The sequence below is a fragment of the Anas platyrhynchos genome, chromosome 29 (assembly GCF_047663525.1).
Source record: "Anas platyrhynchos isolate ZD024472 breed Pekin duck chromosome 29, IASCAAS_PekinDuck_T2T, whole genome shotgun sequence".
Lineage (NCBI taxonomy): Eukaryota > Metazoa > Chordata > Aves > Anseriformes > Anatidae > Anas > Anas platyrhynchos.
The window spans coordinates 6,586,021-6,655,500 of record NC_092615.1 but is presented as its reverse complement, the minus strand read 5'-3'; positions in this window follow the sequence as shown (position 1 = coordinate 6,655,500).

Below are 69,480 nucleotides of genomic sequence, written 5' to 3'. Positions count from 1 at the left end.
GGTCCAGTTGCATGTGGGGCTGCGTAAAGGCTCCCCTGGGGAGTTCACTTGTACCAAAAGCCTTCCTTTGGTGACCCTTTTGGATGGTCCAAAAGGGCTTGCAACGCGTTTCCTGGGGCCTGATTTTTCAGTCGTCTTCGATGCCGGCTAGGGCTATGTTTAGGGATGCTCGGAAACAGCGAACCCGGAGGGTCCAGTTGCATGTGGGGCTGCGTAAAGGCTCCCCTGGGGAGTTCACTTGTACCCAAAGCCTTCCTTTGGTGACACTTTTGGATGGTCCAAAGGGGCTTGAAACTCGTTTTCTGGGGCCCGGATTTTCAGTCTTCTCCCATGCCGGCTGGTGATATATTTAGCGTTGCTCGGAAACAGCGAACCCGGAGGGTCCAGTTGCATGTGGGGCTGTGTAAAGGCTCCCCTGGGGAGTTCACTTGTACCCAAAGCCTTCCTTTGCGGGCACTTTTGGATTTGCGAAAAGGGCTCGTAACGCATTTCATGGGGCCTGATTTTTCAGTCGTCTTCGATGCCGGCTAGAGATATGTTTAGGTATACTCGGAAACAGCGAACCCGGAGGGTCCAGTTGCATGTGGGGCTGCGTAAAGGCTCCCCTGGGGAGTTCACTTGTACCCAAAGCCTTCCTTTGGGGGCACTTTTGGATGGGCGAATGGGGCTTGCAACGCATTTCCTGGGGATTGTTTTTTCAGTCGTCTTCGATGCCGGCTAGGGCTATGTTTAGGGATGCTCGGAAACAGCGAACCCGGAGGGTCCAGTTGCATGTGGGGCTGCGTAAAGGCTCCCCTGGGGAGTTCACTTGTACCAAAAGCCTTCCTTTGGGGGCACTTTTGGATGGGTGAAAAGGGCTCGTAACGCATTTCCTGGGGCCTGATTTTTCAGTTGTCTTCGATGTCGGCTAGGGCTATGTTTAGGGATGCTCGGAAACAGCGAACCCGGAGGGTCCAGTTGCATGTGGGGCTGCGTAAAGGCTCCCCTGGGGAGTTCACTTGTACCCAAAGCCTTCCTTTGGGGGCACTTTTGGATGGGCGAAAAGGGCTTGGAACGCATTTCTTGAAGCCTGATTTTTCAGTCGTCTTCGATGCCGGCTAGGGCTATGTTTAGGGATGCTCGGAAACAGCGAACCCGGAGGGTCCAGTTGCATGTGGGGCTGCGTAAAGGCTCCCCTGGGGAGTTCACTTGTACCCAAAGCCTTCCTTTGGTGACACTTTTGGATGGTCCAAAGGGGCTTGAAACTCGTTTTCTGGGGCCCGGATTTTCAGTCTTCTCCCATGCCGGCTAGTGATATATTTAGCGTTGCTCGGAAACAGCGAACCCGGAGGGTCCAGTTGCATGTGGGGCTGCGTAAAGGCTCCCCTGGGGAGTTCACTTGTACCCAAAGCCTTCCTTTGGGGGCATTTTTGGATGGGTGAAAAGGGCTCGTAACGCATTTCCTGGGGCCTGATTTTTCAGTTGTCTTCGATGTCGGCTAGGGCTATGTTTAGGGATGCTAGGAAACAGCGAACCCGGATGGTCCAGTTGCATGTGGGGCTGCGTAAAGGCTCCCCTGGGGAGTTCTCTTGCACCCAAAGTCTTCCTTTCGTGGCACTTTTGGATGGGCGTATGGGGCCTGTAACGCATTTCCTGGGGCCTGATTTTTCAGTCGTCTTCGATGCCGGCTAGGGCTATGTTTAGGGATGCTCGGAAACAGCGAACCCGGAGGGTCCAGTTGCATGTGGGGCTGCGTAAAGGCTCCCCTGGGGAGTTCACTTGTACCCAAAGCCTTCCTTTGGTGACACTTTTGGATGGTCCAAAGGGGCTTGAAACTCGTTTTCTGGGGCCCGGATTTTCAGTCTTCTCCCATGCCGGCTAGTGATATATTTAGCGTTGCTCGGAAACAGCGAACCCGGAGGGTCCAGTTGCATGTGGGGCTGTGTAAAGGCTCCCCTGGGGAGTTCACTTGTACCAAAAGCCTTCCTTTGCAGGCACATTTGGATGGGCGAAAACGGCTCGTAACGCATTTCATGGGGCCTGATTTTTCAGTCGTCTTCGATGCCGGCTAGAGATATGTTTAGGGATACTCGGAAACAGCGAACCCGGAGGGTCCAGTTGCATGTGGGGCTGCGTAAAGGCTCCCCTGGGGAGTTCACTTGTACCCAAAGTCTTCCTTTGGGGGCACTTTTGGATGGGCGTATGGGGCTTGTAACGCATTTCCTGGGGCCTGATTTTTCAGTCGTCTCCGATGACTGCTAGGGCTATGTTTAGGGATGCTCGGAAACAGCGAACCCGGAGGGTCCAGTTGCATGTGGGGCTGCGTAAAGGCTCCCCTGGGGAGTTCACTTGTACCCAAAGCCTTCCTTTGGGGGCACTTTTGGATGGGCGAAAAGGGCTTGGAACGCATTTCTTGAAGCCTGATTTTTCAGTCGTCTTCGATGCCGGCAAGGGGTATGTTTAGGGATGCTCGGAAACAGCGAACCCGGAGGGTCCAGTTGCATGTGGGGCTGCGTAAAGGCTCCCCTGGGGAGTTCACTTGTACCCAAAGCCTTCCTTTGGGGGCACTTTTTAATGGGCGAAAAGGGCTCGCAACACATTTCCTGGGGCCTGATTTTTAAGTCGTCTTCGATGCCGGCTAATGATATGTTTAGGGATGCTCGGAAACAGCGAACCCGGAGGGTCCAGTTGCATGTGGGGCTGCGTAAAGGCTCCCCTGGGGAGTTCACTTGTACCCAAAGCCTTCCTTTGGTGACACTTTTGGATGGTCCAAAGGGGCTTGAAACTCGTTTTCTGGGGCCCGGATTTTCAGTCTTCTCCCATGCCGGCTAGTGATATATATAGCGTTGCTCGGAAACAGCGAACCCGGAGGGTCCAGTTGCATGTGGGGCTGTGTAAAGGCTCCCCTGGGGAGTTCACTTGTACCCAAAGCCTTCCTTTGGGGGCACTTTTGGATGGGCGAAAAGGGCTCGCAACGCATTTCATGGGGCCTGATTTTTCAGTCGTCTTCGATGCCGGCTAGAGATATGTTTAGGGATACTCGGAAACAGCGAACCCGGAGGGTCCAGTTGCATGTGGGGCTGTGTAAAGGCTCCCCTGGGGAGTTCACTTGTACCCAAAGTCTTCCTTTGGGGGCACTTTTGGATGGGCGTATGGGGCTTGAAACGCATTTCCTGGGGCCTAAATTTTCAGTCGTCTTCGATGCCGGTAAGGGCTATGTTTAGGGATGCTCGGAAACAGCGAACCCGGATGGTCCAGTTGCATGTGGGGCTGCGTAAAGGCTCCCCTGGGGAGTTCTCTTGCACCCAAAGTCTTCCTTTCGGGGCACTTTTGGATGGGCGTATGGGGCTTGTAACGCATTTCCTGGGGCCTGATTTTTCAGTCGTCTCCGATGACTGCTAGGGCTATGTTTAGGGATGCTCGGAAACAGCGAACCCGGAGGGTCCAGTTGCATGTGGGGCTGCGTAAAGGCTCCCCTGGGGAGTTCACTTGTACCCAAAGCCTTCCTTTGGGGGCACATTTGGATGGGCGAAAAGGGCTCGTAACGCATTTCCTGGGGCCTGATTTTTCAGTCGTCTTCGATGCCGGTAAGTGCTATGTTTAGGGATGCTCGGAAACAGCGAACCCGGAGGGTCCAGTTGCATGTGGGGCTGTGTAAAGGCTCCCCTGGGGAGTTCACTTGTACCCAAAGCCTTCCTTTGCGGGCACTTTTGGATGGGCGAAAAGGGCTCGCAACGCATTTCCTGGGTCCTGATTTTTCAGTCGTCTTCGATGCCGGCTAGGGTTATGTTTAGGGATGCTCAGAAACAGCGAACCCGGAGGGTCCAGTTGCATGTGGGGCTGCGTAAAGGCTCCCCTGGGGAGTTCACTTGTACCCAAAGCCTTCCTTTGGGGGAACTTTTGGATGGGCGAAAAGGGCTCGCAACGCATTTCCTGGGGCCTGATTTTTAAGTCGTCTTCGATGCCGGCTAAGGCTATGTTTAGGGATGCTCGGAAACAGCGAACCCGGAGGGTCCAGTTGCATGTGGGGCTGCGTAAAGGCTCCCCTGGGGAGTTCACTTGTACCCAAAGCCTTCCTTTGGGGGAACTTTTGGATGGGCGAAAAGGGATCGCAACGCATTTCCTGGGGCCGGATTTTTCAGTCGTCTTCGATGCCGGCTAGGGCTATGTTTAGGGATTCTCGGAAACAGCGAACCCGGAGGGTCCAGTTGCATGTGGGGCTGCGTAAAGGCTCCCCTGGGGAGTTCACTTGTACCCAAAGCCTTCCTTTGGGGGCACTTTTGGATGGGCGAAAAAGGCTTGCAACTCATTTCCTGGGGCCTGATTTTTCAGTCGTCTTCGATGCTGGCTAGAGATATGTTTAGGGATGCTCGGAAACAGCGAACCCGGAGGGTCCAGTTGCATGTGGGGCTGTGTAAAGGCTCCCCTGGGGAGTTCTCTTGTACCCAAAGCCTTCCTTTGGTGACACTTTTGGATGGTCCAAAGGGGCTTGCAACGCGTTTCCTGGGGCCGGATTTTTCAGTCGTCTTCGATGCCGGCTAGGGCTATGTTTAGGGATGCTCGGAAACAGCGAACCCGGAGGGTCCAGTTGCATGTGGGGCTGCGTAAAGGCTCCCCTGGGGAGTTCACTTGTACCAAAAGCCTTCCTTTGGTGACACTTTTGGATGGTCCAAAGGGGCTTGAAACTCGTTTTCTGGGGCCCGGGTTTTCAGTCTTCTCCCATGCCGGCTAGTGATATATTTAGCGTTGCTCGGAAACAGCGAACCCGGAGGGTCCAGTTGCATGTGGGGCTGCGTAAAGGCTCCCCTGGGGAGTTCTCTTGTACCCAATGTCTTCCTTTGGGGGCACTTTTGGATGGGCGAAAAATTCTTGCAACGCATTTCCTGGGGCCTGATTTTTCAGTCGTCTTCGATGCCGGCTAGAGATATGTTTAGGGATGCTCGGAAACAGCGAACCCGGAGGGTCCAGTTGCATGTAAGGCTGTGTAAATGCTCCCCTGGGGAGTTCACTTGTACCCAAAGCCTTCCTTTGGGGGCACTTTTGGATGGGCGAAAAAGTCTTGCAACGCATTTCCTGGGGCCTGATTTTTCAGTCGTCATCTATGCCGGCTAGGGCTATGTTTAGGGATACTCGGAAACAGCGAACCCGGAGGGTCCAGTTGCATGTGGGGCTGCGTAAAGGCTCCCCTGGGGAGTTCACTTGTACCAAAAGCCTTCCTTTGGGGGCACTTTTGGATGGGCGTATGGGGCTTGAAACGCATTTCCTGGGGCCTGATTTTTCAGTCGTCTTCGATGCCGGTAAGGGCTATGTTTAGGGATGCTCGGAAACAGCGAACCCGGAGGGTCCAGTTGCATGTGGGGCTGCGTAAAGGCTCCCCTGGGGAGTTCACTTGTACCAAAAGCCTTCCTTTGGTGACCCTTTTGGATGGTCCAAAAGGGCTTGCAACGCGTTTCCTGGGGCCTGATTTTTCAGTCGTCTTCGATGCCGGCTAGGGCTATGTTTAGGGATGCTCGGAAACAGCGAACCCGGAGGGTCCAGTTGCATGTGGGGCTGCGTAAAGGCTCCCCTGGGGAGTTCACTTGTACCCAAAGCCTTCCTTTGGTGACACTTTTGGATGGTCCAAAGGGGCTTGAAACTCGTTTTCTGGGGCCCGGATTTTCAGTCTTCTCCCATGCCGGCTGGTGATATATTTAGCGTTGCTCGGAAACAGCGAACCCGGAGGGTCCAGTTGCATGTGGGGCTGTGTAAAGGCTCCCCTGGGGAGTTCACTTGTACCCAAAGCCTTCCTCTGCGGGCACTTTTGGATTTGCGAAAAGGGCTCGTAACGCATTTCATGGGGCCTGATTTTTCAGTCGTCTTCGATGCCGGCTAGAGATATGTTTAGGTATACTCGGAAACAGCGAACCCGGAGGGTCCAGTTGCATGTGGGGCTGCGTAAAGGCTCCCCTGGGGAGTTCACTTGTACCCAAAGCCTTCCTTTGGGGGCACTTTTGGATGGGCGAATGGGGCTTGCAACGCATTTCCTGGGGATTGTTTTTTCAGTCGTCTTCGATGCCGGCTAGGGCTATGTTTAGGGATGCTCGGAAACAGCGAACCCGGAGGGTCCAGTTGCATGTGGGGCTGCGTAAAGGCTCCCCTGGGGAGTTCACTTGTACCAAAAGCCTTCCTTTGGGGGCACTTTTGGATGGGCGAAAAGGGCTTGGAACGCATTTCTTGAAGCCTGATTTTTCAGTCGTCTTCGATGCCGGCTAGGGCTATGTTTAGGGATGCTCGGAAACAGCGAACCCGGAGGGTCCAGTTGCATGTGGGGCTGCGTAAAGGCTCCCCTGGGGAGTTCACTTGTACCCAAAGCCTTCCTTTGGTGACACTTTTGGATGGTCCAAAGGGGCTTGAAACTCGTTTTCTGGGGCCCGGATTTTCAGTCTTCTCCCATGCCGGCTAGTGATATATTTAGCGTTGCTCGGAAACAGCGAACCCGGAGGGTCCAGTTGCATGTGGGGCTGTGTAAAGGCTCCCCTGGGGAGTTCACTTGTACCAAAAGCCTTCCTTTGCAGGCACATTTGGATGGGCGAAAACGGCTCGTAACGCATTTCATGGGGCCTGATTTTTCAGTCGTCTTCGATGCCGGCTAGAGATATGTTTAGGGATACTCGGAAACAGCGAACCCGGAGGGTCCAGTTGCATGTGGGGCTGCGTAAAGGCTCCCCTGGGGAGTTCACTTGTACCCAAAGTCTTCCTTTGGGGGCACTTTTGGATGGGCGTATGGGGCTTGTAACGCATTTCCTGGGGCCTGATTTTTCAGTCGTCTCCGATGACTGCTAGGGCTATGTTTAGGGATGCTCGGAAACAGCGAACCCGGAGGGTCCAGTTGCATGTGGGGCTGCGTAAAGGCTCCCCTGGGGAGTTCACTTGTACCCAAAGCCTTCCTTTGGGGGCACTTTTGGATGGGCGAAAAGGGCTTGGAACGCATTTCTTGAAGCCTGATTTTTCAGTCGTCTTCGATGCCGGCTAGGGCTATGTTTAGGGATGCTCGGAAACAGCGAACCCGGAGGGTCCAGTTGCATGTGGGGCTGCGTAAAGGCTCCCCTGGGGAGTTCACTTGTACCCAAAGCCTTCCTTTGGGGGCACTTTTTAATGGGCGAAAAGGGCTCGCAACACATTTCCTGGGGCCTGATTTTTAAGTCGTCTTCGATGCCGGCTAATGATATGTTTAGGGATGCTCGGAAACAGCGAACCCGGAGGGTCCAGTTGCATGTGGGGCTGCGTAAAGGCTCCCCTGGGGAGTTCACTTGTACCCAAAGCCTTCCTTTGGTGACACTTTTGGATGGTCCAAAGGGGCTTGAAACTCGTTTTCTGGGGCCCGGATTTTCAGTCTTCTCCCATGCCGGCTAGTGATATATATAGCGTTGCTCGGAAACAGCGAACCCGGAGGGTCCAGTTGCATGTGGGGCTGTGTAAAGGCTCCCCTGGGGAGTTCACTTGTACCCAAAGCCTTCCTTTGGGGGCACTTTTGGATGGGCGAAAAGGGCTCGCAACGCATTTCATGGGGCCTGATTTTTCAGTCGTCTTCGATGCCGGCTAGAGATATGTTTAGGGATACTCGGAAACAGCGAACCCGGAGGGTCCAGGTGCATGTGGGGCTGTGTAAAGGCTCCCCTGGGGAGTTCACTTGTACCCAAAGTCTTCCTTTGGGGGCACTTTTGGATGGGCGTATGGGGCTTGAAAGGCATTTCCTGGGGCCTAAATTTTCAGTCGTCTTCGATGCCGGTAAGGGCTATGTTTAGGGATGCTCGGAAACAGCGAACCCGGAGGTTCCAGTTGCATGTGGGGCTGCGTAAAGGCTCCCCTGGGGAGTTCTCTTGCACCCAAAGTCTTCCTTTCGGGGCACTTTTGGATGGGCGTATGGGGCTTGTAACGCATTTCCTGGGGCCTGATTTTTCAGTCGTCTCCGATGACTGCTAGGGCTATGTTTAGGGATGCTCGGAAACAGCGAACCCGGAGGGTCCAGTTGCATGTGGGGCTGCGTAAAGGCTCCCCTGGGGAGTTCACTTGTACCCAAAGCCTTCCTTTGGGGGCACATTTGGATGGGCGAAATGGGCTCGTAACGCATTTCCTGGGGCCTGATTTTTCAGTCGTCTTCGATGCCGGTAAGTGCTATGTTTAGGGATGCTCGGAAACAGCGAACCCGGAGGGTCCAGTTGCATGTGGGGCTGTGTAAAGGCTCCCCTGGGGAGTTCACTTGTACCAAAAGCCTTCCTTTGGGGGCAGTTTTGGATGGTCGAAAAAGTCTTGCAACGCATTTCCTGGGGCCTGATTTTTCACTCGTCTTCGATGCCGGCTAGGGATATGTTTAGGGATGCTCGGAAACAGCGAACCAGGAGCGTCCAGTTGCATGTGGGGCTGCGTAAAGGCTCCCCTGGGGAGTTCACTTGTACCCAAAGCCTTACTTTGGGGGCAATTTTGGATGGGTGAAAAGGGCTTGGAACGCATTTCCTGGGGCCTGATTTTTCAGTCGTCTTCGATGCCGGCTAGGGCTATGTTTAGGGATGCTCGGAAACAGCGAACCCGGAGGGTCCAGTTGCATGTGGGGCTGCGTAAAGGCTCCCCTGGGGAGTTCACTTGTATCCAAAGCCTTCCTTTGGGGGCACATTTGGATGGGCGAAAAGGGCTTGCAACGCATTTCCTGGGGCCGGATTTTTCAGTCGTCTTCGATGCCGGCTAGGGCTATGTTTAGGGATGCTCGGAAACAGCGAACCCGGAGGGTCCAGTTGCATGTGGGGCTGCGTAAAGGCTCCCCTGGGGAGTTCACTTGTACCCAAAGCCTTCCTTTGGGGGCACTTTTGGATGGGCGTATGGGGCTTGTAACGCATTTCCTGGGGCCTGATTTTTCAGTCGTCTCCGATGACGGCTAGGGCTTCGTTTGGTTTTCTCAGGAACAGCGAACCCGGAGGGTCCAGTTGCATGTGGGGCTGCGTAAAGGCTCCCCTGGGGAGTTCTCTTGTACCCAAAGCCTTCCTTTGGGGGCACTTTTGGATGGGCGAAAAGGGCTCGCAACGCATTTCCTGGGGCCTGATTTTTCAGTCCTCTCCGATGACTGCTAGGGCTACGTTTAGGTTTGCTCAGGAACAGCGAACCCGGAGGGTCCAGTTGCATGTGGGGCTGTGTAAAGGCTCCCCTGGGGAGTTCACTTGTACCCAAAGCCTTCCTTTGGGGGCACTTTTGGATGGGCGAAAAGGGCTCGCAACTCATTTCCTGGGGCCTGATTTTTCAGTCGTCTTCAATGCCGGCAAATGATATGTATAGGGATGCTCGGAAACAGCGAACCCGGAGGGTCCAGTTGCATGTGGGGCTGCGTAAAGGATCCCCTGGGGAATTCACTTGTACCCAAAGCCTTCTTTTGGTGACACTTTTGGATGGTCCAAAGGGGCTTGCAACGCGTTTCCTGGGGCTGGATTTTTCCGTCGTCTTCGATGATGGCTAGGGCTATGTTTAGGGATGCTCGGAAACAGCGAACCCGGAGGGTCCAGTTGCATGTGGGGCTGCGTAAAGGCTCCCCTGGGGAGTTCACTTGTACCCAAAGCCTTCCTTTGGGGGCACTTTTGAATGGGCGAAAAGGGCTCGCAACGCATTTCCTGGGGCCTGATTTTTAAGTCGTCTTCGATGCCGGCTAATGATATGTTTAGGGATGCTCGGAAACAGCGAACCCGGAGGGTCCAGTTGCATGTGGGGCTGCGTAAAGGCTCCCCTGGGGAGTTCACTTGTACCCAAAGCCTTCCTTTGGTGACACTTTTGGATGGTCCAAAGGGGCTTGAATCTCGTTTTCTGGGGCCCGGGTTTTCAGTCTTCTCCCATGCCGGCTAGTGATATATTTAGCGTTGCTCGGAAACAGCGAACCCGGAGGGTCCAGTTGCATGTGGGGCTGCGTAAAGGCTCCCCCGGGGAGTTCTCTTGTATCCAATGTCTTCCTTTGGGGGCACTTTTGGATGGTTGAAAAGGGCTCGCAACGCATTTCCTGGGGCCTGATTTTTAAGTCGTCATCGATGCCGGCTAGGGCTATGTATAGGGATGCTCGGAAACAGCGAACCCGGAGGGTCCAGTTGCATGTGGGGCTGTGTAAAGGCTCCCCTGGGGAGTTCACTTGTACCCAAAGCCTTCCTTTGGGGGCACTTTTGGATGGGCGAAAAGGGCTCGCAACGCATTTCCTGGGGCCTGATTTTTCAGTCGTCTTCGATGCTGGCTAGGGCTATGTTTAGGGATGCTCGGAAACAGCGAACCCGGAGGGTCCAGTTGCATGTGGGGCTGCGTAAAAGCTCCCCTGGGGAGTTCACTTGTACCCAAAGCCTTCCTTTGGGGGCACTTTTGGATGGGCGAAAAGGGCTCGCAACACATTTCCTGGGGCCTGATTTTTCACTCGTCTTCGATGCTGGCTAGGTCTATGTTTAGGGATGCTCGGAAACAGCGAACCCGGATGGTCCAGTTGCATGTGGGGCTGCGTAAAGGCTCCCCTGGGGAGTTCACTTGTACCCATTAGCCTTCCTTTGGTGACACTTTTGGATGGTCCAAAGGGGCTTGAAACTCGTTTTCTGGGGCCCAGGTTTTCAGTCTTCTCCCATGCCGGCTAGTGATATATTTAGCGTTGCTCGGAAACAGCGAACCCAGAGGGTCCAGTTGCATGTGGGGCTGCGTAAAGGCTCCCCTGGGGAGTTCTCTTGTACCCAATGTCTTCCTTTGGGGGCACTTTTGGATGGGCGAAAAGGGCTCGCAACGCATTTCCTGGGTCCTGATTTTTCAGTCGTCTTCGATGCCGGCTAGGGCTATGTATAGGGATGCTCGGAAACAGCGAACCCGGAGGGTCCAGTTGCATGTGGGGCTGCGTAAAGGCTCCCCTGGGGAGTTCACTTGTACCAAAAGCCTTCCTTTGGTGACAATTTTGGATGGTCCAAAGGGGTTAGCAACGCCTTTCCTGGGGCCGGATTTTTCAGTCGTCTTCGATGCCGGCTAGGGCTATGTTTAGGGATGCTCGGAAACAGCGAACCCGGAGGGTCCAGTTGCACGTGGGGCTGCGTAAAGCCTCCCCTGGGGAGTTCACTTGTACCCAAAGCCTTCCTTTGGTGACACTTTTGGATGGTCCAAAGGGGCTTGAATCTCGTTTTCTGGGGCCCGGGTTTTCAGTCTTCTCCCATGCCGGCTAGTGATATATTTAGCGTTGCTCGGAAACAGCGAACCCGGAGGGTCCAGTTGCATGTGGGGCTGCGTAAAGGCTCCCCCGGTGGAGTTCTCTTGTATCCAATGTCTTCCTTTGGGGGCACATTTGGATGGGCGAAAAGGGCTCGCAACGCATTTCCTGGGTCCTGATTTTTCAGTCGTCTTCGATGCCGGCTAGGGCTATGTATAGGGATGCTCGGAAACAGCGAACCCGGAGGGTCCAGTTGCATGTGGGGCTGCGTAAAGGCTCCCCTGGGGAGTTCACTTGTACCAAAAGCCTTCCTTTGGGGGAACTTTTGGATGGGCGAAAAGGGCTCGGAACGCATTTCCTGGGGCCTGATTTTTCAGTCGTCTTCGATGCTGGCTAGGGCTATGTTTAGGGATGCTCGGAAACAGCGAACCCGGAGGGTCCAGTTGCATGTGGGGCTGCGTAAAGGCTCCCCTGGGGAGTTCACTTGTACCCAAAGCCTTCCTTTGGGGGCACTTTTGGATGGGCGAAAAGGGCTCGCAACGCATTTCCTGGGGCCTAAATTTTCAGTCGTCTTCGATGCCGGTAAGGGCTATGTTTAGGGATGCTCGGAAACAGCGAACCCGGAGGTTCCAGTTGCATGTGGGGCTGCGTAAAGGCTCCCCTGGGGAGTTCTCTTGCACCCAAAGTCTTCCTTTCGGGGCACTTTTGGATGGGCGTATGGGGCTTGTAACGCATTTCCTGGGGCCTGATTTTTCAGTCGTCTCCGATGACTGCTAGGGCTATGTTTAGGGATGCTCGGAAACAGCGAACCCGGAGGGTCCAGTTGCATGTGGGGCTGCGTAAAGGCTCCCCTGGGGAGTTCACTTGTACCCAAAGCCTTCCTTTGGGGGCACATTTGGATGGGCGAAATGGGCTCGTAACGCATTTCCTGGGGCCTGATTTTTCAGTCGTCTTCGATGCCGGTAAGTGCTATGTTTAGGGATGCTCGGAAACAGCGAACCCGGAGGGTCCAGTTGCATGTGGGGCTGTGTAAAGGCTCCCCTGGGGAGTTCACTTGTACCAAAAGCCTTCCTTTGGGGGCAGTTTTGGATGGTCGAAAAAGTCTTGCAACGCATTTCCTGGGGCCTGATTTTTCACTCGTCTTCGATGCCGGCTAGGGATATGTTTAGGGATGCTCGGAAACAGCGAACCAGGAGCGTCCAGTTGCATGTGGGGCTGCGTAAAGGCTCCCCTGGGGAGTTCACTTGTACCCAAAGCCTTACTTTGGGGGCAATTTTGGATGGGTGAAAAGGGCTTGGAACGCATTTCCTGGGGCCTGATTTTTCAGTCGTCTTCGATGCCGGCTAGGGCTATGTTTAGGGATGCTCGGAAACAGCGAACCCGGAGGGTCCAGTTGCATGTGGGGCTGCGTAAAGGCTCCCCTGGGGAGTTCACTTGTATCCAAAGCCTTCCTTTGGGGGCACATTTGGATGGGCGAAAAGGGCTTGCAACGCATTTCCTGGGGCCGGATTTTTCAGTCGTCTTCGATGCCGGCTAGGGCTATGTTTAGGGATGCTCGGAAACAGCGAACCCGGAGGGTCCAGTTGCATGTGGGGCTGCGTAAAGGCTCCCCTGGGGAGTTCACCTGTACCCAAAGCCTTCCTTTGGGGGCACTTTTGGATGGGCGTATGGGGCTTGTAACGCATTTCCTGGGGCCTGATTTTTCAGTCGTCTCCGATGACGGCTAGGGCTTCGTTTGGTTTTCTCAGGAACAGCGAACCCGGAGGGTCCAGTTGCATGTGGGGCTGCGTAAAGGCTCCCCTGGGGAGTTCTCTTGTACCCAAAGCCTTCCTTTGGGGGCACTTTTGGATGGGCGAAAAGGGCTCGCAACGCATTTCCTGGGGCCTGATTTTTCAGTCCTCTCCGATGACTGCTAGGGCTACGTTTAGGTTTGCTCAGGAACAGCGAACCCGGAGGGTCCAGTTGCATGTGGGGCTGTGTAAAGGCTCCCCTGGGGAGTTCACTTGTACCCAAAGCCTTCCTTTGGGGGCACTTTTGGATGGGCGAAAAGGGCTCGCAACTCATTTCCTGGGGCCTGATTTTTCAGTCGTCTTCAATGCCGGCAAATGATATGTATAGGGATGCTCGGAAACAGCGAACCCGGAGGGTCCAGTTGCATGTGGGGCTGCGTAAAGGATCCCCTGGGGAATTCACTTGTACCCAAAGCCTTCTTTTGGTGACACTTTTGGATGGTCCAAAGGGGCTTGCAACGCGTTTCCTGGGGCTGGATTTTTCCGTCGTCTTCGATGATGGCTAGGGCTATGTTTAGGGATGCTCGGAAACAGCGAACCCGGAGGGTCCAGTTGCATGTGGGGCTGCGTAAAGGCTCCCCTGGGGAGTTCACTTGTACCCAAAGCCTTCCTTTGGGGGCACTTTTGAATGGGCGAAAAGGGCTCGCAACGCATTTCCTGGGGCCTGATTTTTAAGTCGTCTTCGATGCCGGCTAATGATATGTTTAGGGATGCTCGGAAACAGCGAACCCGGAGGGTCCAGTTGCATGTGGGGCTGCGTAAAGGCTCCCCTGGGGAGTTCACTTGTACCCAAAGCCTTCCTTTGGTGACACTTTTGGATGGTCCAAAGGGGCTTGAATCTCGTTTTCTGGGGCCCGGGTTTTCAGTCTTCTCCCATGCCGGCTAGTGATATATTTAGCGTTGCTCGGAAACAGCGAACCCGGAGGGTCCAGTTGCATGTGGGGCTGCGTAAAGGCTCCCCCGGGGAGTTCTCTTGTATCCAATGTCTTCCTTTGGGGGCACTTTTGGATGGTTGAAAAGGGCTCGCAACGCATTTCCTGGGGCCTGATTTTTAAGTCGTCATCGATGCCGGCTAGGGCTATGTATAGGGATGCTCGGAAACAGCGAACCCGGAGGGTCCAGTTGCATGTGGGGCTGTGTAAAGGCTCCCCTGGGGAGTTCACTTGTACCCAAAGCCTTCCTTTGGGGGCACTTTTGGATGGGCGAAAAGGGCTCGCAACGCATTTCCTGGGGCCTGATTTTTCAGTCGTCTTCGATGCTGGCTAGGGCTATGTTTAGGGATGCTCGGAAACAGCGAACCCGGAGGGTCCAGTTGCATGTGGGGCTGCGTAAAGGCTCCCCTGGGGAGTTCACTTGTACCAAAAGCCTTCCTTTGGTGACAATTTTGGATGGTCCAAAGGGGTTAGCAACGCCTTTCCTGGGGCCGGATTTTTCAGTCGTCTTCGATGCCGGCTAGGGCTATGTTTAGGGATGCTCGGAAACAGCGAACCCGGAGGGTCCAGTTGCACGTGGGGCTGCGTAAAGCCTCCCCTGGGGAGTTCACTTGTACCCAAAGCCTTCCTTTGGTGACACTTTTGGATGGTCCAAAGGGGCTTGAATCTCGTTTTCTGGGGCCCGGGTTTTCAGTCTTCTCCCATGCCGGCTAGTGATATATTTAGCGTTGCTCGGAAACAGCGAACCCGGAGGGTCCAGTTGCATGTGGGGCTGCGTAAAGGCTCCCCCGGTGGAGTTCTCTTGTATCCAATGTCTTCCTTTGGGGGCACATTTGGATGGGCGAAAAGGGCTCGCAACGCATTTCCTGGGTCCTGATTTTTCAGTCGTCTTCGATGCCGGCTAGGGCTATGTATAGGGATGCTCGGAAACAGCGAACCCGGAGGGTCCAGTTGCATGTGGGGCTGCGTAAAGGCTCCCCTGGGGAGTTCACTTGTACCAAAAGCCTTCCTTTGGGGGAACTTTTGGATGGGCGAAAAGGGCTCGGAACGCATTTCCTGGGGCCTGATTTTTCAGTCGTCTTCGATGCTGGCTAGGGCTATGTTTAGGGATGCTCGGAAACAGCGAACCCGGAGGGTCCAGTTGCATGTGGGGCTGCGTAAAGGCTCCCCTGGGGAGTTCACTTGTACCCAAAGCCTTCCTTTGGGGGCACTTTTGGATGGGCGAAAAGGGCTCGCAACGCATTTCCTGGGGCCTGATTTTTCAGTCGTCTTCGATGCCGGCTAGGTCTATGTTTAGGGATGCTCGGAAACAGCGAACCCGGAGGGTCCAGTTGCATGTGGGGCTGCGTAAAGGCTCCCCTGGGGAGTTCTCTTGTACCCAAAGCCTTCCTTTGGTGACACTTTTGGATGGTCCAAAGGGGCTTGCAACGCATTTCCTGGGGCCTGATTTTTCACTCGTCTTCGATGCCGGCTAGGGTTATGTTTAGGGATGCTCAGAGAAAGCGAACCCGGAGGTTCCAGTTGCATGTGGGGCTGCGTAAAGGCTCCCCTGGGGAGTTCACTTGTACCCAAAGCCTTCCTTTGGTGACACTTTTCGATGGTCCAAAGGGGCTTGAAACTCGTTTTCTGGGGCCCAGGTTTTCAGTCTTCTCCCATGCCGGCTAGTGATATATTTAGCGTTGCTCGGAAACAGCGAACCCGGAGGGTCCAGTTGCATGTGGGGCTGCGTAAAGGCTCCCCTGGGGAGTTCTCTTGTACCCAATGTCTTCCTTTGGGGGCACTTTTGGATGGGCGAAAAGGGCTCGCAACGCATTTCCTGGGGCCTGATTTTTCAGTCGTCTTCGATGCCGGCTAGGGCTATGTATACGGATGCTCGGAAACAGCGAACCCGGAGGGTCAAGTTGCATGTGGGGCTGCGTAAAGGCTCCCCTGTGGAGTTCTCTTGTACCCAAAGACTTCCTTTGGTGACAATTTTGGATCGTCCAAAGGGGTTTGCAACGCCTTTCCTGGGGCAGGATTTTTCAGTCGTCTTCGATGCCGGCTAGGGCTATGTATAGGGATGCTCGGAAACAGCGAACCCGGAGGGTCCAGTTGCATGTGGGGCTGCGTAAAGGCTCCCCTGGGGAGTTCACTTGTACCCAAAGCCTTCCTTTGGGGGCACTTTTGGATGGGCGAAAAGGCCTCGCAACGCATTTCCTGGGGCCTGATTTTTCAGTCGTCTTCGATGCCGGCTAAGGTTATCTTTAGGGATGCTCGGAAACAGCGAACCCGGAGGGTCCAGTTGCATGTGGGGCTGCGTAAAGGCTCCCCTGGGGAGTTCACTTGTACCCAAAGCCTTCCTTAGGGGGCACTTTTGGATGGTCCAAAGGGGCTTGCAACGCGTTTCCTGGGGCCTGATTTTTCACTCGTCTTCGATGCCGGCTAGGGCTATGTTTAGGGATGCTCGGAAAGAGCGAACCCGGAGCGTCCAGTTGCATGTGGGGCTGCGTAAAGGCTCCCCTGGGGAGTTCACTTGTACCCAAAGCCTTCCTTAGGGGGCACTTTTGGATGGTCCAAAGGGGCTTGCAACGCGTTTCCTGGGGCCTGATTTTTCACTCGTCTTCGATGCCGGCTAGGGCTATGTTTAGGGATGCTCGGAAACAGCGAACCCGGAGGGTCCAGTTGCATGTAAGGCTGTGTAAAGGCTCCCCTGGGGAGTTCTCTTGTACCCAAAGCCTTCCTTTGGGGGCACTTTTGGATGGGCGAAAAGGGCTCGCAACGCATTTCCTGGGAACTGATTTTTCAGTCGTCTTCGATGCTGGCTAGGGCTATGTTTAGGGATGCTCGGAAACAGCGAACCCGGAGGGTCCAGTTGCATGTGGGGCTGCGTAAAGGCTCCCCTGGGGAGTTCTCTTGTACCCAAAGCCTTCCTTTGGTGACACTTTTGGATGGTCCAAAGGGGCTTGAAACTCGTTTTCTGGGGCCCGGGTTTTCAGTCTTCTCCCATGCCGGCTAGTGATATATTTAGCGTTGCTCGGAAACAGCGAACCCGGAGGGTCCAGTTGCATGTGGGGCTGCGTAAAGGCTCCCCTGGGGAGTTCTCTTTTACCCAATGTCTTCCTTTGGGGGCACTTTTGGATGGGCGAAAAGGGCTCACAACGCATTTCCTGGGGCCTGATTTTTCAGTCGTCTTCGATGCCGGCTAGGGCTATGTTTAGGGATGCTCGGAAACAGCGAACCCGGAGGGTCCAGTTGCATGTGGGGCTGCGTAAAGGCTCCCCTGGGGAGTTCACTTGTACCAAAAGCCTTCCTTTCGTGACACTTTTGGATGGTCCAAAGGGGCTTGCAACGCCTTTCCTGGGGCCGGATTTTTCAGTCGTCTTCGATGCCGGCTAGGGCTATGTTTAGGGATGCTCGGAAACAGCGAACCCGGAGGGTCCAGTTGCATGTGGGGCTGCGTAAAGGCTCCCCTGGGGAGTTCTCTTGTACCCAAAGCCTTCCTTTGGTGACAGTTTGGAATGGTCCAAAGGGGCTTGCAACGCGTTTTCTGGGGCCCGGGTTTTCAGTCTTCTCCCGTGTCGGCTAGGGATATATTTAGGTTTACTCGGAAAAATCGAACCCGAAGTGTCCAGTTGCATGTGGGGCTGCGTAAAGGCTCCCCTGGGGAGTTCTCTTGTACCCAAAGCCTTCCTTTGGGGGCACTTTTGGATGGGCGAAAAGGGCTCGAAACGCATTTCCTGGGTCCTGATTTTTCAGTCGTCTTCGATGCCGGCTAGGGCTATGTATAGGGATGCTCGGAAACAGCGAACCCGGAGGGTCCAGTTGCATGTGGGGCTGTGTAAAGGCTCCCCTGGGGAGTTCACTTGTACCCAAAGCCTTCCTTTGGGGGCACTTTTGGATGGGCGAAAAGGGCTCGCAACGCATTTCCTGGGGACTGATTTTTCAGTTGTCTTCGATGCCGGCTAGGGCTATGTATAGGTTTGCTCAGGAACAGCGAACCCGGAGGGTCCAGTTGCATGTGGGGCTGCGTAAAGGCTCCCCTGGGGAGTTCACTTGTACCCAAAGCCTTCCTTTGGGGGAACTTTTGGATGGGCGAAAAGGGCTCGCAACGCATTTCCTGGGGCCTGATTTTTAAGTCGTCTTCGATGCCGGCTAAGGCTATATTTAGGGATGCTCGGAAACAGCGAACCCGGAGGGTCCAGTTGCATGTGGGGCTGCGTAAAGGCTCCCCTGGGGAGTTCACTTGTATCCAATGTCTTCCTTTGGGGGCACTTTTAGATGGGCGAAAAGGGATCGCAACGCATTTCCTGGGGCCTGATTTTTCAGTCGTCTTCGATGCCGGCTAGGGCTATGTTTAGGGATTCTCGGAAACAGCGAACCCGGAGGGTCCAGTTGCATGTGGGGCTGCGTAAAGGCTCCCCTGGGGAGTTCACTTGTACCCAAAGCCTTCCTTTGGGGGCACTTTTGGATGGGCGAAAAAGGCTTGCAACTCATTTCCTGGGGCCTGATTTTTCAGTCGTCTTCGATGCTGGCTAGAGATATATTTAGGGATGCTCGGAAACAGCGAACCCGGAGGGTCCAGTTGCATGTCGGGCTGTGTAAAGGCTCCCCTGGGGAGCTCTCTTGTACCCAAAGCCTTCCTTTGGTGACACTTTTGGATGGTCCAAAGGGGCTTGCAACGCGTTTCCTGCGGCCGGATTTTTCAGTCGTCTTCGATGCCGGCAAGGGCTATGTTTAGGGATGCTCGGAAACAGCGAACCCGGAGGGTCCAGTTGCATGTGGGGCTGCGTAAAGGCTCCCCTGGGGAGTTCACTTGTACCAAAAGCCTTCCTTTGGTGACACTTTTGGATGGTCCAAAGGGGCTTGAAACTCGTTTTCTGGGGCCCAGGTTTTCAGTCTTCTCCCATGCCGGCTAGTGATATATTTAGCGTTGCTCGGTAACAGCGAACCCGGAGGGTCCAGTTGCATGTGGGGCTGCGTAAAGGCTCCCCTGGGGAGTTCTCTTGTACCCAATGTCTTCCTTTGGGGGCACTTTTGGATGGGCGAAAAATTCTTGCAACGCATTTCCTGGGGCCTGATTTTTCAGTCGTCTTAGATGCCGGCTAGGGCTATGTTTAGGGATGCTCGGAAACAGCGAACCCGGAGGGTCCAGTTGCATGTGGGGCTGCGTAAAGGCTCCCCTGGGGAGTTCACTTGTACCCAAAGCCTTCCTTTGGGGGCACTTTTGGATGGGCGTATGGGGCTTGAAACGCATTTCCTGGGGCCTAATTTTTCAGTCGTCTTCGATGCCGGTAAGGGCTATGTTTAGCGATGCTCGGAAACAGCGAACCCGGAGGGTCCAGTTGCATGTGGGGCTGCGTAAAGGCTCCCCTGGGGAGTTCACTTGTACCCAAAGCCTTCCTTTGGGGGCACTTTTGGATGGACGAATGGGGCTTGCAACGCATTTCCTGGGGACTGTTTTTTCAGTCGTCTTCGATGCCGGCTAGGGCTATGTTTAGGGATGCTAGGAAACAGCGAACCCGGATGGTCCAGTTGCATGTGGGGCTGCGTAAAGGCTCCCCTGGGGAGTTCTCTTGCACCCAAAGTCTTCCTTTCGGGGCACTTTTGGATGGGCGTATGGGGCTTGTAAAGCATTTCCTGGGGCCTGATTTTTCAGTCGTCTCCGATGACTGCTAGGGCTATGTTTAGGGATGCTCGGAAACAGCGAACCCGGAGGGTCCAGTTGCATGTGGGGCTGCGTAAAGGCTCCCCTGGGGAGTTCACTTGTACCCAAAGCCTTCCTTTGGTGACACTTTTGGATGGTCCAAAGGGGCTTGAAACTCGTTTTCTGGGGCCCGGATTTTCAGTCTTCTCCCATGCCGGCTAGTGATATATTTAGCGTTGCTCGGAAACAGCGAACCCGGAGGGTCCAGTTGCATGTGGGGCTGTGTAAAGGCTCCCCTGGGGAGTTCACTTGTACCCAAAGCCTTCCTTTGGGGGCACTTTTGGATGGGCGAAAAGGGCTCGTAACGCATTTCATGGGGCCTGATTTTTCAGTCGTCTTCGATGCCGGCTAGAGATATGTTTAGGGATACTCGGAAACAGCGAACCCGGAGGGTCCAGTTGCATGTGGGGCTGCGTAAAGGCTCCCCTGGGGAGTTCACTTGTACCCAAAGTCTTCCTTTGGGGGCACTTTTGGATGGGCGTATGGGGCTTGAAACGCATTTCCTGGGGCCTAATTTTTCAGTCGTCTTCGATGCCGGTAAGGGCTATGTTTAGGGATGCTCGGAAACAGCGAACCCGGAGGGTCCAGTTGCATGTGGGGCTGCGTAAAGGCTCCCCTGGGGAGTTCACTTGTACCAAAAGCCTTCCTTTGGGGGCACTTTTGGATGGGCGAAAAGGGCTTGGAACGCATTTCTTGAAGCCTGATTTTTCAGTCGTCTTCGATGCTGGCTAGGGCTATGTTTAGGGATGCTCGGAAACAGCGAACCCGGAGGGTCCAGTTGCATGTGGGGCTGCGTAAAGGCTCCCCTGGGGAGTTCACTTGTACCCAAAGCCTTCCTTTGGGGACACATTTGGATGGGCGAAAAGGGCTCGTAACGCATTTCCTGGGGCCTGATTTTTCAGTCGTCTTCGATGCCGGTAAGTGCTATGTTTAGGGATGCTCGGAAACATCGAACCCGGAGGGTCCAGTTGCATGTGGGGCTGTGTAAAGGCTCCCCTGGGGAGTTCACTTGTACCCAAAGCCTTCCTTTGGGGGCAGTTTTGGATGGTCGAAAAAGTCTTGCAACGCATTTCCTGGGGCCTGATTTTTCACTCGTCTTCGATGCCGGCTAGGGCTATGTTTAGGGATGCTAGGAAACAGCGAACCCGGATGGTCCAGTTGCATGTGGGGCTGCGTAAAGGCTCCCCTGGGGAGTTCTCTTGCACCCAAAGTCTTCCTTTCGGGGCACTTTTGGATGGGCGTATGGGGCTTGTAAAGCATTTCCTGGGGCCTGATTTTTCAGTCGTCTCCGATGACTGCTAGGGCTATGTTTAGGGATGCTCGGAAACAGCGAACCCGGAGGGTCCAGTTGCATGTGGGGCTGCGTAAAGGCTCCCCTGGGGAGTTCACTTGTACCCAAAGCCTTCCTTTGGTGACACTTTTGGATGGTCCAAAGGGGCTTGAAACTCGTTTTCTGGGGCCCGGATTTTCAGTCTTCTCCCATGCCGGCTAGTGATATATTTAGCGTTGCTCGGAAACAGCGAACCCGGAGGGTCCAGTTGCATGTGGGGCTGTGTAAAGGCTCCCCTGGGGAGTTCACTTGTACCCAAAGCCTTCCTTTGGGGGCACTTTTGGATGGGCGAAAAGGGCTCGTAACGCATTTCATGGGGCCTGATTTTTCAGTCGTCTTCGATGCCGGCTAGAGATATGTTTAGGGATACTCGGAAACAGCGAACCCGGAGGGTCCAGTTGCATGTGGGGCTGCGTAAAGGCTCCCCTGGGGAGTTCACTTGTACCCAAAGTCTTCCTTTGGGGGCACTTTTGGATGGGCGTATGGGGCTTGAAACGCATTTCCTGGGGCCTAATTTTTCAGTCGTCTTCGATGCCGGTAAGGGCTATGTTTAGGGATGCTCGGAAACAGCGAACCCGGAGGGTCCAGTTGCATGTGGGGCTGCGTAAAGGCTCCCCTGGGGAGTTCACTTGTACCAAAAGCCTTCCTTTGGGGGCACTTTTGGATGGGCGAAAAGGGCTTGGAACGCATTTCTTGAAGCCTGATTTTTCAGTCGTCTTCGATGCTGGCTAGGGCTATGTTTAGGGATGCTCGGAAACAGCGAACCCGGAGGGTCCAGTTGCATGTGGGGCTGCGTAAAGGCTCCCCTGGGGAGTTCACTTGTACCCAAAGCCTTCCTTTGGGGACACATTTGGATGGGCGAAAAGGGCTCGTAACGCATTTCCTGGGGCCTGATTTTTCAGTCGTCTTCGATGCCGGTAAGTGCTATGTTTAGGGATGCTCGGAAACATCGAACCCGGAGGGTCCAGTTGCATGTGGGGCTGTGTAAAGGCTCCCCTGGGGAGTTCACTTGTACCCAAAGCCTTCCTTTGGGGGCAGTTTTGGATGGTCGAAAAAGTCTTGCAACGCATTTCCTGGGGCCTGATTTTTCACTCGTCTTCGATGCCGGCTAGGGATATGTTTAGGGATGCTCGGAAACAGCGAACCAGGAGCGTCCAGTTGCATGTGGGGCTGCGTAAAGGCTCCACTGGGGAGTTCACTTGTACCCAAAGCCTTCCTTTGGGGGCACTTTTGGATGGGCGAATGGGCCTTGCAACGCATTTCCTGGGGCCTGATTTTTCAGTCGTCTTCGATGCCGGCTAGGGCTATGTTTAGCGATGCTCGGAAACAGCGAACCCGGAGGGTCCAGTTGCATGTGGGGCTGCGTAAAGGCTCCCCTGGGGAGTTCTCTTGTACCCAAAGCCTTCCTTTGGGGGCACTTTTGGATGGGTGAAACGGGCTCGTAACGCATTTCCTGGGGCCTGATTTTTCAGTCTTCGTCGATGTCGGCTAGGGCTATGTTTAGGGATGCTCAGAGAAAGCGAACCCGGAGGGTCCAGTTGCATGTGGGGCTGCGTAAAGGCTCCCCTGGGGAGTTCTCTTGTACCCAAAGTCTTCCTTTCGGGGAACTTTTGGATGGGCGTATGGGGCTTGTAACGCATTTCCTGGGGCCTGATTTTTCAGTCGTCTCCGATGACTGCTAGGGCTATGTTAAGGGATGCTCGGAAACAGCGAACCCGGAGGGTCCAGTTGCATGTGGGGCTGTGTAAAGGCTCCCCTGGGGAGTTCACTTGTACCCAAAGCCTTCCTTTGGGGGCAGTTTTGGATGGTCGAAAAAGTCTTGCAATGCATTTCCTGGGGCCTGGTTTTTTAAGTCGTCTTCGATGCCGGCTATGGATATGTTTAGGGATGCTCGGAAACAGCGAACCCGGAGGGTCCAGTTGCATGTGGGGCTGCGTAAAGGCTCCCCTGGGGAGTTCTCTTGTACCCAAAGCCTTCCTTTGGGGGCACTTTTGGATGGGCGAAAAGGGCTCGCAACGCATTTCCTGGGGCCTGATTTTTCAGTCGTCTCCGATGACGGCTAGGGATTCGTTTAGGTTTTCTCAGGAACAGCAAACCCGGAGGGTCCAGTTGCATGTGGGGCTGTGTAAAGGCTCCCCTGGGGAGTTCTCTTGTACCCAAAACCTTCCTTTGGGGGCACTTTTGGATGGGCGAAAAGGGCTCGCAACACATTTCCTGGGGCCTGATTTTTCAGTCCTTTCCGATGACTGCTAGGGCTACGTTTAGGTTTGCTCAGGAACAGCGAACCCGGAGGGTCCAGTTGCATGTGTGGCTGCGTAAAGGCTCCCCTGGGGAGTTCACTTGTACCCAAAGCCTTCCTTTGGGGGCACTTTTGGATGGGCGAAAAGGGCTCGCAACGCATTTCCTGGTGCCTGATTTTTCATTCGTCTTCGATGCCGGCAAGGGTTATGTATAGGGATGCTCGGAAACAGCGAACCCGGTGGGCCAATTGCATGTGGGGCTGCGTTAAGGCTCCCCTGGGGAGTTCACTTGTACCCAAAGCCTTCTTTTGGTGACACGTTTGGATGGTCCAAAGGGGCTTGCAACGCGTTTCCTGGGGCCGGATTTTTCAGTCGTCTTCGATGCCGGCTAGGGCTATGTTTAGGGATGCTCGGAAACAGCGAACCCGGAGGGTCCAGTTGCATGTGGGGCTGCGTAAAGGCTCCCCTGGGGAGTTCACTTGTACCCAAAGCCTTCCTTTGGGGGCACTTTTGGATGGGCGAAAAGGGCTCGCAACGCATTTCCTGGGGCCTGATTTTTCAGTCGTCTTCGATGCCGGCTAGGGCTATTTTTAGGGATGCTCGGAAACAGCGAACCCGGAGGGTCCAGTTGCATGTGGGGCTGCGTAAAGGCTCCCCTGGGGAGTTCACTTGTACCCAAAGCCTTCCTTTGGGGGCACTTTTGGATGGGCGAATGGGGCTTGCAACGCCTTTCCTAGGGCCTGATTTTTCAGTCGTCTTCGATGCCGGCTAGGGCTATGTTTAGGGATGCTCGGAAACAGCGAACCCGGAGGGTCCAGTTGCATGTGGGGCTGCGTAAAGGCTCCCCTGGGGAGTTCTCTTGTACCCAAAGTCTTCCTTTGGGGGCACTTTTGGAAGGGTGAAACGGTCTCGTAACGCATTTCCTGGGGCCTGATTTTTCAGTCTTCTTCGATGTCGGCTAGGGCTATGTTTAGGGATGCTCGGAAAAAGCGAACCCGGAGGGTCCAGTTGCATGTGGGGCTGCGTAAAGGCTCCCCTGGGGAGTTCTCTTGTACCCAAAGTCTTCCTTTCGGGGCACTTTTGGATGGGCGTATGGGGCTTGTAACGCATTTCCTGGGGCCGGATTTTTCAGTCGTCTCCGAAGACTGCTAGGGATATGTTTAGGGATGCTCGGAAACAGCGAACCCGGAGGGTCCAGTTGCATGTGGGGCTGCGTAATGGCTCCCCTGGGGAGTTCTCTTGTACCCAAAGCCTTCCTTTGGTGACAGTTTTGGATGGTCCAAAGGGGCTTGCAACGCGTTTCCTGGAGCCTGATTTTTCAGTCGTCTTCTATGCCGGCTAGGGCTATGTTTAGGGATGCTCGGAAAGAGCGAACCCGGAGGGTCCAGTTGCATGTGGGGCTGCGTAAAGGCTCCCCTGGGGAGTTCACTTGTACCCAAAGCCTTCCTTTGGGGGCACTTTTGGATGGGCGAAAAGGGCTCGCAACGCATTTCCTGGGGCCTGATTTTTCAGTCGTCTCCGATGACGGCTAGGGCTTCGTTTAGGTTTTCTCAGGAACAGCAAACCCGGAGGGTCCAGTTGCATGTGGGGCTGCGTAAAGGCTCCCCTGGGGAGTTCTCTTGTATCCAAAGCCTTCCTTTGGGGGCACTTTTGGATGAGCGAAAAGGGCCCGCAACGGATTTCCTGGGGCCTGATTTTTCAGTCCTCTCCGATGACTGCTAGGGCTACGTTTAGGTTTGCTCAGGAACAGCGAACCCGGAGGGTCCAGTTGCATGTGGGGCTGCATAAAGGCTCCCCTGGGGAGTTCACTTGTACCCAAAGCCTTCCTTTGGGGGCACTTTTGAATGGGTGAAAAGGGCTCGCAACGCATTTCCTGGGGCCTGATTTTTCAGTCGTCTCTGATGACGGCTAGGGCTATGTTTAGTTTTGCTCAGGAACAGCGAACCCGGAGGGTCCAGTTGCATGTGGGGCTGCGTAAAGGCTCCCCTGGGGAGTTCACTTGTACCCAAAGCCTTCCTTTGGTGACACTTTTGGATGGTCCAAAGGGGCTTGAATCTCGTTTTCTGGGGCCCGGGTTTTCAGTCTTCTCCCATGCCGGCTAGTGATATATTTAGCGTTGCTCGAAAACAGCGAACCCGGAGGGTCCAGTTGCATGTGGGGCTGCGTAAAGGCTCCCCTGGGGAGTTCTCTTGTACCTAATGTCTTCCTTTGGGGGCACTTTTGGATTGGCGAAAAGGGCTTGCAACGCATTTCCTGGGGCCTGATTTTTCAGTCGTCTTCGATGCCGGCTAGGGCTATGTTTAGGGATGCTCGGAAACAGCGAACCCGTAGGGTCCAGTTGCATGTGGGGCTGCGTAAAGGCTCCCCTGGGGAGTTCACTTGTACCAAATGCCTTCCTTTGGTGACACTTTTGGATTGTCCAAAGGGGCTTGCAACGCGTTTCCTAGGGCCTGATTTTTCAGTCGTCTTCGATGCCGGCTAGGGCTATGTTTAGGGATGCTCAGAAACAGCGAACCCGGAGGGTCCAGTTGCATGTGCGGCTGCGTAAAGGCTCCCCTGGGGAGTTCTCTTGTACTCCAAGCCTTCCTTTGGTGACAGTTTTGGATGGTCCAAAGGGGCTTGCAACGCGTTTCCTGGGGCCGGATTTTTCACTCGTCTTCGATGCCGGCTAGGGCTATGTTTATGGATGCTCGGAAACAGCGAACCCGGAGGGTCCAGTTGCATGTGGGGCTGTGTAAATGCTCCCCTGGGGAGTTCAATTGTACCCAAAGCCTTCCTTTGGGGGCACTTTTGGATGGGCGAAAAGGGATCGCAACGCATTTCCTGGGGCCGGATTTTTCAGTCGTCTTCGATGCCGGCTAGGGCTATGTTTAGGGATGCTCGGAAACAGCGAACCCGGAGGTTCCAGTTGCATGTGGGGCTGCGTAAAGGCTCCCCTGGGGAGTTCACTTGTACCCAAAGCCTTCCTTTGGGGGCACTTTTGGATGGGCGAAAAAGGCTTGCAACTCATTTCCTGGGGCCTGATTTTTCAGTTGTCTTCGATGCTGGCTAGAGATATGTTTAGGGATGCTCGGAAACAGCGAACCCGTAGGGTCCAGTTGCATGTGGGGCTGTGTAAAGGCTCCCCTGGGGAGTTCTCTTGTACCCAAAGCCTTCCTTTGGTGACAGTTTTGGATGTTCCAAAGGGGCTTGCAACGCGTTTCCTGGGGCCGGATTTTTCAGTCGTCTTCGATGCCGGCTAGGGATAGGTTTAGGGATGCTCGGAAACAGCGAACCCGGAGGGTCCAGTTGCATGTGGGGCTGTGTAAAGGCTCCCCTGGGGAGTTCTCTTGTACCCAATGTCTTCCTTTGGGGGCACTTTTGGATGGGCGAAAAAGTCTTGCAACGCATTTCCTGGGGCCTGATTTTTCAGTCGTCTTCGATGCCGGCTAGGGCTATGTTTAGGGATGCTCAGAAACAGCGAACCTGGAGGGTCCAGTTGCATGTGGGGCTGCGTAAAGGCTCCCCTGGGGAGTTCACTTGTACCCAAAGCCTTCCATTGGTGACACTTGTGGATGGTCCAAAGGGGCTTGCAACGCGTTTCCTTGGGCCTGATTTTTCAGTCGTCTTCGATGCCGGCTAGGGCTATGTTTAGGGATGCTCGGAAACAGCGAACCCGGAGGGTCCAGTTGCATGTGGGGCTGCGTAAAGGCTCCCCTGGGGAGTTCACTTGTACCCAAAGCCTTCCTTTGGGGGCACTTTTGGATGGGCGAAAAGGGCTCGTAACGCATTTCATGGTGCCTGATTTTTCAGTCCTCTTCGATGCCGGCTAGAGATATGTTTAGGGATGCTCGGAAACAGTGAACCCGGAGGGACCAATTGCATGTAAGGCTGTGTAAATGCTCCCCTGGGGAGTTCACTTGTACCCAAAGCCTTCCTTTGGGGGCACTTTTGGATGGGCGAAAAAGTCTTGCAACGCATTTCCTGGGGCCTGATTTTTCAGTCGTCATCGATGCCGGCTAGGGCTATGTTTAGGGATGCTCGGAAACAGCGAACCCGGAGGGTCCAGTTGCATGTGGGGCTGCGTAAAGGCTCCCCTGGGGAGTTCACTTGTACCCAAAGCCTTCCTTTGGGGGCACTTTTGGATGGGCGTATGGGGCTTGAAACGCATTTCCTGGGGCCTTATTTTTCAGTCGTCTTCGATGCCGGTAAGGGCTATGTTTAGGGATGCTCGGAAACAGCGAACCCGGAGGGTCCAGTTGCATGTGGGGCTGCGTAAAGGCTCCCCTGGGGAGTTCACTTGTACCCAAAGCCTTCCTTTGGGGGCACTTTTGGATGGGCGAAAAGGGCTTGCAACGCATTTCCTGGGGCCTGTTTTTTCAGTTGTCTTCGATGCCGGCTAGGGCGATGTTTAGGGATGCTCGGAAACAGCGAACCCGGAGGGTCCAGTTGCATGTGGGGCTGCGTAAAGGCTCCCCTGGGGAGTTCACTTGTACCCAAATCCTTCCTTTGGGGGCACTTTTCGATGGGTGAAAAGGGCTCGTAACGCATTTCCTGAGGCCTGATTTTTCAGTCGTCTTCGATGCCGGCTAGGGCTGTGTTGAGGGATGCTCGGAAACAGCGAACCCGGAGGGTCCAGTTGCATGTGGGGCTGCGTAAAGGCTCCCCTGGGGAGTTCTCTTGTACCCAAAGCCTTCCTTTGGGGACACTTTTGGATGGTCCAAAGGGGCTTGAATCTCTTTTTCTGGGGCCCGGGTTTTCAGTCTTCTCCCATGCCGGCTAGTGATATATTTAGCGTTGCTCGGAAACAGCGAACCCGGAGGGTCCAGTTGCATGTGGGGCTGCGTAAAGGCTCCCCTGGGGAGTTCTCTTGTACCTAATGTCTTCCTTTGGGGGCACTTTTGGATGGGCGAAAAGGGCTTGGAACGCATTTCCTGGTGCCTGATTTTTCAGTCGTCATTGATGCCGGCTAGGGCTATGTTTAGGGATGCTCGGAAACAGCGAACCCGGAGGGTCCAGTTGCATGTGGGGCTGCGTAAAGGCTCCCCTGGGGAGTTCACTTGTACCAAATGCCTTCCTTTGGTGACAATTTTGGATGGTCCAAAGGGGCTTGCAACGCGTTTCCTGGGGCCTGATTTTTCAGTCGTCTTCGATGCCGGCTAGGGCTATGTTTAGGGATGCTCGGAAAATCGAACCCGGAGGGTCCAGTTGCATGTGGGGCTGCGTAAAGGCTCCCCTGAGGAGTTCACTTGTACCCAAAGCCTTCCTTTGGGGGCACTTTTGGATGGGCGAAAAAGGCTTGCAACTCATTTCCTGGGGCCTGATTTTTCAGTTGTCTTCGATGCTGGCTAGAGGTATGTTTAGGGATGCTCGGAAACAGCGAACCCGTAGGGTCCAGTTGCATGTGGGGCTGTGTAAAGTCTCCCCTGGGGAGTTCACTTGTACCCAAAGCCTTCCTTTGGTGACACTTTTGGATGGTCCAAAGGGGCTTGCAACGCGTTTCCTGGGGCCGGATTTTTCAGTCGTCTTCGATGCCGGCTAGGGCTATGTTTAGGGATGCTCGGAAACAGCGAACCCGGAGGGTCCAGTTTCATGTGGGGCTGCGTAAAGGCTCCCCTGGGGAGTTCACTTGTACCAAAAGTCTTCCTTTGGTGACACTTTTGGATGATGGTCCAAAGGGGCTTGAAACTCGTTTTCTGGGGCCCGGGTTTTCAGTCTTCTCCCATGCCGGCTAGTGATATATTTAGCGTTGCTCGGAAACAGCGAACCCGGAGGGTCCAGTTGCATGTGGGGCTGCGTAAAGGCTCCCCTGGGGAGTTCACTTGTACCCAAAGCCTTCCTTTGGGGGCACTTTTGGATGGGCGAATGGGGCTTGCAACGCATTTCCTGGGGCCTGTTTTTTCAGTCGTCTTCGATGCCGGCTAGAGATATGTTTAGGGATGCTCGGAAACAGCGAACCTGGAGGGTCCAGTTGCATGTGGGGCTGCGTAAAGGCTCCCCTGGGGAGTTCTCTTGCACCCAAAGTCTTCCTTTGGGGGCACTTTTGGATGGGCGTATGGGGCTTGTAACGCATTTCCTGGGGCCGGATTTTTCAGTCGTCTCCGATGACTGCTAGGGCTATGTTTAGGATTGCTCGGAAACAGCGAACCCGGAGGTTCCAGTTGCATGTGGGGCTGCGTAAAGGCTCCCCTGGGGAGTTCACTTGTACCCAAAGCCTTCCTTTGGGGGCACTTTTGGATGGGCGAAAAGGGCTTGGAACGCATTTCCTGGCGCCTGATTTTTCAGTCGTCTTCGATGCTGGCTAGGGCTATGTTAAGGGATGCTTGGAAACAGCGAACCCGGAGGGTCCAGTTGCATGTGGGGCTGCGTAAAGGCTCCCCTGGGGAGTTCACTTGTACCCAAAGCCTTCCTTTGGGGACACATTTGGATGGGCGAAAAGGGCTCGTAACGCATTTCCTGGTGCCTGATTTTTCAGTCGTCTTCGATGCCGGCTAGAGATATGTTTAGGGATGCTCGGAAACAGCGAACCCGGAGGGTCCAGTTGCATGTGGGGCTGTGTAAATGCTCCCCTGGGGAGTTCACTTGTACCCAAAGCCTTCCTTTGGGGGCACTTTTGGATGGGAGAAAAAGTCTTGCAACGCATTTCCTGGGGCCTGATTTTTCAGTCGTCTTCGATGCCGGCTAGGGCTATGTTTAGGGATACTCGGAAACAGCGAACCCGGAGGGTCCAGTTGCATGTGGGGCTGCGTAAAGGCTCCCCTGGGGAGTTCACTTGTACCCAAAGCCTTCCTTCGGGGGCACTTTTGGATGGGCGTATGGGGCTTGAAACGCATTTCCTGGGGCCTGATTTTTCAGTCGTCTTCGATGCCGGTAAGGGCTATGTTTAGGGATGCTCGGAAACAGCGAACCCGGAGGTTCCAGTTGCATGTGGGGCTGCGTAAAGGCTCCCCTGGGGAGTTCACTTGTACCCAAAGCCTTCCTTTGGGGGCACTTTTGGATGGGCGAATGGGGCTTGCAACGCATTTCCTGGGGCCTGTTTTTTCAGTCGTCTTCGATGCCGGCTAGAGATATGTTTAGGGATGCTCGGAAACAGCGAACCCGGATGGTCCAGTTGCATGTGGGGCTGCGTAAAGGCTCCCCTGGGGAGTTCTCTTGCACCCAAAGTCTTCCTTTGGGGGCACTTTTGGATGGGCGTATGGGGCTTGTAACGCATTTCCTGGGGCCTGATTTTTCAGTCGTCTCCGATGACTGCTAGGGCTATGTTTAGGATTGCTCGGAAACAGCGAACCCGGAGGGTCCAGTTGCATGTGGGGCTGCGTAAAGGCTCCCCTGGGGAGTTCACTTGTACCAAAAGTCTTCCTTTGGTGACACTTTTGGATGGTCCAAAGGGGCTTGAAACTCGTTTTCTGGGGCCCGGGTTTTCAGTCTTCTCCCATGCCGGCTAGTGATATATTTAGCGTTGCTCGGAAACAGCGAACCCGGAGGGTCCACTTGCATGTGGGGCTGCGTAAAGGCTCCCCTGGGGAGTTCACTTGTACCCAAAGCCTTCCTTTGGGGGCACTTTTGGATGGGCGAATGGGGCTTGCAACGCATTTCCTGGGGCCTGTTTTTTCAGTCGTCTTCGATGCCAGCTAGAGATATGTTTAGGGATGCTCGGAAACAGCGAACCCGGAGGGTCCAGTTGCATGTGGGGCTGCGTAAAGGCTCCCCTGGGGAGTTCTCTTGCACCCAAAGTCTTCCTTTGGGGGCACTTTTGGATGGGCGTATGGGGCTTGTAACGCATTTCCTGGGGCCGGATTTTTCAGTCGTCTCCGATGACTGCTAGGGCTATGTTTAGGATTGCTCGGAAACAGCGAACCCGGAGGGTCCAGTTGCATGTGGGGCTGCGTAAAGGCTCCCCTGGGGAGTTCACTTGTACCCAAAGCCTTCCTTTGGTGACACTTTTGGATGGTCCAAAGGGGCTTGAAACTCGTTTTCTGGGGCCCGGGTTTTCAGTCTTCTCCCATGCCGGCTAGTGATATATTTAGCGTTGCTCGGAAACAGCGAACCCGGAGGGTCCAGTTGCATGTGGGGCTGCGTAAAGGCTCTCCTGGGGAGTTCTCTTGCACCCAAAGTCTTCCTTTGGGGGCACTTTTGGATGGGCGTATGGGGCTTGTAACGCATTTCCTGGGGCCGGATTTTTCAGTCGTCTTCGATGCCGGCTAGGGCTATGTTTAGGGATGCTCGGAAACAGCGAACCCGGAGGGTCCAGTTGCATGTGGGGCTGCGTAAAGGCTCCCCTGGGGAGTTCACTTGTACCCAAAGCCTTCCTTTGGGGGCATTTTTGGATGGGCGAAAAGGGCTTGGAACGCATTTCCTGGCGCCTGATTTTTCAGTCGTCTTCGATGCTGGCTAGGGCTATGTTAAGGGATGCTTGGAAACAGCGAACCCGGAGGGTCCAGTTGCATGTGGGGCTGCGTAAAGGCTCCCCTGGGGAGTTCACTTGTACCCAAAGCCTTCCTTTGGGGACACTTTTGGATGGGCGAAAAGGGCTCGTAACGCATTTCCTGGGGCCTGATTTTTCAGTCGTCTTCGATGCCGGCTAGAGATATGTTTAGGGATGCTCGGAAACAGCGAACCCGGAGGGTCCAGTTGCATGTGGGGCTGTGTAAATGCTCCCCTGGGGAGTTCACTTGTACCCAAAGCCTTCCTTTGGGGGCACTTTTGGATGGGCGAATGGGGCTTGCAACGCATTTCCTGGGGCCTGATTTTTCAGTCGTCTTCGATGCCGGCTAGGGCTATGTTTAGGGATACTCGGAAACAGCGAACCCGGAGGGTCCAGTTGCATGTGGGGCTGCGTAAAGGCTCCCCTGGGGAGTTCACTTGTACCCAAAGCCTTCCTTCGGGGGCACTTTTGGATGGGCGTATGGGGCTTGCAACGCATTTCCTGGGGCCTGTTTTTTCAGTCGTCTTCGATGCCGGCTAGAGATATGTTTTGGGATGCTCGGAAACAGCGAACCCGGATGGTCCAGTTGCATGTGGGGCTGCGTAAAGGCTCCCATGGGGAGTTCTCTTGCACCCAAAGTCTTCCTTTGGGGGCACTTTTGGATGGGCGTATGGGGCTTGTAACGCATTTCCTGGGGCCTGATTTTTCAGTCGTCTCCGATGACTGCTAGGGCTATGTTTAGGATTGCTCGGAAACAGCGAACCCGGAGGGTCCAGTTGCATGTGGGGCTGCGTAAAGGCTCCCCTGGGGAGTTCACTTGTACACAAAGCCTTCCTTTGGTGACACTTTTGGATGGTCCAAAGGGGCTTGCAACAAGTTTCCTGGGGCCTGATTTTTCAGTCGTCTTCGATGCCGTCTAGGGCTATGTTTAGGGATGCTCGGAAACAGCAAACCCGGAGGGTCCAGTTGCATGTGGGGCTGCGTAAAGGCTCCCCTGGGGAGTTCACTTGTACCCAAAGCCTTCCTTTGGGGGCACTTTTGGATGGGCGAAAAGGGCTTGGAACGCATTTCTTGAAGCCTGATTTTTCAGTCGTCTTCGATGCTGGCTAGGGCTATGTTTAGGGATGCTCGGAAACAGCGAACCCGGAGGGTCCAGTTGCATGTGGGGCTGCGTAAAGGCTCCCCTGGGGAGTTCACTTGTACCCAAAGCCTTCCTTTGGTGACACTTTTGGATGGGCGTATGGGGCTCGTAACGCATTTCCTGGGGCCTGATTTTTCAGTCGTCTTCGATGCCGGCTAGGGCTATGTTTAGGGATGCTCGGAAACAGCGAACCCGGAGGGTCCAGTTGCATGTGGGGCTGCGTAAAGGCTCCCCTGGGGAGTTCTCTTGTACCCAAAGCCTTCCTTTGGGGGCACTTTTGGATGGGCGAAAAGGGCTCGCAACGCATTTCCTGGGGCCTGATTTTTCAGTCGTCTCTGATAACGGGTAGGGCTACGTTTAGGTTTGCTCAGGAACAGCGAACCCGGAGGTTCCAGTTGCATGTGGGGCTGCGTAAAGGCTCCCCTGGGGAGTTCAGATGTACCCAAAGTCTTCCTTTGGGGGCACTTTTGGATGGGCGAAAAGGGCTCGCAACGCATTTCCTGGTGCCTGATTTTTCATTCGTCTTCGATGCCGGCAAGGGATATGTATAGGGATGCTCGGAAAAAGCGAACCCGGAGGGCCAATTGCATGTGGGGCTGCGTAAAGGCTCCCCTGGGGAGTTCACTTGTACCCAAAGCCTTCCTTTGGTGACACTTTTGGATGGTCCAAAGGGGCTTGAATCTCGTTTTCTGGGGCCCGGGTTTTCAGTCTTCTCCCATGCCGGCTAGTGATATATTTAGCGTTCCTCGAAAACAGCGAACCCGGAGGGTCCAGTTGCATGTGGGGCTGCGTAAAGGCTCCCCTGGGGAGTTCTCTTGTACCTAATGTCTTCCTTTGGGGGCACTTTTGGATTGGCGAAAAGGGCTTGCAACGCATTTCCTGGGGCCTGATTTTTCAGTCGTCTTCGATGCCGGCTAGGGCTATGTTTAGGGATGCTCGGAAACAGCGAACCCGTAGGGTCCAGTTGCATGTGGGGCTGCGTAAAGGCTCCCCTGGGGAGTTCACTTGTACCAAATGCCTTCCTTTGGTGACACTTTTGGATTGTCCAAAGGGGCTTGCAACGCGTTTCCTAGGGCCTGATTTTTCAGTCGTCTTCGATGCCGGCTAGGGCTATGTTTAGGGATGCTCAGAAACAGCGAACCCGGAGGGTCCAGTTGCATGTGCGGCTGCGTAAAGGCTCCCCTGGGGAGTTCTCTTGTACTCCAAGCCTTCCTTTGGTGACAGTTTTGGATGGTCCAAAGGGGCTTGCAACGCGTTTCCTGGGGCCGGATTTTTCACTCGTCTTCGATGCCGGCTAGGGCTATGTTTATGGATGCTCGGAAACAGCGAACCCGGAGGGTCCAGTTGCATGTGGGGCTGTGTAAATGCTCCCCTGGGGAGTTCAATTGTACCCAAAGCCTTCCTTTGGGGGCACTTTTGGATGGGCGAAAAGGGATCGCAACGCATTTCCTGGGGCCGGATTTTTCAGTCGTCTTCGATGCCGGCTAGGGCTATGTTTAGGGATGCTCGGAAACAGCGAACCCGGAGGTTCCAGTTGCATGTGGGGCTGCGTAAAGGCTCCCCTGGGGAGTTCACTTGTACCCAAAGCCTTCCTTTGGGGGCACTTTTGGATGGGCGAAAAAGGCTTGCAACTCATTTCCTGGGGCCTGATTTTTCAGTTGTCTTCGATGCTGGCTAGAGATATGTTTAGGGATGCTCGGAAACAGCGAACCCGTAGGGTCCAGTTGCATGTGGGGCTGTGTAAAGGCTCCCCTGGGGAGTTCTCTTGTACCCAAAGCCTTCCTTTGGTGACAGTTTTGGATGTTCCAAAGGGGCTTGCAACGCGTTTCCTGGGGCCGGATTTTTCAGTCGTCTTCGATGCCGGCTAGGGATAGGTTTAGGGATGCTCGGAAACAGCGAACCCGGAGGGTCCAGTTGCATGTGGGGCTGTGTAAAGGCTCCCCTGGGGAGTTCTCTTGTACCCAATGTCTTCCTTTGGGGGCACTTTTGGATGGGCGAAAAAGTCTTGCAACGCATTTCCTGGGGCCTGATTTTTCAGTCGTCTTCGATGCCGGCTAGGGCTATGTTTAGGGATGCTCAGAAACAGCGAACCTGGAGGGTCCAGTTGCATGTGGGGCTGCGTAAAGGCTCCCCTGGGGAGTTCACTTGTACCCAAAGCCTTCCATTGGTGACACTTGTGGATGGTCCAAAGGGGCTTGCAACGCGTTTCCTTGGGCCTGATTTTTCAGTCGTCTTCGATGCCGGCTAGGGCTATGTTTAGGGATGCTCGGAAACAGCGAACCCGGAGGGTCCAGTTGCATGTGGGGCTGCGTAAAGGCTCCCCTGGGGAGTTCACTTGTACCCAAAGCCTTCCTTTGGGGGCACTTTTGGATGGGCGAAAAGGGCTCGTAACGCATTTCATGGTGCCTGATTTTTCAGTCCTCTTCGATGCCGGCTAGAGATATGTTTAGGGATGCTCGGAAACAGTGAACCCGGAGGGACCAATTGCATGTAAGGCTGTGTAAATGCTCCCCTGGGGAGTTCACTTGTACCCAAAGCCTTCCTTTGGGGGCACTTTTGGATGGGCGAAAAAGTCTTGCAACGCATTTCCTGGGGCCTGATTTTTCAGTCGTCATCGATGCCGGCTAGGGCTATGTTTAGGGATGCTCGGAAACAGCGAACCCGGAGGGTCCAGTTGCATGTGGGGCTGCGTAAAGGCTCCCCTGGGGAGTTCACTTGTACCCAAAGCCTTCCTTTGGGGGCACTTTTGGATGGGCGTATGGGGCTTGAAACGCATTTCCTGGGGCCTTATTTTTCAGTCGTCTTCGATGCCGGTAAGGGCTATGTTTAGGGATGCTCGGAAACAGCGAACCCGGAGGGTCCAGTTGCATGTGGGGCTGCGTAAAGGCTCCCCTGGGGAGTTCACTTGTACCCAAAGCCTTCCTTTGGGGGCACTTTTGGATGGGCGAAAAGGGCTTGCAACGCATTTCCTGGGGCCTGTTTTTTCAGTTGTCTTCGATGCCGGCTAGGGCGATGTTTAGGGATGCTCGGAAACAGCGAACCCGGAGGGTCCAGTTGCATGTGGGGCTGCGTAAAGGCTCCCCTGGGGAGTTCACTTGTACCCAAATCCTTCCTTTGGGGGCACTTTTCGATGGGTGAAAAGGGCTCGTAACGCATTTCCTGAGGCCTGATTTTTCAGTCGTCTTCGATGCCGGCTAGGGCTGTGTTGAGGGATGCTCGGAAACAGCGAACCCGGAGGGTCCAGTTGCATGTGGGGCTGCGTAAAGGCTCCCCTGGGGAGTTCTCTTGTACCCAAAGCCTTCCTTTGGGGACACTTTTGGATGGTCCAAAGGGGCTTGAATCTCTTTTTCTGGGGCCCGGGTTTTCAGTCTTCTCCCATGCCGGCTAGTGATATATTTAGCGTTGCTCGGAAACAGCGAACCCGGAGGGTCCAGTTGCATGTGGGGCTGCGTAAAGGCTCCCCTGGGGAGTTCTCTTGTACCTAATGTCTTCCTTTGGGGGCACTTTTGGATGGGCGAAAAGGGCTTGGAACGCATTTCCTGGTGCCTGATTTTTCAGTCGTCATTGATGCCGGCTAGGGCTATGTTTAGGGATGCTCGGAAACAGCGAACCCGGAGGGTCCAGTTGCATGTGGGGCTGCGTAAAGGCTCCCCTGGGGAGTTCACTTGTACCAAATGCCTTCCTTTGGTGACAATTTTGGATGGTCCAAAGGGGCTTGCAACGCGTTTCCTGGGGCCTGATTTTTCAGTCGTCTTCGATGCCGGCTAGGGCTATGTTTAGGGATGCTCGGAAAATCGAACCCGGAGGGTCCAGTTGCATGTGGGGCTGCGTAAAGGCTCCCCTGAGGAGTTCACTTGTACCCAAAGCCTTCCTTTGGGGGCACTTTTGGATGGGCGAAAAAGGCTTGCAACTCATTTCCTGGGGCCTGATTTTTCAGTTGTCTTCGATGCTGGCTAGAGGTATGTTTAGGGATGCTCGGAAACAGCGAACCCGTAGGGTCCAGTTGCATGTGGGGCTGTGTAAAGTCTCCCCTGGGGAGTTCACTTGTACCCAAAGCCTTCCTTTGGTGACACTTTTGGATGGTCCAAAGGGGCTTGCAACGCGTTTCCTGGGGCCGGATTTTTCAGTCGTCTTCGATGCCGGCTAGGGCTATGTTTAGGGATGCTCGGAAACAGCGAACCCGGAGGGTCCAGTTTCATGTGGGGCTGCGTAAAGGCTCCCCTGGGGAGTTCACTTGTACCAAAAGTCTTCCTTTGGTGACACTTTTGGATGATGGTCCAAAGGGGCTTGAAACTCGTTTTCTGGGGCCCGGGTTTTCAGTCTTCTCCCATGCCGGCTAGTGATATATTTAGCGTTGCTCGGAAACAGCGAACCCGGAGGGTCCAGTTGCATGTGGGGCTGCGTAAAGGCTCCCCTGGGGAGTTCACTTGTACCCAAAGCCTTCCTTTGGGGGCACTTTTGGATGGGCGAATGGGGCTTGCAACGCATTTCCTGGGGCCTGTTTTTTCAGTCGTCTTCGATGCCGGCTAGAGATATGTTTAGGGATGCTCGGAAACAGCGAACCTGGAGGGTCCAGTTGCATGTGGGGCTGCGTAAAGGCTCCCCTGGGGAGTTCTCTTGCACCCAAAGTCTTCCTTTGGGGGCACTTTTGGATGGGCGTATGGGGCTTGTAACGCATTTCCTGGGGCCGGATTTTTCAGTCGTCTCCGATGACTGCTAGGGCTATGTTTAGGATTGCTCGGAAACAGCGAACCCGGAGGTTCCAGTTGCATGTGGGGCTGCGTAAAGGCTCCCCTGGGGAGTTCACTTGTACCCAAAGCCTTCCTTTGGGGGCACTTTTGGATGGGCGAAAAGGGCTTGGAACGCATTTCCTGGCGCCTGATTTTTCAGTCGTCTTCGATGCTGGCTAGGGCTATGTTAAGGGATGCTTGGAAACAGCGAACCCGGAGGGTCCAGTTGCATGTGGGGCTGCGTAAAGGCTCCCCTGGGGAGTTCACTTGTACCCAAAGCCTTCCTTTGGGGACACATTTGGATGGGCGAAAAGGGCTCGTAACGCATTTCCTGGTGCCTGATTTTTCAGTCGTCTTCGATGCCGGCTAGAGATATGTTTAGGGATGCTCGGAAACAGCGAACCCGGAGGGTCCAGTTGCATGTGGGGCTGTGTAAATGCTCCCCTGGGGAGTTCACTTGTACCCAAAGCCTTCCTTTGGGGGCACTTTTGGATGGGAGAAAAAGTCTTGCAACGCATTTCCTGGGGCCTGATTTTTCAGTCGTCTTCGATGCCGGCTAGGGCTATGTTTAGGGATACTCGGAAACAGCGAACCCGGAGGGTCCAGTTGCATGTGGGGCTGCGTAAAGGCTCCCCTGGGGAGTTCACTTGTACCCAAAGCCTTCCTTCGGGGGCACTTTTGGATGGGCGTATGGGGCTTGAAACGCATTTCCTGGGGCCTGATTTTTCAGTCGTCTTCGATGCCGGTAAGGGCTATGTTTAGGGATGCTCGGAAACAGCGAACCCGGAGGTTCCAGTTGCATGTGGGGCTGCGTAAAGGCTCCCCTGGGGAGTTCACTTGTACCCAAAGCCTTCCTTTGGGGGCACTTTTGGATGGGCGAATGGGGCTTGCAACGCATTTCCTGGGGCCTGTTTTTTCAGTCGTCTTCGATGCCGGCTAGAGATATGTTTAGGGATGCTCGGAAACAGCGAACCCGGATGGTCCAGTTGCATGTGGGGCTGCGTAAAGGCTCCCCTGGGGAGTTCTCTTGCACCCAAAGTCTTCCTTTGGGGGCACTTTTGGATGGGCGTATGGGGCTTGTAACGCATTTCCTGGGGCCTGATTTTTCAGTCGTCTCCGATGACTGCTAGGGCTATGTTTAGGATTGCTCGGAAACAGCGAACCCGGAGGGTCCAGTTGCATGTGGGGCTGCGTAAAGGCTCCCCTGGGGAGTTCACTTGTACCAAAAGTCTTCCTTTGGTGACACTTTTGGATGGTCCAAAGGGGCTTGAAACTCGTTTTCTGGGGCCCGGGTTTTCAGTCTTCTCCCATGCCGGCTAGTGATATATTTAGCGTTGCTCGGAAACAGCGAACCCGGAGGGTCCACTTGCATGTGGGGCTGCGTAAAGGCTCCCCTGGGGAGTTCACTTGTACCCAAAGCCTTCCTTTGGGGGCACTTTTGGATGGGCGAATGGGGCTTGCAACGCATTTCCTGGGGCCTGTTTTTTCAGTCGTCTTCGATGCCAGCTAGAGATATGTTTAGGGATGCTCGGAAACAGCGAACCCGGAGGGTCCAGTTGCATGTGGGGCTGCGTAAAGGCTCCCCTGGGGAGTTCTCTTGCACCCAAAGTCTTCCTTTGGGGGCACTTTTGGATGGGCGTATGGGGCTTGTAACGCATTTCCTGGGGCCGGATTTTTCAGTCGTCTCCGATGACTGCTAGGGCTATGTTTAGGATTGCTCGGAAACAGCGAACCCGGAGGGTCCAGTTGCATGTGGGGCTGCGTAAAGGCTCCCCTGGGGAGTTCACTTGTACCAAAAGCCTTCCTTTGGTGACACTTTTGGATGGTCCAAAGGGGCTTGAAACTCGTTTTCTGGGGCCCGGGTTTTCAGTCTTCTCCCATGCCGGCTAGTGATATATTTAGCGTTGCTCGGAAACAGCGAACCCGGAGGGTCCAGTTGCATGTGGGGCTGCGTAAAGGCTCTCCTGGGGAGTTCTCTTGTACCCAATGTCTTCCTTTGGGGGCACTTTTGGATGGGCGAAAAGGGCTCGCAACGCATTTCCTGGGGCCTGATTTTTCAGTCGTCTTCGATGCCGGCTAGGGCTATGTTTAGGGATGCTCGGAAACAGCGAACCCGGAGGGTCCAGTTGCATGTGGGGCTGCGTAAAGGCTCCCCTGGGGAGTTCACTTGTACCCAAAGCCTTCCTTTGGGGGCATTTTTGGATGGGCGAAAAGGGCTTGGAACGCATTTCCTGGCGCCTGATTTTTCAGTCGTCTTCGATGCTGGCTAGGGCTATGTTAAGGGATGCTTGGAAACAGCGAACCCGGAGGGTCCAGTTGCATGTGGGGCTGCGTAAAGGCTCCCCTGGGGAGTTCACTTGTACCCAAAGCCTTCCTTTGGGGACACTTTTGGATGGGCGAAAAGGGCTCGTAACGCATTTCCTGGGGCCTGATTTTTCAGTCGTCTTCGATGCCGGCTAGAGATATGTTTAGGGATGCTCGGAAACAGCGAACCCGGAGGGTCCAGTTGCATGTGGGGCTGTGTAAATGCTCCCCTGGGGAGTTCACTTGTACCCAAAGCCTTCCTTTGGGGGCACTTTTGGATGGGCGAATGGGGCTTGCAACGCATTTCCTGGGGCCTGATTTTTCAGTCGTCTTCGATGCCGGCTAGGGCTATGTTTAGGGATACTCGGAAACAGCGAACCCGGAGGGTCCAGTTGCATGTGGGGCTGCGTAAAGGCTCCCCTGGGGAGTTCACTTGTACCCAAAGCCTTCCTTCGGGGGCACTTTTGGATGGGCGTATGGGGCTTGCAACGCATTTCCTGGGGCCTGTTTTTTCAGTCGTCTTCGATGCCGGCTAGAGATATGTTTTGGGATGCTCGGAAACAGCGAACCCGGATGGTCCAGTTGCATGTGGGGCTGCGTAAAGGCTCCCCTGGGGAGTTCTCTTGCACCCAAAGTCTTCCTTTGGGGGCACTTTTGGATGGGCGTATGGGGCTTGTAACGCATTTCCTGGGGCCTGATTTTTCAGTCGTCTCCGATGACTGCTAGGGCTATGTTTAGGATTGCTCGGAAACAGCGAACCCGGAGGGTCCAGTTGCATGTGGGGCTGCGTAAAGGCTCCCCTGGGGAGTTCACTTGTACACAAAGCCTTCCTTTGGTGACACTTTTGGATGGTCCAAAGGGGCTTGCAACAAGTTTCCTGGGGCCTGATTTTTCAGTCGTCTTCGATGCCGTCTAGGGCTATGTTTAGGGATGCTCGGAAACAGCAAACCCGGAGGGTCCAGTTGCATGTGGGGCTGCGTAAAGGCTCCCCTGGGGAGTTCACTTGTACCCAAAGCCTTCCTTTGGGGGCACTTTTGGATGGGCGAAAAGGGCTTGGAACGCATTTCTTGAAGCCTGATTTTTCAGTCGTCTTCGATGCTGGCTAGGGCTATGTTTAGGGATGCTCGGAAACAGCGAACCCGGAGGGTCCAGTTGCATGTGGGGCTGCGTAAAGGCTCCCCTGGGGAGTTCACTTGTACCCAAAGCCTTCCTTTGGTGACACTTTTGGATGGGCGTATGGGGCTCGTAACGCATTTCCTGGGGCCTGATTTTTCAGTCGTCTTCGATGCCGGCTAGGGCTATGTTTAGGGATGCTCGGAAACAGCGAACCCGGAGGGTCCAGTTGCATGTGGGGCTGCGTAAAGGCTCCCCTGGGGAGTTCTCTTGTACCCAAAGCCTTCCTTTGGGGGCACTTTTGGATGGGCGAAAAGGGCTCGCAACGCATTTCCTGGGGCCTGATTTTTCAGTCGTCTCTGATAACGGGTAGGGCTACGTTTAGGTTTGCTCAGGAACAGCGAACCCGGAGGTTCCAGTTGCATGTGGGGCTGCGTAAAGGCTCCCCTGGGGAGTTCAGATGTACCCAAAGTCTTCCTTTGGGGGCACTTTTGGATGGGCGAAAAGGGCTCGCAACGCATTTCCTGGTGCCTGATTTTTCATTCGTCTTCGATGCCGGCAAGGGATATGTATAGGGATGCTCGGAAAAAGCGAACCCGGAGGGCCAATTGCATGTGGGGCTGCGTAAAGGCTCCCCTGGGGAGTTCACTTGTACCCAAAGCCTTCTTTTGGTGACACGTTTGGATGGTCCAAAGGGGCTTGCAACGCGTTTCCTGGGGCCGGATTTTTCATTCGTCTTCGATGCCGGCTAGGGCTATGTTTAGGGATGCTCGGAAAGAGCGAACCCGGAGGGTCCAGTTGCATGTGGGGCTGCGTAAAGGCTCCCCTGGGGAGTTCACTTGTACCCAAAGCCTTCCTTTGGGGGCACTTTTGGATGGGCGAAAAGGGCTCGGAACGCATTTCCTGGGGCCTGATTTTTCAGTCGTCTTCGATGCCGGCTAATGCTATGTTTAAGGATGCTCGGAAACAGCGATCCCGGATGGTCCAGTTGTATGTGGGGCTGCGTAAAGGCTCCCCTGGGTTGTTCACTTGTGCTCAAAGCCTTCCTTTGGGGGCACTTTTGGATGGGTGAAAAGGGCTCGCAACGCATTTCCTGGGGCCTGATTTTTCAGTCGTCTTCGATGCCGGCTAGGGATATGTTTAGGGATGCTCGGAAACAGCGAACCCGGATGGTCCAGTTGCATGTGGGGCTGCGTAAAGGCTCCCATGGGGAGTTCACTTGTGCCCAAAGCCTTCCTTTGGGGGCACTTTTGGATGGGCGAAAAGGGCTTGGAACGCATTTCCTGGGGCCTGATTTTTCAGTCGTCTTCGATGCCGGCTAGGGATATGTTTAGGGATGCTCGGAAACAGCGAACCCGGAGGGTCCAGTTGCATGTGGGGCTGTGTAAATGCTCCCCTGGGGAGTTCACTTGTACCCAAAGCCTTCCTTTGGGGGCACTTTTGGATGGGAGAAAAAGTCTTGCAACGCATTTCCTGGGGCCTGATTTTTCAGTCGTCTTCGATGCCGGCTAGGGCTATGTTTAGGGATACTCGGAAACAGCGAACCCGGAGGGTCCAGTTGCATGTGGGGCTGCGTAAAGGCTCCCCTGGGGAGTTCACTTGTACCAAAAGCCTTCCTTCGGGGGCACTTTTGGATGGGCGTATGGGGCTTGAAACGCATTTCCTGGGGCCTGATTTTTCAGTCGTCTTCGATGCCGGTAAGGGCTATGTTTAGGGATGCTCGGAAACAGCGAACCCGGAGGTTCCAGTTGCATGTGGGGCTGCGTAAAGGCTCCCCTGGGGAGTTCACTTGTACCCAAAGCCTTCCTTTGGTGACACTTTTGGATGGTCCAAAGGGGCTTGCAACGCATTTCCTGGCGCCTGTTTTTTCAGTCGTCTTCGATGCCGGCTAGAGATATGTTTAGGGATGCTCGGAAACAGCGAACCCGGATGGTCCAGTTGCATGTGGGGCTGCGTAAAGGCTCCCCTGGGGAGTTCTCTTGCACCCAAAGTCTTCCTTTGGGGGCACTTTTGGATGGGCGTATGGGGCTTGTAACGCATTTCCTGGGGCCTGATTTTTCAGTCGTCTCCGATGACTGCTAGGGCTATGTTTAGGATTGCTCGGAAACAGCGAACCCGGAGGGTCCAGTTGCATGTGGGGCTGCGTAAAGGCTCCCCTGGGGAGTTCACTTGTACCCAAAGCCTTCCTTTGGTGACACTTTTGGATGGTCCAAAGGGGCTTGCAACAAGTTTCCTGGTGCCTGATTTTTCATTCGTCTTCTATGCCGTCTAGGGATATGTTTAGGGATGCTCGGAAACAGCGAACCCGGAGGGTCCAGTTGCATGTGGGGCTGCGTAAAGGCTCCCCTGTGGAGTTCACTTGTACCCAAAGCCTTCCTTTGGGGGCACTTTTGGATGGGCGAAAAGGGCTTGGAACGCATTTCTTGAAGCCTGATTTTTCAGTCGTCTTCGATGCTGGCTAGGGCTATGTTTAGGGATGCTCGGAAACAGCGAACCCGGAGGGTCCAGTTGCATGTGGGGCTGCGTAAAGGCTCCCCTGGGGAGTTCACTTGTACCCAAAGCCTTCCTTTGGTGACACTTTTGGATGGGCGAAAAGGGCTCGTAACGCATTTCCTGGGGCCTGATTTTTCAGTCGTCTTCGATGCCGGCTAGGGTTATGTTTAGGGATGCTCGGAAACAGCGAACCCGGAGGGTCCAGTTGCATGTGGGGCTGCGTAAAGGCTCCCCTGGGTTGTTCACTTGTGCCCAAAGCCTTCCTTTGGGGGCACTTTTGGATGGGTGAAAAGGGCTCGCAACGCATTTCCTGGGGCCTGATTTTTCAGTCGTCTTCGATGCCGGCTAGGGCTATGTTTAGGGATGCTCGGAAACAGCGAACCCGGATGGTCCAGTTGCATGTGGGGCTGCGTAAAGGCTCCCCTGTGGAGTTCACTTGTGCCCAAAGCCTTCCTTTGGGGGCACTTTTGGATGGGCGAAAAGGGCTTGGAACGCATTTCCTGGGGCCTGATTTTTCAGTCGTCTTCGATGCCGGCTAGGGATATGTTTAGGGATGCTCGGAAACAGCGAACCCGGAGGGTCCAGTTGCATGTGGGGCTGCGTAAAGGCTCCCCTGGGGAGTTCTCTTGTACCCAAAGCCCACCTTTGGTGACACTTTGGAATGGTCCAAAGGGGCTTGCAAAGCGTTTGCTGGGGCCTGGGTTTTCAGTCTTCTCCCATGCCGGATAGGGATATATTTAGGTTTGCTCGGAAAAATCGAACCAGAAGGGTCCAGTTGCATGTGGGGCTGCGTAAAGGCTCCCCTGGGGAGTTCTCTAGTACCCAAAGCCTTCCTTTGGGGGCACTTTTGGATGGGCGAAAAGGGCTCGTAACGCATTTCCTGAGGCCTGATTTTTCACTCGTCTTCGATGCCGGCTAGGGCTATGTTTAGGGATGCTCAGAAACAGCGAACCCGGAGGGTCCAGTTGCATGTGGGGCTGCGTAAAGGCTCCCCTGGGGAGTTCTCTTGTACTCCAAGCCTTCTTTGGTGACAGTTTTGGATGGTCCAAAGGGGCTTGCAACGCGTTTCCTGGGGCCGGATTTTTCACTCGTCTTCGATGCCGGCTAGGGCTATGTTTATGGATGCTCGGAAACAGCGAACCCGGAGGGTCCAGTTGCATGTGGGGCTGCGTAAAGGCTCCCCTGGGGAGTTCACTTGTATCCAAAGCCTTCCTTTGGTGACACTTTTGGATGGTCCAAAGGGGCTTGAATCTCATTTTCTGGGACCCGGGTTTTCAGTCTTCTCAAATGCCGGCTAGGAATATATTTAGGTTTGGTCGGAAAAATCGAACCCGGAGGGTCCAGTTGCATGTGGGGCTGCGTAAAGGCTCCCCTGTGGAGTTCTCTTGTACCCAAAGCCTTCCTTTGGGGGCACTTTTGGATGGGCAAAAAGGGCTCGTAACGCATTTCCAGGGGCCTGATTTTTCAGTCGTCATCGATGCTGGCTAGGGCTATGTTTAGGGATGCTCGGAAACAGCGAACGCGGAGGGTCCAGTTGCATGTGGGGCTGCGTAAATGCTCCCCTGGGGAGTTCACTTGTACCAAAAGTCTTCCTTTGGGGGCACTTTTTGATGGGCGAAATGGGCTCGCAACGCATTTCCTGGGGCCTGATTTTTCAGTCGTCTTCAATGCCGGCTAGGGCTATGTTTAGGGATGCTCAGAAACAGAGAACCCGGAGGGTCCAGTTGCATGTGGGGCTGCGTAAAGGCTCCCCTGGGGAGTTCACTTGTACCCAAAGCCTTCCTTTGGTGACACTTTTGGATGGTCCAAAGGGGCTTGCAACGCGTTTTCTGGGGCCCGGGTTTTCAGTCTTCTCCCATGCCGGCTAGTGATTTATTTAGCGTTGCTCGGAAAATCGAACCCGGAGGGTCCAGTTGCATGTGGGGCTGCGTAAAGGCTCCCCTGGGGAGTTCACTTGTACCTAAAGCCTTCCTTTGGGGGCACTTTTGGATGGGCGAATGGGGCTTGCAACGCATTTCCTCGGGCCTGATTTTTCAGTCGTCTTCAATGCCGGCTAGGGCTATGTTTAGGGATGCTCGGAAACAGCGAACCCGGAGGGTCCAGTTGCATGTGGGGCTGCGTAAAGGCTCCCCTGGGGAGTTCACTTGTACCCAATGCCTTCCTTTGGTGACACTTTTGGATGGTCCAAAGGGGCTTGCAACGCGTTTCCTGGAGCCTGATTTTTCAGTCGTCTTCGATGCCGGCTAGAGATATGTTTAGGGATGCTCGGAAACAGCGAACCCGGAGGGTCCAGTTGCATGTGGGGCTGCGTAAAGGCTCCCCTGGGGAGTTCTCTTGTACCCAAAGTCTTCCTTTCGGGGCACTTTTGGATGGGAGAAGGGGGCTTGTAACGCATTTCCTGGGGCCTGATTTTTCAGTCGTCTCCGATGACTGCTAGGGCTATGTTTAGGGATGCTCGGAAACAGCGAACCCGTAGGGTCCAGTTGCATGTGGGGCTGCGTAAAGGCTCCCCTGGGGAGTTCACTTGTACCCAAAGCCTTCCTTTGGGGGCACTTTTGGATGGGCGAAAAGGGCTTGCAACGCATTTCCTGGGGCCTGATTTTTCAGTCGTCTCCGATGACGGCTAGAGCTACGTTTAATTTTGCTCAGGAACAGCGAACCCGGAGGGTCCAGTTGCATGTGGGGCTGCGTAAAGGCTCCCCTGGGGAGTTCACTTGTATCCAAAGCCTTCCTTTGGGGGCACTTTGGATGGGCGAATGGGGCTTGAAACGCATTTCCTGGGGCCTGATTTTTCAGTCGTCATCGATGCCGGCTAGGGCTATGTTTAGGGATGCTCGGAAACAGCGAACCCGGAGGGTCCAGTTGCATGTGGGGCTGCGTAAAGGCTCCCCTGGGGAGTTCACTTGTACCCAAAGCCTTCCTTTGGGGGCACTTTTGGATGGGCGAAAAGGGCTTGGAACGCATTTCCTGGGGCCTGTTTTTTCATTCGTCTTCGATGCCGGCTAGGGCTATGTTTAGGGATGCTCAGAAACAGAGAACCCGGAGGGTCCAGTTGCATGTGGGGCTGCGTAAAGGCTCCCCTGGGGAGTTCACTTGTATCCAAAGCCTTCCTTTGGGAGCACTTTTGGATGGTCCAAAGGGGCTTGCAACGCGTTTTCTGGGGCCCGGGTTTTCAGTCTTCTCCCATGCCGGCTAGTTATATATTTAGCGTTGCTCTGAAACAGCGAACCCGGAGGGTCCAGTTGCATATGGGGCTGCGTAAAGGCTCCCCTAGGAACTTCAGATGTACCCAAATCCTTCCTTAGGGGGCACTTTTGGATGGTCCAAAGGGGCTCGCAACGCATTTCCTGCGGCCTGATTTTTCACTCGTCTCCGATGAAGGCTAGAGCTACGTTTAGTTTTGCTCAGGAACAGCGAACCCGGAGGATCCAGTTGCATGTGGGGCAGTGTAAAGGCTCCCCTGGGGAGTTCACTTGTACACAAAGCCTTCCTTTGGTGACACTTTTGGATGGTCCAAAGGGGCTTGCAAAGCGTTTTCTGGGGCCCGGGTTTTCAGTCTTCTCCCATGTCGGCTAGTGATATATTTAGCGTTGCACGGAAAAATCGAACCCGGAGGGTCCAGTTGCATGTGGGGCTGCGTAAAGGCTCCCCTGGGGAGTTCTCTTGTACCCAAAGCCTTCCTTTGGGGACACTTTTGGATGGGCGAAAAGGGCTTGTAACGCATTTCCTGGGGCCTGATATTTCAGTCGTCATCGATGCCGGCTAGCGTTATGTTTAGCGTTGCTCGGAAAATCGAACCCGGAGGGTCCAGTTGCATGTGGGGCTGCGTAAAGGCTCCCCTGGGGAGTTCTCTTGTACCCAAAGCCTTCCTTTGGGGGCACTTTTGGATGGGAGAAAAGGGCTTGCAACGCATTTCCTGGGGCCTGATTTTTCATTCGTCTTCGATGCCGGCTAGGGCTATGTTTAGGGATGCTCGGAAACAGCGAACGCGGAGGGTCCAGTTGCATGTGGGGCTGCGTAAATGCTCCCCTGGGGAGTTCACTTGTACCAAAAGTCTTCCTTTGGGGGCACTTTTTGATGGGCGAAATGGGCTCGCAACGCATTTCCTGGGGCCTGATTTTTCAGTCGTCTTCAATGCCGGCTAGGGCTATGTTTAGGGATGCTCAGAAACAGAGAACCCGGAGGGTCCAGTTGCATGTGGGGCTGCGTAAAGGCTCCCCTGGGGAGTTCACTTGTACCCAAAGCCTTCCTTTGGTGACACTTTTGGATGGTCCAAAGGGGCTTGCAACGCGTTTTCTGGGGCCCGGGTTTTCAGTCTTCTCCCATGCCGGCTAGTGATTTATTTAGCGTTGCTCGGAAAATCGAACCCGGAGGGTCCAGTTGCATGTGGGGCTGCGTAAAGGCTCCCCTGGGGAGTTCACTTGTACCTAAAGCCTTCCTTTGGGGGCACTTTTGGATGGGCGAATGGGGCTTGCAACGCATTTCCTCGGGCCTGATTTTTCAGTCGTCTTCAATGCCGGCTAGGGCTATGTTTAGGGATGCTCGGAAACAGCGAACCCGGAGGGTCCAGTTGCATGTGGGGCTGCGTAAAGGCTCCCCTGGGGAGTTCACTTGTACCCAATGCCTTCCTTTGGTGACACTTTTGGATGGTCCAAAGGGGCTTGCAACGCGTTTCCTGGAGCCTGATTTTTCAGTCGTCTTCGATGCCGGCTAGAGATATGTTTAGGGATGCTCGGAAACAGCGAACCCGGAGGGTCCAGTTGCATGTGGGGCTGCGTAAAGGCTCCCCTGGGGAGTTCTCTTGTACCCAAAGTCTTCCTTTCGGGGCACTTTTGGATGGGAGAAGGGGGCTTGTAACGCATTTCCTGGGGCCTGATTTTTCAGTCGTCTCCGATGACTGCTAGGGCTATGTTTAGGGATGCTCGGAAACAGCGAACCCGTAGGGTCCAGTTGCATGTGGGGCTGCGTAAAGGCTCCCCTGGGGAGTTCACTTGTACCCAAAGCCTTCCTTTGGGGGCACTTTTGGATGGGCGAAAAGGGCTTGCAACGCATTTCCTGGGGCCTGATTTTTCAGTCGTCTCCGATGACGGCTAGAGCTACGTTTAATTTTGCTCAGGAACAGCGAACCCGGAGGGTCCAGTTGCATGTGGGGCTGCGTAAAGGCTCCCCTGGGGAGTTCACTTGTATCCAAAGCCTTCCTTTGGGGGCACTTTGGATGGGCGAATGGGGCTTGAAACGCATTTCCTGGGGCCTGATTTTTCAGTCGTCATCGATGCCGGCTAGGGCTATGTTTAGGGATGCTCGGAAACAGCGAACCCGGAGGGTCCAGTTGCATGTGGGGCTGCGTAAAGGCTCCCCTGGGGAGTTCACTTGTACCCAAAGCCTTCCTTTGGGGGCACTTTTGGATGGGCGAAAAGGGCTTGGAACGCATTTCCTGGGGCCTGTTTTTTCATTCGTCTTCGATGCCGGCTAGGGCTATGTTTAGGGATGCTCAGAAACAGAGAACCCGGAGGGTCCAGTTGCATGTGGGGCTGCGTAAAGGCTCCCCTGGGGAGTTCACTTGTATCCAAAGCCTTCCTTTGGGAGCACTTTTGGATGGTCCAAAGGGGCTTGCAACGCGTTTTCTGGGGCCCGGGTTTTCAGTCTTCTCCCATGCCGGCTAGTTATATATTTAGCGTTGCTCTGAAACAGCGAACCCGGAGGGTCCAGTTGCATATGGGGCTGCGTAAAGGCTCCCCTAGGAACTTCAGATGTACCCAAATCCTTCCTTAGGGGGCACTTTTGGATGGTCCAAAGGGGCTCGCAACGCATTTCCTGCGGCCTGATTTTTCACTCGTCTCCGATGAAGGCTAGAGCTACGTTTAGTTTTGCTCAGGAACAGCGAACCCGGAGGATCCAGTTGCATGTGGGGCAGTGTAAAGGCTCCCCTGGTGAGTTCACTTGTACACAAAGCCTTCCTTTGGTGACACTTTTGGATGGTCCAAAGGGGCTTGCAAAGCGTTTTCTGGGGCCCGGGTTTTCAGTCTTCTCCCATGTCGGCTAGTGATATATTTAGCGTTGCACGGAAAAATCGAACCCGGAGGGTCCAGTTGCATGTGGGGCTGCGTAAAGGCTCCCCTGGGGAGTTCTCTTGTACCCAAAGCCTTCCTTTGGGGGCACTTTTGGATGGGCGAAAAGGGCTTGTAACGCATTTCCTGGGGCCTGATATTTCAGTCGTCATCGATGCCGGCTAGCGTTATGTTTAGCGTTGCTCGGAAAATCGAACCCGGAGGGTCCAGTTGCATGTGGGGCTGCGTAAAGGCTCCCCTGGGGAGTTCTCTTGTACCCAAAGCCTTCCTTTGGGGGCACTTTTGGATGGGAGAAAAGGGCTTGCAACGCATTTCCTGGGGCCTGATTTTTCATTCGTCTTCGATGCCGGCTAGGGCTATGTTTAGGGATGCTCAGAAACAGAGAACCCGGAGGGTCCAGTTGCATGTGGGGCTGCGTAAAGGCTCCCCTGGGGAGTTCACTTGTACCCAAAGTCTTCCTTTGGGGGCACTTTTTGATGGGCGAAATGGGCTCGCAACGCATTTCCTGGGGCCTGATTTTTCAGTCGTCTTCGATGCCGGCTAGGGCTATGTTTAGGGATGCTCAGAAACAGAGAACCCGGAGGGTCCAGTTGCATGTGGGGCTGCGTAAAGGCTCCCCTGGGGAGTTCACTTGTACCCAAAGTCTTCCTTTGGGGGCACTTTTGGATGGGCGTATGGGGCTTGTAACGCATTTCCTGGGGCCGGATTTTTCAGTCGTCTCCGATGACTGCTAGGGCTATGTTTAGGATTGCTCGGAAACAGCGAACCCAGAGGGTCCAGTTGCATGTGGGGCTGCGTAAAGGCTCCCCTGGGGAGTTCACTTGTACCTAAAGCCTTCCTTTGGGGGCACTTTTGGATGGGCGAATGGGGCTTGCAACGCATTTCCTCGGGCCTGATTTTTCAGTCGTCTTCAATGCCGGCTAGGGCTATGTTTAGGGATGCTCGGAAACAGCGAACCCGGAGGGTCCAGTTGCATGTGGGGCTGCGTAAAGGCTCCCCTGGGGAGTTCACTTGTACCCAATGCCTTCCTTTGGTGACACTTTTGGATGGTCCAAAGGGGCTTGCAACGCGTTTCCTGGAGCCTGATTTTTCAGTCGTCTTCGATGCCGGCTAGAGATATGTTTAGGGATGCTCGGAAACAGCGAACCCGGAGGGTCCAGTTGCATGTGGGGCTGCGTAAAGGCTCCCCTGGGGAGTTCTCTTGTACCCAAAGTCTTCCTTTCGGGGCACTTTTGGATGGGAGAAGGGGGCTTGTAACGCATTTCCTGGGGCCTGATTTTTCAGTCGTCTCCGATGACTGCTAGGGCTATGTTTAGGGATGCTCGGAAACAGCGAACCCGTAGGGTCCAGTTGCATGTGGGGCTGCGTAAAGGCTCCCCTGGGGAGTTCACTTGTACCCAAAGCCTTCCTTTGGGGGCACTTTTGGATGGGCGAAAAGGGCTTGCAACGCATTTCCTGGGGCCTGATTTTTCAGTCGTCTCCGATGACGGCTAGAGCTACGTTTAATTTTGCTCAGGAACAGCGAACCCGGAGGGTCCAGTTGCATGTGGGGCTGCGTAAAGGCTCCCCTGGGGAGTTCACTTGTATCCAAAGCCTTCCTTTGGGGGCACTTTGGATGGGCGAATGGGGCTTGAAACGCATTTCCTGGGGCCTGATTTTTCAGTCGTCATCGATGCCGGCTAGGGCTATGTTTAGGGATGCTCGGAAACAGCGAACCCGGAGGGTCCAGTTGCATGTGGGGCTGCGTAAAGGCTCCCCTGGGGAGTTCACTTGTACCCAAAGCCTTCCTTTGGGGGCACTTTTGGATGGGCGAAAAGGGCTTGGAACGCATTTCCTGGGGCCTGTTTTTTCATTCGTCTTCGATGCCGGCTAGGGCTATGTTTAGGGATGCTCAGAAACAGAGAACCCGGAGGGTCCAGTTGCATGTGGGGCTGCGTAAAGGCTCCCCTGGGGAGTTCACTTGTATCCAAAGCCTTCCTTTGGGAGCACTTTTGGATGGTCCAAAGGGGCTTGCAACGCGTTTTCTGGGGCCCGGGTTTTCAGTCTTCTCCCATGCCGGCTAGTTATATATTTAGCGTTGCTCTGAAACAGCGAACCCGGAGGGTCCAGTTGCATATGGGGCTGCGTAAAGGCTCCCCTAGGAACTTCAGATGTACCCAAATCCTTCCTTAGGGGGCACTTTTGGATGGTCCAAAGGGGCTCGCAACGCATTTCCTGCGGCCTGATTTTTCACTCGTCTCCGATGAAGGCTAGAGCTACGTTTAGTTTTGCTCAGGAACAGCGAACCCGGAGGATCCAGTTGCATGTGGGGCAGTGTAAAGGCTCCCCTGGGGAGTTCACTTGTACACAAAGCCTTCCTTTGGTGACACTTTTGGATGGTCCAAAGGGGCTTGCAAAGCGTTTTCTGGGGCCCGGGTTTTCAGTCTTCTCCCATGTCGGCTAGTGATATATTTAGCGTTGCACGGAAAAATCGAACCCGGAGGGTCCAGTTGCATGTGGGGCTGCGTAAAGGCTCCCCTGGGGAGTTCTCTTGTACCCAAAGCCTTCCTTTGGGGGCACTTTTGGATGGGCGAAAAGGGCTTGTAACGCATTTCCTGGGGCCTGATATTTCAGTCGTCATCGATGCCGGCTAGCGTTATGTTTAGCGTTGCTCGGAAAATCGAACCCGGAGGGTCCAGTTGCATGTGGGGCTGCGTAAAGGCTCCCCTGGGGAGTTCTCTTGTACCCAAAGCCTTCCTTTGGGGGCACTTTTGGATGGGAGAAAAGGGCTTGCAACGCATTTCCTGGGGCCTGATTTTTCATTCGTCTTCGATGCCGGCTAGGGCTATGTTTAGGGATGCTCAGAAACAGAGAACCCGGAGGGTCCAGTTGCATGTGGGGCTGCGTAAAGGCTCCCCTGGGGAGTTCACTTGTATCCAAAGCCTTCCTTTGGTGACACTTTTGGATGGTCCAAAGGGGCTTGCAACGCGTTTTCCGGGGCCCGGGTTTTCAGTCTTCTCCCATGCCGGCTAGTGATATATTTAGCGTTGCTCGGAAACAGCGAACCCGGAGGGTCCAGTTGCATATGGGGCTGCGTAAAGGCTCCCCTGGGGAGTTCACTTGTACCCAAAGCCTTCCTTTGGGGGCACTTTTGGATGGGCGAAAAGGGCTTGCAACGCATTTCCTGGGGCCTGATTTTTCAGTCGTCTTCGATGACTGCTAGGGCTATGTTTAGGGTTGCTCGGAAACAACGAACCCGGAGGGTCCAGTTGCATGTGGGGCGTCATAAAGTCTCCCCTGGGGAGTTCACTTGTTCCCATAGTCTTCCTTTGGGGGCACTTTTGGATGGGCGAATGGGGCTTGTAACGCATTTCCTGGGGCCTGATTTTTCAGTCGTCATCGATGCCGGCTAGGGATAGGTTTAGGGATGCTCGGAAACAGCGAACCCGGAGGGTCCAGTTGCATGTGGGGCTGCGTAAAGGCTCCCCTGGGGAGTTCACTTGTACCCAAAGCCTTCCTTTGGGGGCACTTTTGGATGGGCGAAAAGGGCTCGCAACGCAGTTCCTGGGGCCTGATTTTTCATTCGTCTTCGATGCCGGCTAGGGCTATGTTTAGGGATGCTCAGAGACAGAGAACCCGGAGGGTCCAGTTGCATGTGGGGCTGCGTAAAGGCTCCCCTGGTGAGTTCTCTTGTACCCAAAGCCTTCCTTTGGGGGCACTTTTGGATGGGCGAAAAGGGCTTGCAACGCATTTCCTGGGGCCTGATTTTTCAGTCGTCTTCGATGCCGGCTAGGTTTATGTTTAGGGATGCTTGGAAACAGCGAACCCGGAGGGTCCAGTTGCATGTGGGGCGTCATAAAGTCTCCCCTGGGGAGTTCACTTGTTCCCATAGTCTTCCTTTGGTTGCACTTTTGGATGGGCGAAAAGGGCTTGCAACGCATTTCCTGGGGCCTGATTTTTCACTCGTCTTCGATGCCGGCAAGGGCGATGTTTAGGGATGCTCGGAAACAGCGAACCCGGAGGGTCCAGTTGCATGTGGGGCTGCGTAAAGGCTCCCCTGGGGAGTTCACTTGTACCCAAAGCCTTCCTTTGGTGACACTTTTGGATGGTCCAAACGGGCTTGCAAAGCGTTTTCTGGGGCCAGGGTTTTCAGTCTTCTCCCATGCCGGCTAGTGATATATATAGCGTTGCACGGAAAAATCGAACCCGGAGGGTCCAGTTGCATGTGGGGCTGCGTAAAGGCTCCCCTGTGGAGTTCACTTGTACCCAAAGCCTTCCTTTGGGGGCACTTGTGGATGGGCGAAAAGGGCTTGTAACGCATTTCCTGAGGCCTGATATTTCAGTCGTCATCGATGCCGGCTAGCTTTATGTTTAGGGGTGCTCGGAAACAGGGAACCCGGAGGGTCCAGTTGCATGTGGGGCTGCGTAAAGGCTCCCCTGGGGAGTTCACTTGTACCCAAAGCCTTCCTTTGGGGGCATTTTTGCATGGGCGAAAAAGGCTTGCAACGCATTTCCTGGGGCCGGATTTTTCAGTCGTCTTCGATGCCGGCTAGGGCTATGTTTAGGGATGCTCGGAAACAGCGAACCCGGAGGGTCCAGTTTCATGTGGGGCTGCGTAAAGGCTCCCCTGGGGAGTTCACTTGTACCCAAAGACTTCCTTTGGTGACAGTTTTGGATGGTCCAAAGGGGCTCGGAACGCATTTCCTGGGGCCTGATTTTTCACTCGTCTCCGATGACTGCTAGTGCTATGTTTAGGGTTGCTCGGAAAATGCGAACCCGGAGGGTCCAGTTGCATGTGGGGCTGCGTAAAGGCTCCCCTGGGGAGTTCACTTGTACCCAAAGCCTTCCTTTGGTGACACTTTTGGATGGTCCAAAGGGGCTCGGAACGCATTTCCTGGGGCCTGATTTTTTACTCGTCTCCGATGACGGCTAGGGGTACGTTTAGTTTTGCTCATGAACAGCGAACCCGGAGGGTCCAGTTGCATGTGGGGCTGCGTAAAGGCTCCCCTGGGGAGTTCACTTGTACCCAAAGCCTTCCTTTGGTGACACTTTTGGATGGTCCAAAGGGGCTTGCAAAGCGTTTTCTGGGGCCAGGGTTTTCAGTCTTCTCCCATGCTGGCTAGTGATATAATTAGCGTTGCTCGGAAAAATCGAACCCGGAGGGTCCAGTTGCATGTGGGGCTGCGTAAAGGCTCCCCTGGGGAGTTCACTTGTACCCAAAGCCTTCCTTTGGTGACACTTTTGGATGGTCCAAAGGGGCTTGCAAAGCGTTTTCTAGGGCCAGGGTTTTCAGTCTTCTCCCATGCTGGCTAGTGATATAATTAGCGTTGCTCGGAAAAATCGAACCCGGAGGGTCCAGTTGCATGTGGGGCTGCGTAAAGGCTCCCCTGGGGAGTTCACTTGTACCCAAAGCCTTCCTTTGGTGACACTTTTGGATGGTCCAAAGGGGCTTGCAACGCGTTTCCTGGGGCCCGGGTTTTCAGTCTTCTCCCATGCCGGCTAGGACTATGTTTAGGGATGCTCGAAAAATCGAACCCGGAGGGTCCAGTTGCATGTGGGGCTGCGTAAAGGCTCCCCTGGGGAGTTCACTTGTACCCAAAGCCTTCCTTTGGGGGCACTTTTGGATGGGCAAAAAGGGCTTGTAACGCATTTCCTGGGGCCTGATATTTCAGTCGTCATCGATGCCGGCTAGCGTTATGTTTAGCGTTGCTCGGAAAATCGAACCCGGAGGGTCCAGTTGCATGTGGGGCTGCGTAAAGGCTCCCCTGGGGAGTTCTCTTGTACCCAAAGCCTTCCTTTGGGGGCACTTTTGGATGGGAGAAAAGGGCTTGCAACGCATTTCCTGGGGCCTGATTTTTCATTCGTCTTCGATGCCGGCTAGGGCTATGTTTAGGGATGCTCAGAAACAGAGAACCCGGAGGGTCCAGTTGCATGTGGGGCTGCGTAAAGGCTCCCCTGGGGAGTTCACTTGTATCCAAAGCCTTCCTTTGGTGACACTTTTGGATGGTCCAAAGGGGCTTGCAACGCGTTTTCCGGGGCCCGGGTTTTCAGTCTTCTCCCATGCCGGCTAGTGATATATTTAGCGTTGCTCGGAAACAGCGAACCCGGAGGGTCCAGTTGCATATGGGGCTGCGTAAAGGCTCCCCTGGGGAGTTCACTTGTACCCAAAGCCTTCCTTTGGGGGCACTTTTGGATGGGCGAAAAGGGCTTGCAACGCATTTCCTGAGGCCTGATATTTCAGTCGTCATCGATGCCGGCTAGCTTTATGTTTAGGGATGCTCGGAAACAGGGAACCCGGAGGGTCCAGTTGCATGTGGGGCTGCGTAAAGGCTCCCCTGGGGAGTTCACTTGTACCCAAAGCCTTCCTTTGGGGGCATTTTTGCATGGGCGAAAAAGGCTTGCAACGCATTTCCTGGGGCCGGATTTTTCAGTCGTCTTCGATGCCGGCTAGGGCTATGTTTAGGGATGCTCGGAAACAGCGAACCCGGAGGGTCCAGTTTCATGTGGGGCTGCGTAAAGGCTCCCCTGGGGAGTTCACTTGTACCCAAAGACTTCCTTTGGTGACACCTTTGGATGGTCCAAAGGGGCTCGGAACGCATTTCCTGGGGCCTGATTTTTCACTCGTCTCCGATGACTGCTAGTGCTATGTTTAGGGTTGCTCGGAAAATGCGAACCCGGAGGGTCCAGTTGCATGTGGGGCTGCGTAAAGGCTCCCCTGGGGAGTTCTCTTGTACCCAAAGCCTTCCTTTGGGGGCACTTTTGGATGGGCGAAAAGGGCTTGCAACGCATTTCCTGGGGCCTGATTTTTCAGTCGTCTTCGATGCCGGCTAGGTTTATGTTTAGGGATGCTTGGAAACAGCGAACCCGGAGGGTCCAGTTGCATGTGGGGCGTCATAAAGTCTACCCTGGGGAGTTCACTTGTTCCCATAGTCTTCCTTTGGGGGCACTTTTGGATGGGCGAAAAGGGCTTGCAACGCATTTCCTGGGGCCTGATTTTTCACTCGTCTTCGATGCCGGCAAGGGCGATGTTTAGGGATGCTCGGAAACAGGGAACCCGGAGGGTCCAGTTGCATGTGGGGCTGCGTAAAGGCTCCCCTGGGGAGTTCACTTGTACCCAAAGCCTTCCTTTGGGGGCATTTTTGCATGGGCGAAAAAGGCTTGCAACGCATTTCCTGGGGCCGGATTTTTCAGTCGTCTTCGATGCCGGCTAGGGCTATGTTTAGGGATGCTCGGAAACAGCGAACCCGGAGGGTCCAGTTTCATGTGGGGCTGCGTAAAGGCTCCCCTGGGGAGTTCACTTGTACCCAAAGACTTCCTTTGGTGACAGTTTTGGATGGTCCAAAGGGGCTCGGAACGCATTTCCTGGGGCCTGATTTTTCACTCGTCTCCGATGACTGCTAGTGCTATGTTTAGGGTTGCTCGGAAAATGCGAACCCGGAGGGTCCAGTTGCATGTGGGGCTGCGTAAAGGCTCCCCTGGGGAGTTCACTTGTACCCAAAGCCTTCCTTTGGTGACACTTTTGGATGGTCCAAAGGGGCTCGGAACGCATTTCCTGGGGCCTGATTTTTTACTCGTCTCCGATGACGGCTATGGGTACGTTTAGTTTTGCTCATGAACAGCGAACCCGGAGGGTCCAGTTGCATGTGGGGCTGCGTAAAGGCTCCCCTGGGGAGTTCACTTGTACCCAAAGCCTTCCTTTGGTGACACTTTTGGATGGTCCAAAGGGGCTTGCAAAGCGTTTTCTGGGGCCAGGGTTTTCAGTCTTCTCCCATGCTGGCTAGTGATATAATTAGCGTTGCTCGGAAAAATCGAACCCGGAGGGTCCAGTTGCATGTGGGGCTGCGTAAAGGCTCCCCTGGGGAGTTCACTTGTACCCAAAGCCTTCCTTTGGTGACACTTTTGGATGGTCCAAAGGGGCTTGCAACGCGTTTCCTGGGGCCCGGGTTTTCAGTCTTCTCCCATGCCGGCTAGGACTATGTTTAGGGATGCTCGAAAAATCGAACCCGGAGGGTCCAGTTGCATGTGGGGCTGCGTAAAGGCTCCCCTGGGAAGTTCTTTTGTACACAATGTCTTCCTTTGGGGGCACTTTTGGATGGGCGAAAAGGGCTCGCAACGCAGTTCCTGGGGCCTGATTTTTCAGTCGTCTTCGATGCCGGCTAGGCCTATGTATACGGATGCTCGGAAACAGCGAACCCGGAGGGTCCAGTTGCATGTGGGGCTGCGTAAAGGCTCCCCTGGGGAGTTCTCTTGTACCCAAAGCCTTCCTTTGGTGACACTTTTGGATGGTCCAATGGGGCTTGCAACACGTTTCCTGGGTCCCGGGTTTTCAGTCTTCTCCCATGCCGGCTAGGACTATGTTTAGGGATGCTCGAAAAATCGAACCCGGAGGGTCCAGTTGCATGTGGGGCTGCGTAAAGGCTCCCCTGGGAAGTTATTTTGTACCCAATGTCTTCCTTTGGGGGCACTTTTGGATGGGCGAAAAGGGCTCGCAACGCATTTCCTGGGGCCCGATTTTTCAGTCGTCTTCGATGCCGGCTAGGGCTATGTATACGGATGCTCGGAAACAGCGAACCCGGAGGGTCCAGTTGCATGTGGGGCTGCGTAAAGGCTCCCCTGGGGAGTTCACTTGTACCCAAAGCCTTCCTTTGGGGGCACTTTTGGATGGGCGAAAAGGGCTCGGAACGCATTTCCCTTGGCCTGATTTTTCAGTCGTCATCGATGACTGCTAGGGCTATGTTTAGGGTTGCTCGGAAACAGCGAACCCGGAGGGTCCAGTTGCATGTGGGGCGTCATAAAGTCTACCCTGGGGAGTTCACTTGTTCCCATAGTCTTCCTTTGGGGGCACTTTTGGATGGGCGAATGGGGCTTGTAACGCATTTCCTGGGGCCTGATTTTTCAGTCGTCTTCGATGCCGGCTAGGGCTATGTTTAGGGATGCTCGGAAACAGCGAACCCGGAGGGTCCAGTTGCATGTGGGGCTGCGTAAAGGCTCCCCTGGGGAGTTCACTTGTACCCAAAGCCTTCCTTTGGGGGCACTTTTGGATGGGCGAAAAGGGCTCGCAACGCAGTTCCTTGGGCCTGATTTTTCATTCGTCTTCGATGCCGGCTAGGGCTATGTTTAGGGATGCTCAGAGACAGAGAACCCGGAGGGTCCAGTTGCATGTGGGGCTGCGTAAAGGCTCCCCTGGGGAGTTCTCTTGTACCCAAAGCCTTCCTTTGTGGGCACTTTTGGATAGGCGAAAAGGGCTTGCAATGCATTTCCTGGGGCCTGATTTTTCAGTCGTCTTCGATGCCGGCTAGGGCTATGTTTAGGGATGCTTGGAAACAGCGAACCCGGAGGGTCCAGTTGCATGTGGGGCGTCATAAAGTCTCCCCTGGGGAGTTCACTTGTTCCCATAGTCTTCCTTTGGGGGCACTTTTGGATGGGCGAAAAGGGCTTGCAACGCATTTCCTGGGGCCTGATTTTTCACTCGTCTTCGATGCCGGCAAGGGCTATGTTTAGGGATGCTCGGAAACAGCGAACCCGGAGGGTCCAGTTGCATGTGGGGCTGCGTAAAGGCTCCCCTGGGGAGTTCACTTGTACCAAAAGCCTTCCTTTGGTGACACCTTTGGATGGTCCAAAGGGGCTTGCAACGCATTTCCTGGGGCCTGATTTTTCAGTCGTCTTCGATGCCGGCAAGGGGTATGTTTAGGGATGCTCGGTAACAGCGAACCCGGAGGGTCCAGTTGCATGTGGGGCTGCGTAAAGGCTCCCCTGGGGAGTTCACTTGTACCCAAAGCCTTCCTTTGGTGACACTTTTGGATGGGTGAAAAGGGCTCGGAACGCATTTCCCTTGGCCTGATTTTTCAGTCGTCATCGATGCCGGCAAGGGGTATGTATAGGGATGCTTGGAAACAGCGAACCCGGAGGGTCCAGTTGCATGTGGGGCAGTGTAAAGGCTCCCCTGGGGAGTTCACTTGTACCCAAAGCCTTCCTTTGGTGACACTTTTGGATGGTCTAAAGGGGCTTGCAAAGCGTTTCTTGGGGCCCGGGTTTTCAGTCGTCTCCGAAGACTGCTAGGGATATATTTAGCGTTGCTCGGAAAAATCGAATCCGGAGGGTCCAGTTGCATGTGGGGCTGCGTAAAGGCTCCCCTGGGGTGTTCAATTGTGCCCAAATCCTTCCTATGGTGGCACTTTTGGATTTGCGAAAAGGGCTTGCAACGCGTTTCCTGGGGCCTGATTTTTCAGTCATCTTCGATGCCGGCTGGGGCTATGTTTAGTTTTGCTCACGAACAGAGAACCCGGAGGGTCCAGTTGCATGTGGGGCTGCGTAAAGGCTCCCCTGGGAAGTTCTTTTGTACCCAATGTCTTCCTTTGGGGGCACTTTTGGATGGGCGAAAAGGGCTCGCAACGCATTTCCTGGGGCCTGATTTTTCAGTCGTCTTCGATGCCGGCTAGGGCTATGTATACGGATGCTCGGAAACAGCGAACCCAGAGGGTCCAGTTGCATGTGGGGCTGCGTAAAGGCTCCCCTGGGGAGTTCTCTTGTACCCAAAGCCTTCCTTTGGTGACACTTTTGGATGGTCCAAAGGGGCTTGCAACGCGTTTCCTGGGGCCCGGGTTTTCAGTCTTCTCCCATGCCGGCTAGGACTATGTTTAGGGATGCTCGAAAAATCGAACCCGGAGGGTCCAGTTGCATGTGGGGCTGCGTAAAGGCTCCCCTGGGAAGTTCTTTTGTACCCAATGTCTTCCTTTGGGGGCACTTTTGGATGGGCGAAAAGGGCTCGCAACGCATTTCCTGGGGCATGATTTTTCAGTCGTCTTCGATGCCGGCTAGGGCTATGTATACGGATGCTCGGAAACAGCGAACCCGGAGGGTCCAGTTGCATGTGGGGCTGCGTAAAGGCTCCCCTGGGGAGTTTACTTGTACCAAAAGCCTTCCTTTGGTGACACCTTTGGATGGTCCAAAGGGGCTTGCAACGCATTTCCTGGGGCCTGATTTTTCAGTCGTCTTCGATGCCGGCTAGGGATATGTTTAGGGATGCTCAGAGACAGAGAACCCGGAGGGTCCAGTTGCATGTGGGGCTGCGTAAAGGCTCCCCTGGGGTGTTCACTTGTACCCAAATCCTTCCTATGGGGGCACTTTTGGATTTGCGAAAAGGGCTTGTAACGCATTTCCTGGGGCCTGATATTTCAGTCGTCATCGATGCCGGCTAGCTTTATGTTTAGGGATGCTCGGAAACAGGGAACCCGGAGGGTCCAGTTGCATGTGGGGCTGCGTAAAGGCTCCCCTGGGGAGTTCACTTGTACCCAAAGCCTTCCTTTGGGGGCATTTTTGCATGGGCGAATAAGGCTTGCAACGCATTTCCTGGGGCCGGATTTTTCAGTTGTCTTCGATGCCGGCTAGGGCTATGTTTAGGGATGCTCGGAAACAGCGAACCCGGAGGGTCCAGTTTCATGTGGGGCTGCGTAAAGGCTCCCCTGGGGAGTTCACTTGTACCCAAAGACTTCCTTTGGTGACAGTTTTGGATGGTCCAAAGGGGCTCGGAACGCATTTCCTGGGGCCTGATTTTTCACTCGTCTCCGATGACTGCTAGGGATATGTTTAGGGTTGCTCGGAAAATGCGAACCCGGAGGGTCCAGTTGCATGTGGGGCTGCGTAAAGGCTCCCCTGGGGAGTTCACTTGTACCAAAAGCCTTCCTTTGGTGACAGTTTTGGATGGTCCAAAGGGGCTCGGAACGCATTTCCTGGGGCCTGATTTTTTACTCGTCTCCGATGACGGCTAGGGCTACGTTTAGTTTTGCTCATGAACAGCGAACCCGGAGGGTCCAGTTGCATGTGGGGCTGCGTAAAGGCTCCCCTGGGGAGTTCACTTGTACCCAAAGCCTTCCTTTGGTGACACTTTTGGATGGTCCAAAGGGGCTTGCAAAGCGTTTCCTGGGGCCCGGGTTTTCAGTCTTCTCCCATGCTGGCTAGGGATATATTTAGCGTTGCTCGGAAAAATCGAATCCGGAGGGTCCAGTTGCATGTGGGGCTGCGTAAAGTCTCCCCTGGGGTGTTCACTTGTACCCAAATCCTTCCTATGGGGGCACTTTTGGATTTGCGAAAAGGGCTTGCAACGCGTTTCCTGGGGCCTGATTTTTCAGTCATCTTCGATGCCGGCTAGGGCTATGTTTAGTTTTGCTCACGAACAGCGAACCCGGAGGGTCCAGTTGCATGTGGGGCTGCGTAAAGGCTCCCCTGGGGAGTTCACTTATACCCAAAGCCTTCCTTTGGTGACACTTTTGGATTGTACAAAGGGGCTTGCAACGCGTTTCCTGGGGCCCGGGTTTTCAGTCTTCTCCCATGCCGGCTAGGACTATGTTTCGGGATGCTCGAAAACAGCGAACCCGGAGGGTCCAGTTGCATGTGGGGCTGCGTAAAGGCTCCCCTGGGAAGTTCTTTTGTACCCAATGTCTTCCTTTGGGGGCACTTTTGGATGGGCGAAAAGGGCTCGCAACGCATTTCCTGGGGCCTGATTTTTCAGTCGTCTTCGATACCGGCTAGGGCTATGTATACGGATGCTCGGAAACAGCGAACCGGAGGGTCCAGTTGCATGTGGGGCTGCGTAAAGGCTCCCCTGGGGAGTTCACTTGTACCAAAAGCCTTCCTTTGGTGACACGTTTGGATGGTCCAAAGGGGCTTGCAATGCATTTCCTGGGGCCGGATATTTCAGTCGTCTTCGATGCTGGCTAGGGCTACGTTTAGGGATGCTCGGAAACAGCGAACCCGGAGGGTCCAGTTGCATGTGGGGCTGCGTAAAGGCTCCCCTGGGGAGTTCACTTGTACCCAAAGCCTTCCTTTGGGGGCACTTTTGGATGGGCGAAAAAGGCTTGCAACGCATTTCCTGGGGCCTGATTTTTCAGTCGTCATCGATGCTGGCTAGGGCTATGTTTAGGGATGCTCGGAAACAGCGAACCCGGAGGGTCCAGTTGCATGTGGGGCTGCGTAAAGGCTCCCCTGGGGAGTTCACTTTTACCAAAAGCCTTCCTTTGGTGACACTTTTGGATGGTCCAAAGGGGCTCGGAACGCATTTCCTGGGGCCTGATTTTTCACTCGTCTCCGATGACTGCTAGGGCTATGTTTAGGGTTGCTCGGAAACAGCGAACCCGGAGGGTCCAGTTGCATGTGGGGCTGCGTAAAGGCTCTCTTGGGGTGTTCACTTGTACCCAAAGCCTTCCTTTGGTGACACTTTTGGATGGGCGAAAAAGGCTTGCAACGCATTTCCTGGGGCCTGATTTTTCAGTCGTCTTCGATGCCGGCAAGGGCTATGTTTAGGGATGCTCGGAAACAGCGAACCCGGAGGGTCCAGTTGCATGTGGGGCTGCGTAAAGGCTCCCCTGGGGAGTTCACTTGTACCCAAAGCCTTCCTTTGGGGGCACTTTTGGATGGGCGAAAAGGGCTCATAACGCATTTCCTGGGGCCTGATTTTTCAGTCGTCTTCGATGCCGGCTAGGGCTATGTTTAGGGATGCTCAGAAACAGCGAACCCGGAGGGTCCAGTTGCATGTGGGGCTGTGTAAAGGCTCCCCTGGGGAGTTCACTTGTACCCAAAGCCTTCCTTTGGGGGCACTTTTGGATGGGCGAAAAAGGCTTGCAACGCATTTCCTGGGGCCTGATTTTTCAGTCGTCTTCGATGCCTGCTAGGGCTATGTTTAGGGATGCTCGGAAACAGTGAACCCGGAGGGTCCAGTTGCATGTGGGGCTGCGTAAAGGCTCCTCTGGGGAGTTCACTTGTACCCAAAGCCTTACTTTGGGGGCACTTTTGGATGGGAGAAAAGGGCTCGCAACGCATTTCCTGGGGCCTGATTTTTCAGTCGTCTTCGATGCCTGCTAGGGCTATGTTCAGGGATGCTCGGAAACAGCGAACCCGGAGGGTCCAGTTGCATATGGGGTTGCGTAAAGGCTCCCCTGGGGAGTTCTCTTGTACCCAATGTCTTCCTTTGGGGGCACTTCTGGATGGGCGAAAAGGGCTCTCAAGGCATTTCCTGGGGCCTGATTTTTCAGTCGTCTTCGATGCCGGCTAGGGCTATGTTTAGGGATGCTCGGAAACAGCGAACCCGGAGGGTCCAGTTGCATGTGGGGCTGCGTAAAGGCTCCCCTGGGGAGTTCACTTGTACCCAAAGCCTTCCTTTGGTGACACTTTTGGATGGTCCAAAGGGGCTTGCAAAGCGTTTTCTGGGGCCAGGGTTTTCAGTCTTCTCCCATGCTGGCTAGTGATATAATTAGCGTTGCTCGGAAAAATCGAACCCGGAGGGTCCAGTTGCATGTGGGGCAGTGTAAAGGCTCCCCTGGGGAGTTCACTTGTACCCAAAGCCTTCCTTTGGTGACACTTTTGGATGGTCCAATGGGGCTTGCAAAATGTTTCCTGGGGCCCGGGTTTTCAGTCTTCTCCCATGCTGGCTAGGGATATATTTAGCGTTGCTCGGAAAAATCGAATCCGGAGGGTCCAGTTGCATGTGGGGCTGCGTAAAGGCTCCCCTGGGGAGTTCACTTGTACCCAAATTCTTCCTTTGAGGGGACTTTTGGATGGGCGAAAAGGCTCGTAACGCATTTCCTGGGGCCTGATTTTTCAGTCGTCTTCGATGCCGGCTAGGGCTATGTTTAGGGATGCTCGGAAACAGCGAACCCGGAGGGTCCAGTTGCATGTGGGGCTGCGTAAAGGCTCCCCTGGGGAGTTCTCTTGTACCCAAAGCCTTCCTTTAGTGACACTTTTGGATGGTCCAAAGGGGCTTGCAACGCATTTCCTGCGGCACGGGTTTTCAGTCTTCTCCCATGTCGGCTAGGACTATGTTTAGGGATGCTCGAAAAATCGAACCCGGAGGGTCCAGTTGCATGTGGGGCTGCGTAAAGGCTCCCCTGGGGAGTTCACTTGTACCCAAAGCCTTCCTTTGCTGACACTTTTGGATGGTCCAAAGGGGCTTGCAACGCATTTCCTGGGGCCCGGGTTTTCAGTCTTCTCCCATGCCGGCTAGGACTATGTTTAGGGATGCTCGAAAAATCAAACCCGGAGGGTCCAGTTGTATGTGGGGCTGCGTAAAGGCTCCCCTGGGGAGTTTACTTGTACCCAAAGCCTTCCTTTGGGGGCACTTTTGGATGGGCGAAAAGGGCTCGGAACGCATTTCCCTTGGCCTGATTTTTCAGTCGTCATCGATGCCGGCAAGGGCTATGTTTAGGGATGCTCGGAAACAGCGAACCCGGAGGGTCCAGTTGCATGTGGGGCAGCGTAAAGGCTCCCCTGGGGAGTTCACTTGTACCCAAAGCCTTCCTTTGGTGACACTTTTGGATGGTCCAAAGGGGCTTGCAAAGCGTTTCCTGGGGCCCGGGTTTTCAGTTTTCTCCCATGCTGGCTAGGGATATATTTAGCGTTGCTCGGAAAAATCGAATCCGGAGGGTCCAGTTGCATGTGGGGCTGCGTAAAGGCTCTCCTGGGGAGTTCACTTGTACCCAAAGCCTTCCTTTGGGGGCACTTTTGGATGGATGAAACGGGCTGGTAACGCATTTCCTGGGGCTTGATTTTTCAGTCGTCATCGATGCCGGCTAGGGCTATGTTTAGGGATGCTCGGAAACAGCGAACCCGGAGGGTCCAGTTGCATGTGGGGCTGCGTAAAGGCTCCCCTGGGGAGTTCTCTTCTACCCAAAGCCTTCCTTTGGGGGCACTTTTGGATGGGCGAAAAGGGCTTGCAACGCGTTTCCTGGGACCTGATTTTTCAGTCATCTTCGATGCCGGCTAGGGCTATGTTTAGTTTTGCTCACGAACAGAGAACCCGGAGGGTCCAGTTGCATGTGGGGCTGCGTAAAGGCTCCCCTGGGGAGTTCTCTTGTACCCAAAGCCTTCCTTTGGTGACACTTTTGGATGGTCCAAAGGGGCTTGCAACGCATTTCCTGGGGCCCGGGTTTTCAGTCTTCTCCCATGCCGGCTAGGACTATGTTTAGGGATGCTCGAAAAATCGAACCCGGAGGGTCCAGTTGCATGTGGGGCTGCGTAAAGGCTCCCCTGGGAAGTTCTTTTGTACCCAAAGCCTTCCTTTGGGGGCACTTTTGGATGGGCGAAAAGGCCTAGCAACGCAGTTCCTGGGGCCTGATTTTTCAGTCGTCATCGATGCCGGCTAGGGCTAGGTTTAGGGATGCTCGGAAACAGCAAACCCGGAGGGTCCAGTTGCATGTGGGGCTGCGTAAAGGCTCCCCTAGGAACTTCAGATGTACCCAAATCCTTCCTTAGGGGTCACTTTTGGATGGTCCAAAGGGGCTCGCAACGCATTTCCTGCGGCCTGATTTTTCACTCGTCTCCGATGAAGGTTAGGGCTACGTTTAGTTTTGCTCAGGAACAGCGAACCCGGAGGATCCAGTTGCATGTGGGGCTGCGTAAAGGCTCCACTGGGGAGTTCAGATGTATCCAAAGCCTTCCTTTGGGGACACTTTTGGATGGTCCAAAGGGGCTTGCAACGCATTTCCTGGGGCCTGATATTTCAGTCGTCATCGATGCCGGCTAGCGTTATGTTTAGGGATGCTCGGAAACAGCGAACCAGGAGGGTCCAGTTGCATGTGGGGCTGCGTAAAGGCTCCCCTGGGGAGTTCACTTGTACCCAAAGCCTTCCTTTGGGGGCACTTTTCGATGTGCTAAAAGGGCTTGCAACGCATTTCCTGGGGCCTGATTTTTCAGTCGTCATCGATGCTGGCTAGGGCTATGTTTAGGGTTGCTTGTAAACAGCGAACCCGGAGGGTCCAGTTGCATGTGGGGCTGCGTAAAGGCTCCCCTGGGGAGTTCACTTGTTCCCATAGTCTTCCTTTGGGGGCACTTTTGGATGAGCGAAAAGGGCTCGGAACGCATTTCCTGGGGCCTGATTTTTCAGTCGTCATCGATGCCGGCTAGGGCTATGTTTAGGGATGCTCGGAAACAGGGAACCCGGAGGGTCCAGTTGCATGTGGGGCTGCGTAAAGGCTCCCCTGGGGAGTTCACTTGTACCCAAAGCCTTCCTTTGGGAGCACTTTTGGATGGTCCAAAGGGGCTTGCAACGCGTTTTCTGGGGCCCGGGTTTTCAGTCTTCTCCCATGCCGGCTAGTGATATATTTAGAATTGCTCGGAAAATCGAACCCGGAGGGTCCATTTGCATGTGGGGCTGCGTAAAGGCTCCCCTGGGGAGTTCTCTTGTACCCAATGTCTTCCTTTGGGGGCACTTTTGGATGGGAGAAAAGGGCTTGCAACGCATTTCCTGGGGCCTGATTTTTCAGTCGTCTTCGATGCTGGCTAGGGCTTGGTTTAGGGATGCTCAGAAACAGCGAACCCGGAGGGTCCAGTTGCATGTGGTGCGTCATAAAGTGTACCCTGGGGAGTTCACTTGTTCCCATAGTCTTCCTTTGGGGGCACTTTTGGATGGGCGAAAAGGGCTCGGAACGCAATTCCTGGGGCCTGATTTTTCAGTCGTCATCGATGCCGGCTAGGGCTATGTTTAGGGATGCTCGGAAACAGCGAACCCGGAGGGTCCAGTTGCATGTGGGGCTGCGTAAAGGCTCCCCTAGGAACTTCAGATGTACCCAAATCCTTCCTTAGGGGGCACTTTTGGATGGTCCAAAGGGGCTCGCAACGCATTTCCTGCGGCCTGATTTTTCACTCGTCTCCGATGATGGCTAGGGATACGTTTAATTTTGCTCATGAACAGCGAACCCGGAGGATCCAGTTGCATGTGGGGCAGTGTAAAGGCTCCCCTGGGGAGTTCACTTGTACCCAAAGCCTTCCTTTGGTGACACTTTTGGATGGTCCAAAGGGGCTTGCAAAGCGTTTTCTTGGGCCCGGGTTTTCAGTCTTCTCCCATGCCGGCTACTGATATATTTAGCGTTGCACGGAAAAATCGAACCCGGATGGTCCAGTTGCATGTGGGGCTGCGTAAAGGCTCCCCTGGGGAGTTCACTTGTACCCAAAGCCTTCCTTTGGTGACAGTTTTGGATGGTCCAAAGGGGCTCGGAACGCATTTCCTGGGGCCTGATTTTTTACTCGTCTCCGATGACGGCTAGGGCTACGTTTAGTTTTGCTCATGAACAGCGAACCCGGAGGGTCCAGTTGCATGTGGGGCTGCGTAAAGGCTCCCCTGGGGAGTTCACTTGTACCCAAAGCCTTCCTTTGGTGACACTTTTGGATGGTCCAAAGGGGCTTGCAAAGCGTTTTCTGGGGCCAGGGTTTTCAGTCTTCTCCCATGCTGGCTAGTGATATAATTAGCGTTGCTCGGAAAAATCGAACCCGGAGGGTCCAGTTGCATGTGGGGCTGCGTAAAGGCTCCCCTGGGGAGTTCACTTGTACCCAAAGCCTTCCTTTGCTGACACTTTTGGATGGTCCAAAGGGGCTTGCAAAGCGTTTTCTGGGGCCAGGGTTTTCAGTCTTCTCCCATGCTGGCTAGTGATATAATTAGCGTTGCTCGGAAAAATCGAACCCGGAGGGTCCAGTTGCATGTGGGGCTGCGTAAAGGCTCCCCTGGGGAGTTCACTTGTACCCAAAGCCTTCCTTTGGTGACACTTTTGGATGGTCCAAAGGGGCTTGCAACGCGTTTCCTGGGGCCCGGGTTTTCAGTCTTCTCCCATGCCGGCTAGGATTATGTTTAGGGATGCTCGAAAAATCGAACCCGGAGGGTCCAGTTGCATGTGGGGCTGCGTAAAGGCTCCCTTGGGGAGTTCACTTGTACCCAAATTCTTCCTTTGAGGGGACTTTTGGATGGGCGAAAAGGCTCGTAACGCATTTCCTGGGGCCTGATTTTTCAGTCGTCTTCGATGCCGGCTAGGGCTATGTTTAGGGATGCTCGGAAACAGCGAACCCGGAGGGTCCAGTTGCATGTGGGGCTGCGTAAAGGCTCCCCTGGGGAGTTCTCTTGTACCCAAAGCCTTCCTTTAGTGACACTTTTGGATGGTCCAAAGGGGCTTGCAACGCATTTCCTGCGGCACGGGTTTTCAGTCTTCTCCCATGTCGGCTAGGACTATGTTTAGGGATGCTCGAAAAATCGAACCCGGAGGGTCCAGTTGCATGTGGGGCTGCGTAAAGGCTCCCCTGGGGAGTTCACTTGTACCCAAAGCCTTCCTTTGGGGGCACTTTTGGATGGGCGAAAAGGGCTCGGAACGCATTTCCTGGGGCCTGATTTTTCACTCGTCTTCGATGCCGGCTAGGGCTATGTTTAGGGATGCTCGGAAACAGCGAACCCGGAGGGTCCAGTTGCATGTGGGGCAGTGTAAAGGCTCCCGTGGGGAGTTCACTTGTACCCAAAGCCTTCCTTTTGTGACACTTTTGGATGGTCCAAAGGGGCTTGCAAAGTGTTTCCTGGGGCCCCGGTTTTCAGTCTTCTCCCATGCTGGCTAGGGATATATTTAGCGTTGCTCGGAAAAATCGAATCCGGAGGGTCCAGTTGCATGTGGGGCTGCGTAAAGGCTCCCATGGGGAGTTCACTTGTACCCAAAGCCTTCCTTTGCTGACACTTTTGGATGGTCCAAAGGGGCTTGCAACGCATTTCCTGGGGCCCGGGTTTTCAGTCTTCTCCCATGCCGGCTAGGACTATGTTTAGGGATGCTCGAAAAATCAAACCCGGAGGGTCCAGTTGTATGTGGGGCTGCGTAAAGGCTCCCCTGGGGAGTTTACTTGTACCCAAAGCCTTCCTTTGGGGGCACTTTTGGATGGGCGAAAAGGGCTCGGAACGCATTTCCCTTGGCCTGATTTTTCAGTCGTCATCGATGCCGGCAAGGGCTATGTTTAGGGATGCTCGGAAACAGCGAACCCGGAGGGTCCAGTTGCATGTGGGGCAGCGTAAAGGCTCCCCTGGGGAGTTCACTTGTACCCAAAGCCTTCCTTTGGTGACACTTTTGGATGGTCCAAAGGGGCTTGCAAAGCGTTTCCTGGGGCCCGGGTTTTCAGTTTTCTCCCATGCTGGCTAGGGATATATTTAGCGTTGCTCGGAAAAATCGAATCCGGAGGGTCCAGTTGCATGTGGGGCTGCGTAAAGGCTCTCCTGGGGAGTTCACTTGTACCCAAAGCCTTCCTTTGGGGGCACTTTTGGATGGATGAAACGGGCTGGTAACGCATTTCCTGGGGCTTGATTTTTCAGTCGTCATCGATGCCGGCTAG